The sequence below is a fragment of the Ylistrum balloti genome, unplaced genomic scaffold, assembly GCF_031769215.1.
Source record: "Ylistrum balloti isolate Yb309-2 unplaced genomic scaffold, AGI_CSIRO_Ybal_v1 Utg370150, whole genome shotgun sequence".
NCBI classification, from domain to species: domain Eukaryota; kingdom Metazoa; phylum Mollusca; class Bivalvia; order Pectinida; family Pectinidae; genus Ylistrum; species Ylistrum balloti.
In genome coordinates this window covers 448,849-520,937 of record NW_026782151.1, presented here as the reverse complement: position 1 = coordinate 520,937, position 72,089 = coordinate 448,849, and the positions used below count along the sequence as shown (strand labels likewise).

Sequence of the window (72,089 nt, the reverse complement as noted above, 5' to 3'; positions counted from 1 at the left end):
TTGGGAGGCGAAGTGACCCTAATGATGCCATTTTAGGCCATATTACTTTTATCTAAACAAATTATAAATTTCGTAATGGACTATTTCAGAATGGCATACTTTCATTATCGACTTAGAAAACATAATGAAAACAAATAATAACTGACCTGGCAAAGCTGTGGTAGTCGACAGGGTTGTGCTTGTTAGTACTGTTGTCACTGAAAGACAAACAACTCCTTAAATAGTACCTTAAGAGCCAATGGTATCATACATACATGCTAATTGAGTATTCGGTAACAGCAAATCAACATAAATTAGCTTGAGCGAAATGTATGCATACTTATGATATGTAATGATTACCTGCTTCAGTAGTGGTTGTATGTCGCTCACCTACAAAAAACGAATTATATGTCAATTATAAAATGCTTCACGGATGACTTCGGGATTTTATAAATACCTGCGAAAATATTTACCTCATTCCTTATAAACAACATTCTTTCAAATAAAAATAATAATTAAGCATTCAATAAAATATGAAAAGAGCAGTTTCATATTTATTTAAATGTCCTCTTATGTTATCAAATCAGTCTATATGTCTTCAGTGAAGGTCATCCTATGATCAACACTATAAATTTAATATTGTTTGACATCTTTAGTTGTCTCACCGTATGCTGCACAGAATGAGCTTTCATAGTCTGCTGTACATGTTTGTGCTGAATCAGTGAAGTTGGTGAAATATTGCCCTGGCGAACATGTTTTATCAGCCACTTTTGTTCCACTTGCACACCAGACATATTGATCACACTTGGAGGGGTAGATGTTGACTGGTGGTATGTACCATGAACCAGTTGGATAGTTAGAACAGTCTAACGGATTGTCTGGGACTGTAATTGTATATTTATATTGTATAAGTGATATTATATATTTCAGTAATGAGTTACAAGTTCTAGTGAACTAGATTGGCAAGAATTAAAACAAACACGTGATTAACAGGCTTATATTATAAAAGTTTTGCATACAGCTGTATACAGACTTTAAAACATATTCTAGTAAACCCTTCATTTATTCACTTATGTTTCTAGTGCAACAAACAACATGATTTAGATTAATTTAACTGCTATGGAATGTAGATATTCCTCTGATACTTTGCTGTATATATTGCAAAAATAATATTAATAATGAAAACAGCATTTGTAAAGTAAGTGTAGCCAGTAAATACATAATTCATTGGATTAAGCTGCGTATTGTCTTCATGGTGATATTTTTGCTGATGTTTGATCGAAATGTAATTTCTTTTAATTAATATGATAACAAAATTTAAATAGTCCTATTCAATAATTATATTGTATGAAATATGTGCAAATAATCATACATCAAACAGATGTTGTTAGTAGAGAATAAAGCAAATTTCAGCTCCCAGAACCGATATAAATATCCAAATGTAGTGAAATGTTTGGTCATAGATACTCAGGAAAGTATAAACTCAGCAACACTTCATAGTTGATTTATATTCATCTTCATAGACACATTCTTTACATAACAGCACATAAAAGCAGAGCAAAAAATTCAATTATTAAGCTCTTTCCAATATTGTCAATATACCAAACAACATTATGAATATGAATCTATTTGATACAATTCTTTCCTCTCCCTTGGTTACGATCAATTTATAATACAACATATTAAATGCTATTATAGTTTGAAGATGGCTGAACAGTGATTATTGTGTTAGATAGAATATAAAACAGCGAGGTGGAGAATTTGTAGTTTCATTAAATGATATATTGTATAAATATACTACCAAAACAGTGATACATGTACCTTTGGATGTAGGTGATGCCACTGCAATGTTAAGGTTAATGGATAATTGGTATTATTTTTTTTCCCAAATATTTTCATTTTTCTTAAAATTCGAAATGGATAACATGGAGAAACAGTACATTACATTGTATATCGTAACAATTTAGTTTGCAATACTGACGCTAACACTTATGATAACATAAGAAGTAAAAATAAAGGGGGGGCTTATAGAATTGTATCATTAACACTAATACAATGAATATGAGGCTACCATTTCCTCAACATTCACTATTTACCATTTACGATTGATATTCACAAATAACGGAAATTGAAAATTTGTTAAGAAAAAGTTTACCATCATAGCAAAACATATAATAAATCGAATTTATCATTTAAACATTGATTATTGAAATATATACCCCAGATGCTATGAAACACATTCATCAGAATCACAAATACACTTATAGTTCAAGTGTTACAAGAAAACATTATGAGTTGACTAATAATTTGCAAACAACAAAGATATTGACCTGTCAACAGATTGTTTATTCAAAGTGTATAAAATTGGGATAACTTATGAGCAAAAGGAAGATCTAAATGGAAACTCCTGAAAAAGTACAAGTAGAATAAGACCGACCAGGTGTTCCGGAGGAGTAAGCATCCAGAAATGCGAAGTTAGGTCAATACAAATAAGCAATGTGTCGTTCTCAAAAAACAGATTAAACATTATAATAATTCAATTGAATCTAACAATTAAATAAAAATTGTCTACACTTTACTCAGTATCTGGTTGTATAGATGATATACAAAGACCTGTTACCTAATTGACCTCTGTATTTCAGCTCATTTACGTCTGTATAAATTTGCTGACTTGTCAGTAATTTTGTTGTTTACAACACTTCATTTCCAGGTATTAACTGTTTTTCAAAGGGTATCCATGTACATCTTTCCTTTTGTTTTTTATTTGGCCTAGTTCTATCAATTTGAGTTAAGATTTTGTTAACATAGCAATTTTATAAATTTTCTACTTTTTACGGAAAACATTTAGGTTAAGCTGTGGCAGTTAGGTCATCTTAGACAAAGTTTCAGGATGAGTTATTGCCACCCCATTTTCAACATGTTTGACTTCTTTTGGAAAACTCCTGAACCAATTTTATAAAAATTCTTCCATGGTTAAAGACGCAACAACATTGTAAATTGTATGGTCCCCAACCCCAAGGGGCCTGAGGAGCGGGGCCAAAATCGATTGAAACTTCACAAATCGTCTTCTCAAATCCCATATATGGTAGTATCAAATCCTCTTCATGGATGAAAAGACTTGCAGATGATTTACCAAAATTGTAAATTTCATGACCCCAGGGTCTCATTTCCTCCCTAAGGAATTAATTAATTGGCTGAAATTTCAAAGATGTTCTGGTGGTCCTGGATGTAAGATTTTGTATAAGAAAATTCAAATCTTGAATGGAACTTCTTTTAATTCAAACTTGGTTTGAAGTCTCAGCATGGGACATCAGTTAATGTATATAAAGTTTAAGAATAAAACACAATGCATGCATTGAAATCAGAATAAGATGGTTAAACGAATTAAGGCAAACGGTAGAATTGATCAATATTCATCTCTGCCATTTATATCTCTTGAGTTAGGAAAACTCTGATATTTGCTAAGTTATCAATAGAGAACTGTTTACTCTCCATGTAGTTACGATAAGCATTCTGAAGTATTACAATGATTTCCAAAACACTTACTTGTCGACGTCGTTGTTATTGATGTACCCCCTGTGAAAAAATACGTTAGAATTATGTTTCATTAATAATAAGACTTTCTTTAAAAGGAGTCATTACAATATGTATTGTAATACATTAGAGAGGTGACACATTAATACGTAGGAAAAATGTGATTATAAACGTTACCTGGATTACAGTGATCACATTGTGTAGAACAGTTACTATAGACCGGGTTGAAACAGAGAACTCCACATGGCTGGTCAATTATTACGCCATTCCCACAAGTCACGAATCGGTAACAGTCGTACGGATTTGCAACCTTCGTGTCGTTAGGTTCACACACGTTCACTGTAAAGCATGACACACTGTTATTTTTCATGTAGTAATCTTAAGTATACAGAGAATGATATTTGTAAGACCTACAAACATTTTCACAATGTTTTATCCACCTTGTAATGTTGCATGTGTGAGAGGGTGCGTTTGCTTGTTTCACATTTGACTCGTTTTATCGCTAACCTTATTTCAAATTAGATTAAACTGACCCAAATTTTGTGTGTATGACTTAGTTTGTACTTACCATGTAGGCTCATGAAAATTTTCAAAGAAAATCTAGAATTATCAATAAATAGTATACATGTCCCATTGAGGTTCTCTCATTACATTTCCATTCTTTGATTAAAAAATAGTAATAAAGGTATTCCCTTAATGTTATTTCTGTTTGTACATTCATCATAGATGTAATGGGTTTATTGTCATATTTGTACATCTGAACATTGACAGATACTGAAATAACTTGAAGCATTTTTTCTTCTTTTTTTCTTTTTTAAACTCAGTTTTTATAACTAAATGTAAAGATAGATGTCAGTACTGGTGCAAATTGATTTGATCAGGCAAAACACATTATCAATGTAAAGAACAAACAACTTACATGGGATAACAAGTAATGTAACATTATCAGAGGTTAAGGTCACGTCCTTTGGCTTTTTGGTGTCATTAAGAAAGGCGGAGCATCTTGCCACAGTACCATTCTGGCTGAAGGATGGGAACAACGTTGTCGTTACGGTCCGGGTCACCATACACCCGTTTTTCTGATCGGTAGGACTGTTGACACTTGTGGTTGGTATGAATTGTTCTGATGGTTTATCAAAGATCTCCAGTGTCAAGGTTCCCTGATTTGTACCAATGTCTCCTTCACATGTAAATGTCTGTGCACCATTTTCAACAACTGATCCAAAGGATAAAGAAATGGTAGGTGATGTTCTCGGGATATCTGCAAATATAAAGTTTTGTTTGTTAAGATTAATGTATGTAACAGATGTCATTATTTATTTCCATGAATCTGTTAGGATTCGAACCTGGGATCTCTGGTTTACTAGCCTGAAGTTTAACTGATCAAGCTGAAGATGAGTTCTTTCTAGCCAAGCGGTATATTGCGGTTAGTATTAATAAGGATTATATGTACAAGAGCTGTTTATATAATGCTAAAAGATCTTAAAATAAATTTATATCAAATCGGCACACCACACCAGACATTAAACTTACCTAGCACATTAATTTTGGAGGTTGTCGTTGATGACGAATTGCCATTGGTTAAGTTTAGATAAAACATTCCATCCATTGCACAAACTAGTTTTGGTATGGTCACATTGATATACTCCATCAACCCATCTGTGTGGTATGCGAGGTCAAGGTCAACCCATACAGAATCCGTCGATAAAACATCAGCTGAGACTTTTGTGATCTGTCCTAATGACACTATGTCTGACGCAGTTGTTGTAGAGGACATGTGTGATAGCAATATTGCATCAAAACCGCTACTTTTAATTTGACATTGAAGTGAGGTGGCATCATTGATATAAGCAGATATGTCGTTACACGTCAGCACTACAAGTAATAAAACCAAAGTCAGCAAAATGAAGGAAGAGTTGCTTAAATGATCATCGAAATTAAACTGTCATTGACATGTTTGATTATAATGAAATACGTAAAAACAATAGGGTTACAGTAATTTCTTTAATTTAAATGCAGCTATGATTGGTATTGTAAATGAGCCAAAGCAATAATAAAATGTTACTGACACATTGGACCAGTGGGTGTTGTCGAAGGAGGCGGAGTGGTAGTTGCTACAATACACAAGAATGAAATGTGATTATAAACTTACATCACATAACCTATTACACACATATATCACATCAGCAATATCTGGTTTAAAATTCAAAAGATATTAGGAAAAGGCAATAGTGTTATCAGTTCAAATAAAGTGATCAACAATCAGCAGACAGATTCTAAGGCCTACCTTTAATATCATTCTCGGCAATCTTTGTTGTCAGCAGACACTTGAGGACCCCATAAATTTGGTATATTGCATTTGCATACCAACAATATAATCTTAATGCTGTCAGCATATTGCTTTCAAATGCTATATAAACATGACTCTTAGATTGTGTTGTGCCCTTGACTTTGGAGAATATGTCTTTATTTTATCCTACATAACTTGATATCAAGATTTTCTGTCTATGACTTTTGAATGCGTAGCTTACCCTTATATTAAACATCACATAACTTGCTTTAATGGATATATTTTCTCTGCAATTGGTTTCTTTCCTGTGGTTGAGGTCTTCAAGAGAAATGCAACATTTAAAAGTCGTAATGACTGATATGTAATTATTTTCAGTTTATCCAATGGCCTAAATAGGTTCCAAAACTGGTAAATATAATCTAATCATCAACTACTCACGGGGAGGGCAGGGTACATTGTCACAGTCTTCACAGTCTGCATATGTTCCTCTGGACACAAAACATTTCTCCTGACAATCGTTGACCACTAAGACGTCACTATTACAATCAACGTGCTTGTGACAGTTATTAGGGTGTGCAGTTACCTTGTCTCCTCCTGTATTGCTGCATATGTTGTCTGCAAAAATAGTAAAGAAAATGCAAAAGATTGAATCCATTTCAAGGTGTCTACAGTTTTTAGGGTTGGTACTACTGTATAGAGAACATATCTGTTGAGCATTGAACTACCAAATTCACCCATAAATCAATAATTGAATATATATATATATTCAGTTACATTTATGTTTAGCTCTTGGGGATTTTATATTTTTCCCATTTATCAAGTAAGGAAAAATGGAAAATAAATTTTGCATAGTAGATGTACTTGTTGATGGTTTGCCATGATATATAAATGAGTATGGCTTGTCACGTGACCATATACAAATGAGCTAGGAGTCTGTATATTGCCGCTACAGTAAAGGTCACATGACTGCAGCTTTTAAGCGCCTCTTTGAGGTTTGCATCAAACGCCTGCGTAAAGCTATTTTAATCACATAATCTCCACCATCCCCATTTATCTCTAGGTTTTGCTATTTGGAGATCATGACTCCACTGTTCCTTGTCAATGTCTCAATTGTTTTAGTAACTTTCTTTATCTCTCAACAAACTTTGCTGCAAATCCCCAAGTTACTATTTTATTGCTCTTGATTGCAAGATAGGCATGTTATATCCACGCCTACTAGTTAGATATATTTTGAACCTTAAATTATAATAAAATGTTATGTATTATGTAAATTATGTAAATAAGTACTTGCATCCATTGGTTAAGCAGGTGAACATCTATATCCATGGTATATAGTATATACAGTAAGTATAAAACAGATAACTGTCTACCTGGTACAAGTTCTATGGTTGCATTGTCTGAATATGTTCTGATGTCCCCATTACTATTCGTGACAACACAACGGACCAAGGCTTCTTCCATATCCTCATGAAAGTTGATTCCGAAGCTGACAGTTCGCAAGGCATCGTCGCATTCCCAAGTGTTAGGTGTGGTTGAAACATCATTTAGATCAGTTGATGTCAGCTGTTGAAACATGACATCACCCTTTCGTAGTATTTCAATATCTATGTTACCCTCAGGGTAACCCACATCCACACTACATGTGTGTTTGTGTGTCGGTGCGTTCGGGTCGTTAGGTATGGTCGTCTGATGAGGATCTAATTTCAGTACTGGAATACCCGGAGGACCTGTAACATTTGTTAACGATGTGACCTTAACAACGGTAATCGTTATAGGCTAATTAATGTTATTTTCTCGGTTACTATTTGCCATGAATACAAAAATGTCCTAATGTCTCAGGACTTTTATTTTTCAAAACTTTTGAGATAGCATTAATTTTCACAGTACTTACTGAAATACAGATTAAAGAATCACAATTATATGCATAACTTTGATAGTGCCACTGTAGATCAACCAATAAAAATAGTCTAACAACTGTCTATGTGTGTACTCGAAACTAAGGTAATGCTTAAATCTTAAATCAATACGTTGTAACATCACCAAGAAAAATACGATGGCCTTACAAACAAACGAAAAGGTTAGATTTCGTTGTTTTTTTTTTTTTTTTTTTTTTCATCCTTTTGAATTCGAGCAAGCATTGCAATATTTAAAATTAGGCTCAATTAGACTGCTTACAAAATTATAACACTCTTTGTTAGCGATTATCAGCTTCAAACTAACTCTAGTCGACATTCGCTTTTGCATCGGAGATAACCATTTAGTCCTTTTAAGGTCGAAAATGTAACTTTATGTTACAACTATTTGATATACATATTGTAACAATGTATCAGTGTAATATTACATTGTAACTATTTAATGTTTGATATTGTATCAATGTAACAGTGTAATATTACATTGTAACTATTTGATATTTGATATTGTATCAATGTATCAGATATACATTTTGTAATATTACATTGTAACTATTTGATATACATATTGTAACACTGTATCAGTGTAATATTACATTGTAACTATTTGATATACATATTGTAACACTGTATCAGTGTAACACTACATTGTAACTATTCGTTATACATAATTGAACGATGTATCATTCGATGAAACTTACGTTCCACGTGAATGGTTTTGCTTGGTGACGTCAAAATGGCAACGCTGTTGTTGACCACACAGCTGTAAACACTTTCGTCTTCACACGACACTTTGATGATCTCGAAGGATAGAGCAAGGTCGTTACCGTTCCAAGAAATCGCTCCATTTTGTATACGCGTGGATTCAAACTGTACCATGTTGCCGTTAGAAGTAATCATCACTGTAGTATTGTCAAAGCCATCATGTCTTAGAATTTTCATTGTTGATGAAAGCGAACTGTTTGAAGCTGTGCATCGTAAAGGAGGCGAAACTTTACCAGCTTCCAATGTTTGTTCATAACTGTCGAAAGACACCTCTGTGGAAAATATTAAAATAATGAATTAGAAATGGTTTGTTTCATCGAAACTGCTATATATGCAAAAATAAGTAAATCACATACAACAAACATAACGTTATATATACCACAATAGTAAGCAAAACGTTTCAAAGGCATTTTCCATATTGTTTAAGCAATCTCCATTCAGACAATCATTACTTACCTCCCCTGACAACATAGATAACCTCTGTTTTAGACTCGCTTGTTACACCCAGTACTGTGTTTTCAACAACGCATTTTAATTCGGTTCCGTTGTCCACAAAACTGGGCACAAAGTCGAAAGTAGCGGTATATGATAACAGACAGTCACCATGTTGGTTTGTTGATGTAATTTCTCCAATATGAATATAGTATGTTGATGAAGCTGGTTTCTTTACATGCAATTTAATGTTCATATCAACTGTACCAGTTACCCTACAAACAGCAGATGTGGTTTGTCCTTCATTCAGAAATCTTGGCAGTTCCAGAGTCACATTTTCAGGTTTCCCTTCAATAAAAGAAGTAAAGAATGGAAACATGCCAATGGAAATGCACTATAAGAATACAAGATAGGAGACGTTACCGTACTACTTCTAAAAAACCTAAAAAAAATAAAATAAAAAGTCAGATGTTTTATAACACTCTGTTATACATCCTCGAGACTCCAGGAGTTTCCCTATCTGAATCCCTGGAATATGTCAGGCAAAAATGAAGGTTCCTTGTCCGATACCTTGTGGACAAACCGAAAAGACTAGTTTGATCATTTGATGTACATCAAACGAATCCCCATGCTGTAATACGGTATATTGTAAGTTTTTGAAGTTGATATCGCTCCTTTGTAATCTTCAAAGGGGGGTATCAGCCTGTGCTTGGTCAGTCTTTATTCCTGGAACCAATGAAATTACTCCGCCTATGCCTTCATGTTCTCTTTAACATGGATGCAGTGATGGTAAACCCTGGAGTATAGAGGATGAAGTGATCGTCACCCTTGGAGTATCGAGGATGTAGTGACCGTCACCCCTAGAGTATCCAGCATGTAGTGATCGTCACCCCTGGTGTATAGAGGATGTAGTGACCGTCATCCCTGGAGTATCGAGGATGTAGTGACCGTCATCCCTGGAGTATCGAGGATGTAGTGACCGTAGCCCCTGGAGTATCGAGGATGTAGTGACCGTCACCCCTTGAGTATCGAGGATGTAGTGATCATCATCCCTGGAGTATCGAGCATGTAGTGATCGTCACCCCTGGAGTATCGAGGATGTAGTGACCGTAGCCCCTGGAGTATCGATGATGTAGTGACCGTCACCCCTTGAGTATCGAGGATGTAGTGATCATCATCCCTGGAGTATCGAGCATGTAGTGACCGTCATCCCTGGAGTATCGAGCATGTAGTGACCGTCATCCCTGGAGTATCGAGCATGTAGTGACCGTCATCCCTGGAGTATCGAGCATGTAGTGACCGTCATCCCTGGAGTATCGAGCATGTAGTGATCGTCACCCCTGGAGTATCGATGATGTAATGATCGTCACCCCTGGAGTATCGAGGATGTAGTGATCGTCACCCCTGGAGTATCGTGGATGTAGTGACCGTAACCCCTGGAGTATCGATGATGTAATGATCGTCACCCCTGGAGTATCGATGATGTAATGATCGTCACCCCTGGAGTATCGATGATGTAATGATCGTCACCCCTGGAGTATCGAGGATGTAGTGACCGTAACCCCTGGAGTATCGAGCATGTAGTGACCGTCACCCCTGGAGTATCGATGATGTAATGATCGTCATCCCTGGAGTATCGATGATGTAATGATCGTCACCCCTGGAGTATCGAGCATGTAGTGATCGTCACCCCTGGAGTATCGATGATGTAATGATCGTCACCCCTGGAGTATCGAGGATGTAGTGACCGTCACCCCTGGAGTATCGATGATGTAATGATCGTCACCCCTGGAGTATCGAGCATGTAGTGATCGTCACCCCTGGAGTATCGTGGATGTAGTGACCGTAACCCCTGGAGTATCGTGGATGTAGTGACCGTAACCCCTGGAGTATCGAGGAGTTCTATGATAAACAAGCCGTGAAATAGAAAATAAAATGGATGCTATATTAAGACAATTAAATACTACGAGGAGTGATCGTTATGCACGCTGTTTGAAAAATAACATAGTTACCAGTGACATGTACTTCCGCTGTATCTTCAACTGCGTTGTCAACTTTGCACGTGTAGATACCAGCATCTGTGCAGTCTGTTAATGTTATATCGAAGAAAACCGTGACGTTATTTCCATTTTCAATGTATTCACTCTCGCCTCTCTTGTAGGTAATACTGTCTTTAGTCGACACAATGGTAAGATTGTTCCAGTAACCGGCGTTGAACACGCTACACTCCACTCGTGCAGGCTCATTTACTACAGCTGTGACGTCATCCATTACCAAGACTGCCCAAAGATACATCACACTACTTTATATATACACTGTACATTGTAAACATACATAGACTGTGATAGTGATATATGTATATACAGATTACCGACAGATAGAAGACCAGGACGAATCATCATGTGGTGAAGTTTTCATAACTGGATTAGAATTGAAATTAAAAAATGTTTCCGTAACTTACCTGGTAAAACAACAGTTGTAGCAGACGGCATCGAAGTTGTTATTGTTGTGTTTGTAGTTGTTTGGGTTGTGATTGTGGATGAAGGTGTTGTGTTTGTAGTTGTTTGGGTTGTGATTGTGGATGAAGGTGTTGTGTTTGTAGTTGTTTGGGTTGTGATTGTGGATGAAGGTGTTGTGTTTGTAGTTGGTGGAGTTGTGATTGTGGATGAAGGTGTTGTGTTTGTAGTTGGTGGAGTTGTGATTGTGGATGAAGGTGTTGTGTTTGTAGTTGTTGGAGTTGTGATTGTGGATGTAGGTGTTGTGTTTGTAGTTGTTTGGGTTGTGATTGTGGATGTAGGTGTTGTGTTCGTAGTTGTTTGAGTTGTGATTGTGGATGTAGGTGTTGTGTTTGTAGTTGTTGGAGTTGTGATTGTGGATGTAGGTGTTGTGTTTGTAGTTGTTTGAGTTGTGATTGTGGATGAAGGTGTTGTGTTTGTAGTTGTTGGAGTTGTGATTGTGGATGTAGGTGTTGTGTTTGTAGTTGTTGGAGTTGTGATTGTGGATGTAGGTGTTGTGTTTGTAGTTGTTGGAGTTGTGATTGTGGATGTAGGTGTTGTGTTTGTAGTTGTTGGAGTTGTGATCTCGGATGTAGGTGTTGTGTTTGTAGTTGTTGGAGTTGTGATTGTGGATGTAGGTGTTGTGTTTGTAGTTGTTGGAGTTGTGATTGTGGATGTAGGTGTTGTTTTTGTAGTTGTTGGAGTTGTGATTGTGGATGTAGGTGTTGTGTTTGTAGTTGTTTGAGTTGTGATTGTGGATGTAGGTGTTGTGTTTGTAGTTGTTGGAGTTGTGATTGTGGATGTAGGTGTTGTGTTTTTAGTTGTTTGAGTTGTGATTGTGGATGAAGGTGTTGTGTTTGTAGTTGTTTGAGTTGTGATTGTGGATGTAGGTGTTGTTTTTGTAGTTGTTTGAGTTGTGATTGTGGATGTAGTTGTTGTGTTTGTAGTTGTGGGAGTTGTGATTGTGGATGTAGGTGTTGTTTTTGTAGTTGTTGGAGTTACGATTGTGGATGTAGTTGTTGTGTTTGTAGTTGTTGGAGTTGTGATTGTGGATGTAGGTGTTGTGTTTGTAGTTGTTGGAGTTGTGATTGTGGATGTAGGTGTTGTGTTTGTAGTTGTTGCAGTTGTGATTGTGGATGAAGGTGTTGTGTTTGTAGTTGTTGCAGTTGTGATTGTGGATGTAGGTGTTGTGTTTGTAGTTGTTGGAGTTGTGATTGTGGATGTAGTTGTTGTGTTTGTAGTTGTTGGAGTTGCGATTGTGGATGTAGTTGTTGTGTTTGTAGTTGTTGGAGTTGTGATTGTGGATGTAGGTGTGTTAGTAGTTTTGGGAGTTGTGATATCGGATGTAGCTGTTGTGTTTGTAGTTGTTGGAGTTGTGATATCGGATGTAGGTGTTGTGTTTGTAGTTGTTGCAGTTGTGATTGTGGATGTAGGTGTTGTGTTTGTAGTTGTTGGAGTTGTGATTGTGGATGTAGTTGTTGTGTTTGTAGTTGTTGGAGTTGCGATTGTGGATGTAGTTGTTGTGTTTGTAGTTGTTGGAGTTGTGATTGTGGATGTAGGTGTTGTGTTTGTAGTTGTTGGAGTTGCGATTGTGGATGTTGGTGCTGTAGTTGTTATTGTCGTTGTTGGAGTAATAGCTGTTGTAGGAATGGTGGTTGTTGTTGAAGGAGTGGTAGTTGTTATTTCATTTACACTGATCACTATAAGAGTAGAAACAGTTACAACATATCTTCCAAATCTTCCTCTGTCTGGATTATTGTTAATTACTGCCACTGTTGATCTGATGACAAATAGAAAGGCCTGACCATCTGTACTTGTCACGGCGTCACATCGAACTCTGAACTGGACTTTGACACTTCCCTCTCTGAACAAAACATTAAAAGACGCGATAGTTTACATTTGATTAATTCGATAGGATTGATTCCACAACTTTTATATATTAAGATGATCCGTAACATAATTAGTTGATACATGTAAAATACCAATACATTACGTGTACATTTCACATGTATATATTTCGCTCTTATTGCTAAGTTACAATTGTCATTAATTCTATGAAAAGGAACGAGTATTCTTGGGATTTATTAAAATGTATTACTAAAGTTATGAATGCCATAATATCAATGAATCTTTATTTATCATCTCAAGGTCATCTTTAAATTGTATTTCAAACGTATGTTAATAACTTATTATTAATTCATTTCTTGTGCGAGATACACAATAAGTTAAATCATTTGTAATATGACCAATTCGAAACTGATACAAATACGTTCACTATCTCTCGGATGTACGTTTATGTTAATTGTTAGTTAAATACCGTAATTCCATTGCTTTACTGAAAAACTGTAATTTTACTAGTTGCCTCCCTTTATTGATAAATAGCATATATATGACATTAACTGTAAGTGAAAAACTGTAATTTTACTAGTTGCCTCCCTTTATTGATAAATAGCATAGATATGATATTAACTGTAAGTGAAAAACTGTAATTTTACTAGTTGCCTCCCTTTATTGATAAATAGCATAGATATGACATTAACTGTAAGTGAAATACTGTAACTGTATTAGTTTTCTCCCTTTATTGATAACTATCATAGGTATGAGATGCATTGTGAAAAATCCCTTATAATTGTATAATGGTATGTTAATACTATGTTTATTATTGAATACCATTTAACGTATACAGATTCATTAAATATTATTCAAATGGTTTTAAGTTTCGGTATAAATATAATTGTAGCACAGTAACACTACTTACGTTAATCCAGTGACAACACAGGACTTGTATTGATCCTTAAAGACGCTGTTATTAGCTGTATATGCTTGTCGTACCTAAGATTGAACAAAGGCACCAATAAATAGCGCTTTAGAGTATAAATTCAAAACTAGATACTGCAGAGCCAAATGATTAATTAATCTGCACCCTACAGCTGTGTCGTCCTTTAGGAACATCAATGATGTCAATTGCTTAAATTCTGAAACCTAGGAAGCAAGTGTGAAAATCCAAAGTGATCGAAAAAAAACGTCAAAATGAGATTTGGACGTGTACTAGCCCCATAAAAAATCGGAATTTAAAAACGTCAACCTTATGTGTATATTCTGCACCGTGCCAATATTCGAATGGATTTAAACGTGGTATGCAGGTTACGGCGTAATTCAGAGACTAAACAATCACGATGATCGAACATGACACACAAGTGAACTAGATGATAGAACCATATACATTTACCGCACTGTAGCTAATAATTACCATCTATATTTACCGCACTATAAAAAACCAAACGTCACTATATAATGAATAGGACACAATTATGTTATCGGTATTTCGTGAACACAAGACGCTGTAATTTTCTGCCTACAGCTGCCCCGTATAATTTTGTTATGTGCGGTAGTGACGCAAAACCGTTTTTAGTATGTGAATAACATGAACAACTTTCCAGTTTACTTAAACATTTCACTGGAAATACGAATAACTGTTCTGATACAGGTATGTGATTTTGTTTGATATTTCAATCATCGCTGCAGGCTAAATAGAATACATGGTCAGTATCTTAGAATACAAACTTTATTTTTGTCCGGGCTAGAAAGACAGAACTGGCGAGCTTTTTGTCGTTCTTCACTCTCGCCAAAATTCAACTTATATATTGAGACGCTAACCGAGTGTTCTCTATATTGGTCGTAACAAAGTTTTATGTCAAATCAATGTCTGTCTGTTTTCTGAGCATGAGACACTAAGATTGGTTTTACAAATAGCAAGAAATAATATCTTATTCAGGGCCTTTATCTGAAGCACATGGCCTTGGAACATAGTGTGAATACAGATGAACTGTATCGCATAATAAGACATTGTGTCAATTTGATTAGAAAACTACACAAGAATAGTAAAAATCCAACATTCGCTCTCTAGAACCAAAGCATGCCACCGTAATGGGCAGGTATTTGTTTTAAACCTTTGTCTTATCATGTAGATGAGATTATCATTACATTATAGATGTATATAAAACAATTACAAAAATATCAGACATTTTGTTGACATTCTATAATACACAACAAAAGCGAAAGTAAAATGATTGATATACTTCTTACCTCTTCACAAAATTCAGTTTGAAAACTCTTGAATTCCGTAGAGTTGAAGTCGTTATATTCTGGTTTGAATGTTTCATTCAATGTTATACTCATTTCCACACTTACTGCATAACACAAAATAATGAAATAAAATGATATTATAGAGTAAATCTATCCGTATCACTATATGATGACCGACAAAAGAAACTCAGTTTTCAGTCTGATAAAGTGCTTATCAATAAGGAAATGAAAGGTGTTGATTAAATCTACCGAGTGTAAGTTATGACAAAGCAAAGGGCCATCAATTATAAGAATGTATCACATTTTCTTGTTCAAATTTGAATTATTTTACAAATGTATTCAGAGAGAGGTTGTACGTACTCACCGTCTTTTGCCTGTTCAACCAACCCTGTAATGTTGTTAATAAGGAATATTTCTAAGACTTTCAATGACATAAATTATGCTAATAAGGTATAATCATGGTATTAGTAGAATTTCCCAATTAAGAACTAGTATATTCCTAAGTTGTCAGTATATAGCATAAGTACATTTTACTGACTACTTCTCTGTTTCACAAAAAATCAACTTTCTCAAAGCGTTTCCCTTTTCTTCAATGCTGGCTGATATAAACTTTCTAGATTGTCACCCCATTTATCATCAGAACACTCAAATTCCTAAGGTTTTCTGAGAATTGCAGATAAGTCTTGTTATAGTACTGTTCAAATTCATATTAATCCTTTGTCATACATTTAATACCTCCGTTTTATAAGGATTAACTGTAACCAGCCATTGATTTCACTGATTATCTATGGATTTAGGGTCATCACACGTTTAATTTCCATACCAAAGAGGCATACATCATAAACGTGTGTCTACAAAACGTCGAGACACACGTAATAATTCATCAGCTACATCATTAATAAAGATTAAGAACAACAGGGACCCTAACACTGAACTTTGAGGCACACCTGCTTCCTAAACCTGATTACCAGAATTCTCGGATAAAAAGTCTTTACTTCCTGCATATAGAGTAGCTTTAGCCGTTTTAGAATATCACCTGATATACCATATATTTTAAGCTTTGGTATTAGACACCAACTTCAGCAAAAGCCTTAGACTTGCCATTAACCCTGATTGCTTTGTATAAACAACTTATTTTCGAAGAAATAACCAGGTATGTGTTTTATCATAACATGTTCAAAGACATTATCTACTGTGAATAGTAAGGAAATGGGTCTATACTTAGACGTCAAATCTTTCTCAACATTTTAAAATGCCGACATAACTATATCCTGAATCCACAGATCTGGATATATGGTTTAATAATTGTATTGACCTTTAGTCATTCGGTTAATCAGTATAACCAGTTACAACATATTAGGATACACTTGTGAGTGATACAGACATCTTATGGAGGATTGACAATATGATTTATATTCTAACAGTAATCTATTGAAAAGACTTTGTAGAGGTTAAAATATATAGCTGTACGATGTATGTCCTTGGCTTTCCCTAATTTTAGTATATTTAATACCTCTACTATTTTTTCTATATATATGTTTACAGAACCTAACGATGAATTAGTTTTAAAGACTATATGCGGAACACGTTACATAAAATATTACCACTTACTTACTGGATATGTAAGAGGGAGATTTTGCCGGAGTGACAATTAGCTTTTATAGTTATTCCCAATAATTTCCAACACGATTACGGATCTGATGCTATATCGTTTTCGAAAACGCTATCTAAATTTAATAATATGATGCACATGCATATTTTTCGTATCATTAACTATATTCCTAGTGCATTTGAAGTTAATCATACCAAAGTCACGAGGAAGGTCTCCAACTTTTGTTGGCTAGTCGATCACGTCTTCTTTTATTTTTTTCGTAACTCCGACTTCATCTACGCCTTTGTTATTAGATCTGATATTGATAGTTTACGACGGAAAACATTGTCTAGCCATAATTAGAAATTGTTAAGTAAAATGCGTACAAGCTTCATTGGCATTTACCGACTGTAAAAACATCAATAAGTCTATTAAATTTGCTCGTTTATAAAGCTAGATTTCACGTTTATAAGATGTGATTAACTCCGAACTCGATATATACTAAACCAGCTTCATGATCGCTAACATTATAGATGATTCCATATGTTTAATTGTTTCCAGCCAAGAGAAATGGATCAAGAAGTCTTCTTCAAGTACTACCAATTCTTGTACGTACGAAAGGTGGCATTACAAAAAAACGAAAAACAAAAAAACAAAAAACCCCCAAAAAACAAAAAACAAAAAACAAAACAAAAACAACCTGCATACTGCCAGTTAAGTGTAAACACATTTACATTAACATAACATACAATTGCAATATTTGAAAATAGGTATATTATTGACCCTATAGACGAATGTATTTGTTCCCAAAACACATTTGTGTTTGGTTGGATGCAAGTAGTACACAGGAAAATCGCCATGGGGATTTGATATCTTACCTAGTTGCTTTAATTTGTTCGGATATGTTAACCAACATTCCACCATATATGTATATATATATATATATATATATAATCATTACTATAATCTTTACTAAATAAATGTAATTATAGGTTATACATAGTTGTACTTGACGAAGAAATTAATCCACATACATATTAGTTGTAATGCGCTATCATGATAATCATGTACAATTTGATTATCACATCTGTTACTAAGAGAACTTGGATGAAAATGAGAAAAAAGTGAGAATAACAGCTGAGATGTTTTCAGATAGACATAAATTACACGAGAACAAATGAAGATATTTTACATTGCATTACAAAATAAGCTATAAATAAAACATATTTTAATCATTAGAGAAATACTTACAGTCATAAGGTGATACGTTATAGGCAGGAAAACTAAAATAAGTGTATATTGATTTGTTTACTTCATTAAAGACATTGATGCATAATTTTAAACATTTTCACCTATTGCATTATGATATCAATACTTACGTGTGTTAGGAATGCTGAGGAAGATGATAGAAACTGTTATCACGGCGAACAGAGTCACGAAGAAAGCAATGAATACAACTTTTATGCTTTTCCACCAAGGAACTTTCTCGTCGTCGTCTTTGGCTGAAGCATCATCTGATGTGTGTGTGTCAGTTGTGCCGTTCGAAATATCCAGCCACCAGTTGTTATCATTTAGACTTAACCTCCCAGACAACGCATCATAATCTGCACCTCGTGTGCTCCAACGTGTTGCTATCTTTGATAATAAACGAAACCGACATTGCTATATAATTCCAAATACTTTTACTGTAAACTGTATTTTTCTGTGACTAATAGAGAAATCTAGGTAAAACAGGAAATCATCAAATTTCATTATTGCATACTATCTTAATATCACAATCCTTGTATGTTTAAGAATATTTTTTCAGCTACAAAAGTAATATAGGTTGCTAGTTTCATTAATATTTGTAAACGCTAGAAAAACCATAGAACCTTAATCTTTGTCTCTGACAATTTACGGTCAAAAAACAATCATTAGTATATCATTGGACTTCAGTTCATTATTGTTAAGAAGGGACATATACTGTATATAACTAAAACCGAAACAGAACAAGAGGCCCACGGGCACGTTCATCTTAATGCAAAGACCTGTATATGAAAGAGGCCAAATAGGCCTAAAATAAATTGCTTAACTGCAGCTTATAAAGAAGACATCGTTGTATCCTACAATTTCTGCAAACTATAAGTCATATGATTTATACTTGCTACTACCAAAATGCCATCACGCCGGACGTATTGCTTGTTAAAAAAGTAATTTTAAGGTCTCAAATTTGATTGAAGAGACCTTGATTATAGGTCAAGGTCAAATATTAGCCCTTCATCCACTTATGTCAAAGAACCAGTTACAACAACCTGGACATCTGTGTTCTTGGACCTTTGAAGATTTTAACAAATTTTGAAAAGAGAAATGGTCAATCACATGAACAAAATTAGCATGTCGCAGTATCAGTACCCTACGCCTTTTGGTAACTGAAAAGAATTCATTTAGATATTTTTAACACATTTGATTCGTGTGACCTTGAATGTGGGTCAAGGCCATTCATTTTAACTAACTTGGTAACGCTTTATCCCATCATTCTAAAGACCTAATATCATCACCATAGACTTTTTGGTTATTGAGAAGCCGTTTAAAGATTTTAACATTGTTGACCCCTGTGACTATTGAAAGTTTACCAAGGTCAATAATATGAACAAACTTGGAAGCCCTATATCCCATCATTCTACAGACCCAATATTAGCACCATGGACCTTTTGCTTATTGAGAAGCTTGATCTTTTGGGTCAGAGGACATATAATGTAATAGTATTGCACGACGGTTTCGATTACGACTTTTTAGGAAATGCCTTGCACAGTTGAGAAATTATTACAATTGTATTCATGCATTCTTTTGTCTGGTTTGAAATTTTGTATAGATTGCTATGTGTTGTATATAGTTTGTTAATGAGTGTTGTCATTTTAAGGAATATAACTCAGCTTATCACATCATGTTGGTAATCATGTGTATCAATTATACAAATATAACGTAAATGCAATTATTCCTAAAATTAGAAGAAAAGGAAAGTAAACTTTCAAATAAAAGTAGTAATTTAATGGTGAGTAAATAAAGACAGGCTTCTGTTAGAAGACTGGACTAAAGACACGCAGAAGAAAAGCACTTTTGATACAGAAATCACCCCCTACCGATTGCACAGAAACATATACACTGCTTGCAAATGCAGAATATCAATTTTCTCTGTCTCATCTAGTAACCAACAGTATGTCATACCATTAGACTATTTTCCTATTCATAACAGGCTATGAATAAATCCAACTATACTTCTATAATGTGAGGTATTAATCTCTTGCTGCTTACTTAGAGTTATATCGGATATAATTGATTAGTATGGAATGGTTCATAGAACACCTGCAACTCGGTATTATGGACTAGTAACTTTATACAATGCATCTATATCACGAAAACGTCATTGGGGTTGGGCTTTAGAGAAATAGTTCACAAGAGATATTCATTCGTCAGAAGACTGGTTTAGGGAGTAGAATTCAAATAAATACAGAAATAGAATGGAGCAGTATTCCAAGTATGGTAAAGTATTATTTCGGCATAAACAATATTTTTATTTAAATCATATTTGATTTACAGCCAAAACCGATTTAAAAAGAACAAATATGTAATTGTTGGCACATGTTTATGCTGAGATGAACACATATGTCGCAAGCTTAGATTTGACGTTGATTGTGAATAATAAATTCTTTCATACATTAACAGTTATTTCTGGAGATTATGTAAAATAATTTTCAAATGTATAATTTACTGTGAGGACAGCAACAGGAAATGGTTTATTACATCGTGATATTATAAGTAATTATTTGTTTTTATTCATTTTAAAAACACAAATAGTTATACCATTTACCTCAACTGATCGAATAAAGTTTTGTTGCTTACATTTCGAATTATTTGTTTATAGTTAGAATTCTAGAATGTTTTAACATTTCAGTTGACTGTAACACGTTTGAATGAAATATTCGCTGAGACGAATGAGCTGAAGATTTCTACCGTCCACATCAATACTCATATAGATATAGATATAAGACTCACGATCGGGAGTCGGGAGACGGGGTGAAAAATCGGGAGGCTCCCGCCTAAATCGGGAGGGTTGGCAACTATGGATATACTTATATACATGCTCCCCTGTATAATGCTAAAAGTATATAATGCTCTATATTTCATTCCCATTAGCTGGTTCTAACCAGGAAGATCTCGAAAAATTAGCTTTGCCCAATTAAATAACTATTAAATATCGCTCCCTGTCAATGAACCAAGGCATACTAATCACCGCATGATCATTTATCATACATTACTAGAATATCAGTAATATTTGAAAAAATAATCTCTTCCTTACACAGATTAGTGAACATCTTAAACTGGTTAAGCATTTTATAACAAATAACGATATTTTAGCAGTAAAAATTAATTTTATAGAAATTCCTGTGAAAGAGACATGGTGTAATTGTTTGCAATCAAAACATTTGCGCTAATTCAGACCAAACTTTATAAATGCCACACCTGAGACATTTTTAAAATTCACCAACCATTATAACAATTGTACTCGTACGTATCAGAAGTAGTCCAAAGTAATGACCTCGTCTTCCAGCGACTCGTCTAACATTTAAATAGAACACTTATCTGTTTAGTGATAATTTGTCCCAGTTGTAAATAACGATAATAAAGAACCTATTGTAAATACCAACTTCCTGTTAAACTAAATAGATTGTATGAATATGAAAACGGCATTACTTAACAATTTATGTTTACCTCAAATCAACAGACTTGCACGTGATATACACTATATGTTTGCGGTATTTAATAAGACATTAACCTGACTTATGTAATCAAAGAAAACTTTAAATAGATACTATCAGAGCTCCGATAAAATGCCGAGCCGAAATTGAGTTCTAAATAATCCATCAATACATGAATTTAAAGTTCCCTTTAAGATATATATTAATAATAGATTGATGTAATGTGATACACAGACAGTGTTACAGAAGCCATTGATTTGCCATGATCAACCCGGTATAAACAGACTATTCGATATCGTCCTTAAAATACATAGTATCTTTCGTTCCGCTCGAGAGCTTTGTATTCAAATTGAACATAATGGAATAGAATTCCAAATTGTGTATATTGAAATGTTTTATGTAGCTGTAATTGTTATGTTACTTGAAGCTTGGGGAACTTCCTGGTTCTTATCAAAGAATACCAATTAAAACACTAGTGTAACCTATTGATGTGTATGCAATATTGTATGAATGAAATAAAACATATTTACAATTTACAACGTCAAGATAAAGAGAAAAGTAAATATTTCTGTACATGTCTATTGCAGTATGAAAGAGAACTATTATGATAAAAGTGAAATGAAATAGTAAGACAAAGAAATATAACAAAACAAGTATAATACTATATAAAACCGACATACAAATCCCTACATTCAGGTATCATGCAAGTTCTGTTCAATGTTGTACAGAAACATTGTCATTGCTTACATATACACGATAATTAATTAACTGGTCCTGTGCTGTAGAGTATTTTAAAATACATTAAGGATTATATAAGAATATAGGTATTTCAATATTGAAGACATTATCATTTTAGATCATCAGCTCCACACTATTACAGATTCTGTCTCGGTTCTCGGTGTTATTTTGCTAAAGGTTTCTAACATTGAACTAGACAAACAGGTATAATTACGTTTCCATAAAAAAAATCAGAATTCAATACAATGGAGAAACGAATAAGTATGTTACAGCCTTTTCGGCCTTCTGTGATCCTAAGGACTGAAGAATACCTAAATTGAAAAGGCCAAAATCTAGATTAGGCGGTGAACTAGCCTTATAATGCAATAAATGCCATGGCCATGCCAAATATTAGAGAAAAGAAACATACGACCAGTGCATGATCGAGTATGTTCTGTAACATGTCATTATTCAAATTAAATGTAAAAGGTAGATGTAACACACTGTAGTGCTGTCATGTATGCACAGCACCTTTGTATCCTTTAATATGTATCTTACATAATGATTTTTAAAACCTCCTTATCCAATCGATTCATTAACTTAGTTTTGCTTCCCACATCAGATCGTAGGTTGAATGCTGGTATCAATATCAATATCATACACTATAGACTAAGATAAACCTTAAGCGTCGTACAAAAAAGAAGTAGCTGTATGATGGCTCTGCTGTGTCTATTGTGCTTTTTAACTGTGTTTTTTTGTACAATCCTTTGAGATTGAAAGTGGTAAGCTCTTCCATAGGACGTCATCAGTCTTAGAGGTTTTCCGAAATCTACATGCCAAGTTTTCATTTATAAACATAACGTCATTATGAATCTAACTAATATTGAAAATTGTGAAATTAGTGTATTGAAATGTGCAATGGGAAATGCTTGGCTTTCGATGAACGTCTTTATTCAATAAAAATTTAATAATAAAGGGAACAAGAGTAATATATGTTACAAGACAAAAACAACACCTTTGCGCCAAGTCATTGTTTAAATCACGAGAACTTTGACCATAAAAAAACTGTTAAAATTCGTTCTAGTTTAATGTCTAGTTCATATGAGCTAAATGTAAAGACCATATTTGGTTAACACAGAATTCTTATGAAATAAATACTACGTAAAGGTTTGGTACGACAACTTGGTAACAGCAACTCAATGCTGGAAACAAAAAGGTAACACAAAAATAAAGCAGAAAAAACATTACACCATATTCTGAAAGATATGCCAAAAGGGTTGTTATTTTTAAGGGCATAACTCCCGTGAAAAAAACATATACCATTCTTAGATACCAAGTGGTAATGATGTAAATATCTAAATCGTCTCAAAAACAAATTTTATGTTCCGGCACAGTTCGGTTTGACAGGGAATTTTATATGATAATAAACACGTCCTACCTGACGATTGAACATGCTGGTACCATCACTGTGTTCAGACATCTTATCTTGCCTCTGTTTCGTCTTTCTGCTTCCAACATTTTTCAGGGTTTTATCATTTTCCTGGCGGTATTGAGTCATGCGTCCTCTGTCATCATTGCTGTCCGATTCCACATCTCTTTGACGATACTCGTCACTGTTTCTTCGAGTTCCAATATCATCAAAATCATACATCTTTGCGCCATACGGATTTCTGGACAACCCCAGTCGTTTAACTGAAGACTTGGGATCTCCTGTGACGTTTTGCGCTGGCATTGTTGCTCTGAATTTATTCTGTCTGTAGAGATGTTGATTGTTTGTTGAAACTTTTCCATTTGACATCGGGTTAGATCTGTCAGCGTTCTGATTTGACGGTTTAATGTAAGATGTTTGTCGATCTCCTGTGTACACCACTGAACGTCTTAGAATATTTTTAACTTCATATTTTGCACGAAGTTCAGCGTCTGTTTCAGAGGTATTAGCATCGTCATAAACACGCTGTTCTACGGATCTTCCAAAGGGATTTCTATCCAGGTGTCCCGCGGGTATGTTATCACTGTTGGGATAATATGTATGACGGAAATAATTGTCCTCTGCCATTTTAACACTCGCATAAAAATGTATCCTAAGCAAATATCAATCTTTCATAGGAATTTATGTTTCCTCGTTGTCATTTTCAATCACTGAAAGAATCGACTTTTTTTTCATATGTTTGTGACACTGCATATATACCCACCCTTAACAAGTCGCCGACTACAACACGAGACCAATGTCAAATGCCACATGTGTACACAATTGCGTAGTCTGCATTGCATTGCTTAACAATATAATGCGAATTTTACTACCGGGTTTGAAACTATGTAAGACATGGAAGACAGAAAAATACCTTTTGTAAATCGATATGCTACTGACAGCGTGAAGTAAACACAATGACTATCGATTGCTAAAGATAATAGACATTTGAAATAACAAGTTATTCAATAGTTTGACTATAATAGTACAAAACAATTGATAGGTACATGTCTTTTGAAATATCTTATGAAAAATAAAGTAATTTTATCTACTGTTTACTAAAGCAAGCCAAGTATTCCTTTATATCTATACACCTTTAACAAAAATAACAACATGCATATATAGTGGTGATACTAGTTTACCTTCAATATTTTATATACCATACATTCGCTGCTCTGTGTATACTTGTTAACATTCAGTTGTCTATACATTATGAATGCGCAGAAGTATATGCCATCAACACGACTGATCGATTTTACAATGGTCGCTTAATAATGGTATCCTTTGACAACGGTAATTTCAATATCACCATTCCTTTTTTATATGCTTCTTTCACTGAAAGTAAAGCAGGCGCAGGTACATCATTATGTACGGTAACCGTACATGTACATGAATGTTTGTATTCTGTGTCTGTATCTGGACGTTTATGAGGGACAGTCTATGTCTGTATTTCGACGTTTATGAGGGACAGTCTGTGTCTGTATTTGGACGTTTATGAGGGATAGTCTATGTCTGTATTTGGACGTTGATGAGGGACAGTTTGTGTCTGTATTTGGACATTTAAGAGGGATAGTCTATGTCTGTATTTGGACGTTTATAAAGGATTGTCTATATCTGTATTTGGACGTTGATGAGGGACAGTTTGAGGCTGTAATTGGACATTTAAGAGGAATAGTCTATGTCTGTATTTAGACGTTGATGAGGGAGTATATGTCTGTATTTGGACGTTGATGAGGGACAGTCTGTGTCTGTATTTGGACGTTGATGAGGGACAGTCTTTGTCTGTATTTGGACGTTGATGAGGGACAGGTTGTGTCTGTATTTCGACGTTGATGAGGTACAGTCTGTCTGTATTTGGACGTTTATGAGAGCCAGTCTGTGTCTGTATTTGGACGTTGATGAGGGACAGTCTTTGTCTGTATTTGGACGTTGATGAGGGACAGTCTTTGTCTGTATTTAGACGTTGATAAGGGATTGTATTTGGACGTTGATGAGGGATTGTCTATGTCTGTATTTGGACGTTGATGAGGGACAGTTTGTGTCTGTATTTGGACGTTGAAGAGGGACAGGTTGTGTCTGTATTTGGACGTTGATGAGGGACAGGTTGTGTCTGTATTTGGACGTTGATGAGGGAGTATATGTCTGTATTTGGACGTTGATGAGGGAGTATATGTCTGTATTTGGACGTTGATGAGGGACAGTCTGTGTCTGTATTTGGACGTTGATGAGGGACAGTCTTTGTCTGTATTTGGACGTTTATGAGGGACAGTCTGTCTGTATTTGGACGTTGATGAGGGATAGTCTGTGTCTGTATTTGGACGTTGATGAGGGACAGTCTTTGTCTGTATTTGGACGTTGATGAGGGACAGTCTTTGTCTGTATTTAGACGTTGATAAGGGATTGTCTATGTCTATATTTGGACGTTGATGAGGGATTGTCTATGTCTGTATTTGGACGTTGATGAGGGACAGTTTGTGTCTGTATTTGGACGTTGATGAGGGACAGTCTGTGTCTGTATTTGGACGTTGATGAGGGACAGGTTGTGTCTGTGAGGGAGTATATGTCTGTATTTGGACGTTGATGAGGGACAGGTTGTGTCTGTATTTGGACGTTGATGAGGGACAGTTTGTGTCTGTATTTGGACGTTGATGAGGGACAGTTTGTGTCTGTATTTGGACGTTGATGAGGGAGTATATGTCTGTATTTGGACGTTGATGAGGGAGTATATGTCTGTATTTAGACGTTGATAAGGGACAGTCTGTGTCTGTATTTGGACGTTGATGAGGGACAGTCTGTGTCTGTATTTGGACGTTGATGAGGGACAGTCTTTGTCTGTATTTGGACGTTTATGAGGGACAGGTTGTGTCTGTATTTCGACGTTGATGAGGTACAGTCTGTCTGTATTTGGACGTTTATGAGAGCCAGTCTGTGTCTGTATTTGGACGTTAATGAGGGATTGTCTATGTCTGTATTTGGACGTTGATGAGGGACAGTCTTTGTATTTGGACGTTGATGAGGGACAGTCTGTGTCTGTATTTGGACGTTAATAAGGGATTGTCTATGTCTGTATTTGGACGTTGATGAGGGACAGTCTTTGTATTTGGACGTTGATGAGGGACAGTTCGTGTCTGTATTTGGAAGTTGATGAAGGACAGTCTTTGTATTTGGACGTTGATGAGGGACAGTTTGTGTCTGTATTTCGACGTTGATGAGGGACAGTCTGTCTGTATTTGGACGTTGATGAGGGACAGTTTGTGTCTGTATTTGGACGTTGATGAGGGATAGTTTGAGTCTGTAATTGGACATTTAAGAGGGATAGTTTATGTATGTATTTGGACGTTGATGAGGGACAGTTTGTGTCTGTATTTGGACGTTTATATGGGACAGTTTGTGTCTGTATTTGGACGTTGATGAGGGACAGCCTGTGTCTGTATTTGGACGTTTATAAGGGATTGTCTATGTCTGTATTTGGACGTTGATGAGGGACAGTTTGAGGCTGTAATTGGACATTTAAGAGGAATAGTCTATGTCTGTATTTAGACGTTGATGAGGGAGTATATGTCTGTATTTAGACGTTGATAAGGGATTGTCTATGTCTGTATTTGGACGTTGATGAGGGACAGTTTGTGTCTGTATTTGGACGTTTATAAGGGACAGTTTGTGTCTGTATTTGGACGTTGATGAGGGACAGTCTGTGTCTGTATTTGGACGTTGATGAGGGACAGTCTGTGTCTGTATTTGGACGTTGATAAGGGATTGTCTATGTCTGTATTTGGACGTTGATGAGGGACAGTTTGTGTCTGTATTTGGACGTTGATGAGGGACAGTCTGTGTCTGTATTTGGACGTTGATGAGGGACAGTCTGTGTCTGTATTTGGACGTTGATGAGGGACAGTCTTTGTCTGTATTTCGACGTTGATGAGGTACAGTCTGTCTGTATTTGGACGTTTATGAGAACCAGTCTGTGTCTGTATTTGGACGTTGATGAGGGACAGTTTGTGTCTGTATTTGGACGTTGATGAGGGACAGTTTGTGTCTGTATTTGGACGTTGATGAGGGACAGTCTGTGTCTGTATTTGGACGTTGATGAGGGACAGCCTGTGTCTGTATTTGGACGTTCATAAGGGATTGTCTATGTCTGTATTTGGACGTTGATGAGGGACAGTTTGTGTCTGTATTTGGACGTTGATGAAAGACAGTGTGTGTCTGTTATTGGACATTTAAGAGGGATAGTCTATGTCTGTATTTGGACGTTGATGAGGGAGAGTTTGTGTCTGTATTTCGACGTTGATGAGGGACAGTTTGTGTCTGTATTTGGACGTTGATGAGGGACAGTCTGTGTCTGTATTTGGACGTTGATGAGGGACAGTCTGTGTCTGTATTTGGACGTTGATGAGGTACAGTCTGTCTGTATTAGGACGTTTATGAGAGCCAGTCTGTGTCTGTATTTGGACGTTGATGAGGGACAGCCTGTGTCTGTATTTGGACGTTGATAAGGGATTGTCTATGTCTGTATTTGGACGTTGATGAGGGACAGTTTGTGTCTGTATTTGGACGTTGATGAGGGACAGTCTGTGTCTGTATTTGGACGTTGATGAGGGACAGTCTGTGTCTGTATTTGGACGTTGATGAGGGACAGTCTTTGTCTGTATTTGGACGTTGATGAGGGACAGTCTGTCTGTATTTGGACGTTTATGAGAGCCAGTCTGTGTCTGTATTTGGACGTTGATGAGGGACAGTTCGTGTCTGTATTTGGACGTTGATGAGAGACAGTTTGTGTCTGTATTTGGACGTTGATGAGGGACAGTTCGTGTCTGTATTTGGACGTTGATGAGAGACAGTTTGTGTCTGTATTTGGACGTTGATGAGGGACAGTCTTTGTATTTGGACGTTTATGAGGGACAGTCTGTCTGTATTTGGACGTCGATGAGGGACAGCCTGTGTCTGTATTTGGACGTTGATAAGGGATTGTCTATGTCTGTATTTGGACGTTGATAAGGGATTGTCTATGTCTGTATTTGGACGTTGATGAGGGACAGTTTGTGTCTGTATTTGGACGTCGATGAAGGACAGTGTGTGTCTGTTATTGGACATTTAAGAGGGATAGTCTATGTCTGTATTTAGACGTTGATGAGAGCCAGTCTGTGTCTATATTTGGACGTTGATGAGTGACAGTTTGTGTCTGTAATTGGACGTTGATGAGGGACAGTTTGTGTCTGTATTTGGACGTTGATGAGGGACAGTCTTTGTATTTGGACGTTGATGAGGGACAGTCTATGTCTGTATTTGGACGTTGATGAGGGACAGTCTGTGTCTGTATTTGGACGTTGATGAGGGACAGTCTTTGTCTGTATTTGGACGTTGATGAGGGACAGTCTTTGTCTGTATTTCGACGTTGATGAGGTACAGTCTGTCTGTATTAGGACGTTTATGAGAGCCAGTCTGTGTCTGTATTTGGACGTTGATGAGGGACAGTTTGTGTCTGTATTTGGACGTTGATGAGGGACAGTCTGTGTCTGTATTTGGACGTTGATGAGGGACAGTCTTTGTATTTGGACGTTTATGAGGGACAGTCTGTCTGTATTTGGACGTTGATGAGGGACAGCCTGTGTCTGTATTTGGAATAATCTGTGTCTGGATTTGGAAAATATGTTTCTGTTTGGATTAAAAGGACTAACAATAAATACAGACAACAGTATAATTTAACATAACATGTTTAATAAATAAATATTTGACCAATCATTAACAATGATGTAAAAAGATTATAATTTACAGCAGAACATACAAATGGCACCTGATTTACTTACGTGTACCATGAATAATTATCTATTAATACCAATAAGATACTGTCATATGTAACCAAACAGAAGATAACAAACCACAGAACACAGGACAGTGATTGGTGTGCAACAGACTGGAAATCAGTGTCAAATGAAACAAACAAATCATGCATATCATATTCAGCATTTCATATTCATCATATATCATTTCTGACAGAGTATGGCCGCTTAAAAGGTCAGTCTGACTCTCCAGATTTATCAGTAAATATTTCAGTTTATTATGTGACACTATTACAATAATGTGCCATTCACTAAGAATTGATAAATACTTTTATGTCAAGTTTCCTTTTGAACCTAAAAATCACTCTTCTCAGTTTAGCCAAACTTGAATCAAATATATCATTTAATTACTTGGATATTTGTACAGTGATAATTCAATATCAAAAGGAAAAGTATTTTACTTGTAAACATTAGAGAAAACACCCCAGTAGCAATATCATCTGACAAGAAACTGCTTTGCATCTGTGCAAATTTGTAAATTAGAAAAAAATGTTGTTTGACTGACATATCCTATCAGGGCATTCCAAGCATATCTATATACAGCTGATTGAAGCTAATTAACTGATAAATTTCGATTGTTCTAACCATACACAAACCTTGAGTTTGAAGTTTGATGACAGTAGGTTAAAAAAAGGAATCACTAAAATGACTGAGACGAATGCCGTTCTTCAAGGAATAATTAAACAGGACATCAAACCTTCAGAGGACACACCTCTTAACTTAAGTTTCAGTTAGTTGGAACAGCCATTTCGCTTAAAAGTCTTATTTCTTAAAAAAAATCAAAATATATCTTCTATCTATTTTGACCTTTGACTTTAATCAAGTTCAAATAAGAATGGCTGACAGCCTTTCTAATGAAGTAGGTCTACATGCTACGACTATTAATAATCATAGTTCATTACCTTGACTTTAAGTTTTTTGTTGATTTACACTATACTTAAGTGCAGGACATAGAAATAATGTTTTTGTAAGGCAAGCAGATGGCACACATTATCATCATAGCAAAACAGGACCTACAATGCTATGTTAAATAATGAAATTCTCGTTTACATATATGTGTGTATATATAGATTTCACATTTTTAATTTACTACAATCTATTTTGACATTTGAAAACCTTATGTTAATAACAGTAAATGCTAAACAGTAATATAAGCTACCTGGTACTCAGTAAAAAATGTCATGGTTTTCAGCATATTACTAGTTCTGTCTTCACATATAACTGTTCCACCCCTTTTTTATTGTATAATGTAGACTATCACAATGTCCTGTAGAATAGAAAACAAGCTTAGGTAGAGTAATATATATAAGCATATTTAATGAAGTAATGAATTATACTACTACCATAGCGAAAAATATTGCTCTGCTTAATTAAAATCTTATAAAAGGTCTAGGTATGTTTCCATAGTGATTGCTAAAGTCAATTATCTTGTGTGCTTCCTGTAAATATACAAATGGTTATAAATGTTAAATTATTACTATAGAATGTTTTAGCATATCATTTATACATGAGTTTTTCATTACTTGTTCTGATGAGTTAATATTTAAATGCTGTTGACATCAAACATTCTTTTATGTAATAATATCAAAAGTTTACATAATAAAAAAACCTCCATATATATATAAACTGTATACTGGAAAATTAACGTTCCTCCTTTTCATCCACGAACAGACAAAATGAACATAAAATGAAGGCAAAAATTTGTTACATTCATATAGCCCCCTTTTTGATTATCCTCAGAGGGTTAAATGAACACAAGACTAATTCATGTATGATGATACAAAGTGATAAATAAACAAAATATCCCAGTATAGAGTAGCAGCAATGACTGGATGTAGTCTGTTTTATTGCTTCTCTATTAATTATCCCAGACTCTGAAGCTTTGAAACTGATTTTATTAGAGAAGTTTACTTACATATTGATCAACATGAGAAAAACGTAACACTGCAAACCACACCATGGCAATGTAGTTATTCTCTATTCCTGCTCATCTGTATTTGGATGTATCTTTCCATACCTTTGTCAAATTCAACTTCAGAATACATTACACTTTATGCTTAATTCAGAATTCAAATCACAAAGAGATAAATTGTTTAGAGAATACAGATTCAGGAACCCAAAAAGCCTTTCTGTAAATTTGATTAAGCTCAAACTAGACAAAAAAAATCTAGGAACCATACGTATGGGGATGATTCAACCTAAAAATAATTCTTCAATACTCAGTACAGTAAATATTAATGATCAAATTTGTAGAACATTTCACATCAAAGAGGAGTCAAGTAAGGAACATTCCATCGATGTCCTCACTTCGTACAATACTCAGGTGCCATCATGCCAGTAAAACAATGAATCACAAACAAAGTCACAAAGTTAACATAAATTGTTAAAAAGTATGATATATTTTAGCACTAACTGTAATAATTACCCAGATATCCCAGAAACAATTAAACCTGATATAATATTCAATAAAGCATTGACAATGGAATTCCATAGAGCATTTAGATATGCATGAACGATAAAAAGTACAATGCATATAGCACTTACAGTACGTATGTACATGGTATACATCTAACCAAATATGGATAACATATATCCTGGATGGACGGACAGGCAGCACTAATTTTCATCCCCTCAAAACTTCATAGGGTAAAAAAACATATTCAGATGTATTAGTCATGGTGAATTGTTATTTCAACAATTTACAGAATAATCTTGTTATTTTCTTCTGCAACAAATTTCACACATAAAGTCATATACATCAGAAAATATTCATGAAATGACCTTTCTGTGTTTTAGAAATATGCTTCTTACATGACCGCTAGGTTTGAAATTTAGGCTTTTGACTTTTGAATGAAATGATATTGTCATATTCAAGCACACATGGCAATAGTTTAAAATATACCAACTTTTCATTTGAAAATATCTCAACCAAACTAATTTCTGTTTAGCCTTTTACTTTGTCTTTTATTTAGCCTTTACTTTGTCTTTTGTTTTGCCTTTTACTTTGTCTTTTGTTTAACCTTTTACTTTGTCTTTTGTTTAGCCTTTTACTTTGTCTTTTGTTTAGCCTTTACTTTGTCTTTTGTTTTGCCTTTTACTTTGTCTTTTGTTTAACCTTTTACTTTGTCTTTTGTTTAGCCTTTAATTTGTCTTTTGTTTAGCCTTTACTTTGTCTTTTGTTTAGCCTTTACTTTGTCTTTTGTTTTGCCTTTTACTTTGTCTTTTGTTTAACCTTTTACTTTGTCTTTTGTTTAGCCTTTTACTTTGTCTTTTGTTTAGCCTTTTACTTTGTCTTTTGTTTAGCCTTTACTTTGTCTTTTGTTTAGCCTTTAATTTGTCTTTTGTTTAGCCTTTAATTTGTCTTTTGTTTAGCCTTTAACTTTGTCTTTTGTTTAGCCTTTACTTTGTCTTTTGTTTTGCCTTTTACTTTGTCTTTTGTTTTGCCTTTTACTTTGTCTTTTGTTTAGCCTTTAATTTGTCTTTTGTTTAGCCTTTAATTTGTCTTTTGTTTAGCCTTTACTTTGTCTTTTGTTTAGCCTTTACGTTGTCTTTTGTTTTGCCTTTTACTTTGTCTTTTGTTTAACCTTTTACTTTTTCTTTTGTTTAGCCTTTTACTTTGTCTTTTGTTTAGCCTTTTACTTTGTCTTTTGTTTAGCCTTTACTTTGTCTTTTGTTTAGCCTTTAATTTGTCTTTTGTTTAGCCTTTAATTTGTCTTTTGTTTAGCCTTTAATTTGTCTTTTGTTTAGCCTTTAATTTGTCTTTTGTTTAGCCTTTTACTTTGTCTTTTGTTTAGCCTTTTACTTTGTCTTTTGTTTTGCCTTTTACTTTGTCTTTTGTTTAGCCTTTAATTTGTCTTTTGTTTAGCCTTTAATTTGTCTTTTGTTTAGCCTTTAACTTTGTCTTTTGTTTAGCCTTTACTTTGTCTTTTGTTTTGCCTTTTACTTTGTCTTTTGTTTTGCCTTTTACTTTGTCTTTTGTTTAGCCTTTAATTTGTCTTTTGTTTAGCCTTTAATTTGTCTTTTGTTTAGCCTTTACTTTGTCTTTTGTTTAGCCTTTACGTTGTCTTTTGTTTTGCCTTTTACTTTGTCTTTTGTTTAACCTTTTACTTTGTCTTTTGTTTAGCCTTTTACTTTGTCTTTTGTTTAGCCTTTTACTTTGTCTTTTGTTTAGCCTTTACTTTGTCTTTTGTTTAGCCTTTAATTTGTCTTTTGTTTAGCCTTTAATTTGTCTTTTGTTTAGCCTTTAATTTGTCTTTTGTTTAGCCTTTAATTTGTCTTTTGTTTAGCCTTTTACTTTGTCTTTTGTTTAGCCTTTTACTTTGTCTTTTGTTTTGCCTTTTACTTTGTCTTTTGTTTAGCCTTTAATTTGTCTTTTGTTTAGCCTTTAATTTGTCTTTTGTTTAGCCTTTTACTTTGTCTTTTGTTTAGCCTTTAATTTGTCTTTTGTTTAGCCTTTACTTTGTCTTTTGTTTAGCCTTTTACTTTGTCTTTTGTTTAGCCTTTTACTTTGTCTTTTGTTTAGCCTTTAATTTGTCTTTTGTTTAGCCTTTACTTTGTCTTTTGTTTTGCCTTTTACTTTGTCTTTTGTTTTGCCTTTTACTTTGTCTTTTGTTTAACCTTTAATTTGTCTTTTGTTTAGCCTTTTACTTTGTCTTTTGTTTAGCCTTTTACTTTGTCTTTTGTTTAGCCTTTTAATTTGTCTTTTGTTTAGCCTTTAATTTGTCTTTTGTTTAGCCTTTTACTTTGTCTTTTGTTTAGCCTTTAATTTGTCTTTTGTTTAGCCTTTAATTTGTCTTTTGTTTTGCCTTTTTTTGTCTTTTGTTTAGCCTTTTACTTTGTCTTTTGTTTTGCCTTTTACTTTGTCTTTTGTTTAGCCTTTAATTTGTCTTTTGTTTAGCCTTTAATTTGTCTTTTGTTTAGCCTTTAATTTGTCTTTTATTTAGCCTTTACTTTGTCTTTTGTTTTGCCTTTTACTTTGTCTTTTGTTTAGCCTTTAATTTGTCTTTTGTTTAGCCTTTTACTTTGTCTTTTGTTTTGCCTTTTACTTTGTCTTTTGTTTAGCCTTTTACTTTGTCTTTTGTTTTGCCTTTTACTTTGTCTTTTGTTTAGCCTTTAATTTGTCTTTTGTTTAGCCTTTTTGTTTAGCTTTTACTTTGTCTTTTGTTTTGCCTTTTACTTTGTCTTTTGTTTAGCCTTTAATTTGTCTTTTGTTTAGCCTTTAACTTTGTCTTTTGTTTAGCCTTTACTTTGTCTTTTGTTTTGCCTTTTACTTTGTCTTTTGTTTAGCCTTTAATTTGTCTTTTGTTTAGCCTTTTACTTTGTCTTTTGTTTTGCCTTTTACTTTGTCTTTTGTTTAGCCTTTAATTTGTCTTTTGTTTAGCCTTTAATTTGTCTTTGTCTTTTGTTTTTGTATAGCCTTTTACTTTGTCTTTTGTTTAGCCTTTAATTTGTCTTTTGTTTTAACTTTGTCTTTTGCCTTTTACTTTGTCTTTTGTTTTGCCTTTTAGCCTTTAATTTGTCTTTTGTTTAGCCTTTTACTTTTTCTTTTTTTTTGCCTTTTACTTTGTCTTTTGTTTAGCCTTTAATTTGTCTTTTGTTTTGCCTTTTACTTTGTCTTTTGTTTTGTCCTTTAATTTGTCTTTTGTTTACCTTTGTCTTTTGTTTAGCCTTTAATTTGTCTTTTGTTTTGCCTTTTACTTTGTCTTTTGTTTTGCCTTTTACTTTGTCTTTTGTTTAGCCTTTAATTTGTCTTTTGTTTTGCCTTTTACTTTGTCTTTTGTTTTGCCTTTAATTTGTCTTTTGTTTAGCCTTTAATTTGTCTTTTGTTTAGCCTTTTACTTTGTCTTTTGTTTTGCCTTTTACTTTGTCTTTTGTTTTGCCTTTTACTTTGTCTTTTGTTTAGCCTTTTACTTTGTCTTTTGTTTAGCCTTTTACTTTGTCTTTTGTTTAGCCTTTAATTTTTGTTTTGTTTAGCCTTTAATTTGTCTTTTGTTTAGCCTTTAATTTGTCTTTTGTTTAGCCTTTAATTTGTCTTTTGTTTAGCCTTTAATTTGTCTTTTGTTTAGCCTTTAATTTGTCTTTTGTTTAGCTTTTACTTTGTCTTTTGTTTAGCCTTTTACTTTGTCTTTTGTTTAGCCTTTAATTTGTCTTTTGTTTAGCCTTTTACTTTGTCTTTTGTTTTGCCTTTTACTTTGTCTTTTGTTTTGCCTTTTACTTTGTCTTTTGTTTAGCCTTTAATTTGTCTTTTGTTTAGCCTTTAATTTGTCTTTTGTTTAGCCTTTTACTTTGTCTTTTGTTTTGCCTTTTACTTTGTCTTTTGTTTAGCCTTTTACTTTGTCTTTTGTTTTGCCTTTAACTTTGTCTTTTGTTTAGCCTTTTACTTTGTCTTTTGTTTAGCCTTTAATTTGTCTTTTGTTTAGCTTTTAACTTTGTCTTTTGTTTTGCCTTTTACTTTGTCTTTTGTTTTGCCTTTTACTTTGTCTTATGTTTTGCCTTTTACTTTGTCTTTTGTTTAGCCTTTACTTTGTCTTTTGTTTAGCCTTTAACTTAGTCTTTTGTTTTGCCTTTTACTTTGTCTTTTGTTTTGCCTTTTACTTTGTCTTTTGTTTAGCCTTTAATTTGTCTTTTGTTTAGCCTTTAACTTAGTCTTTTGTTTTGCCTTTTACTTTGTCTTTTGTTTTGCCTTTTACTTTGTCTTTTGTTTAGCCTTTAATTTGTCTTTTGTTTAGCCTTTAATTTGTCTTTTGTTTAGCCTTTAATTTGTCTTTTGTTTTGCCTTTTACTTTGTCTTTTGTTTTGCCTTTTACTTTGTCTTTTGTTTAGCCTTTAATTTGTCTTTTGTTTAGCCTTTAATTTGTCTTTTGTTTTGCCTTTTACTTTGTCTTTTGTTTAGCCTTTTACTTTGTCTTTTGTTTTGCCTTTTACTTTGTCTTTTGTTTAACCTTTTACTTTGTCTTTTGTTTAGCCTTTAATTTGTCTTTTGTTTTGCCTTTTACTTTGTCTTTTGTTTAGCCTTTTACTTTGTCTTTTGTTTTGCCTTTTACTTTGTCTTTTGTTTAGCCTTTAATTTGTCTTTTGTTTAGCCTTTTACTTTGTCTTTTGTTTTGCCTTTTACTTTGTCTTTTGTTTTGCCTTTTACTTTGTCTTTTGTTTAGCCTTTACTTTGTCTTTTGTTTAGCCTTTAATTTGTCTTTTATTTAGCCTTTTACTTTGTCCAAGACATTTTTATGCTTGATTAAGCTTGATTTATTGTCTCTTATTGTCAGAGTTCTAGGAGAAAAGTCACTAAACTGCTGACAGTGCCTGGTGACTACCCAAACACAGGTCGCAAACCTTTTAGCCAGAGGAGGAGGTATAGTTATAAAGACGGTCAGGTGCCTTAACTAGTCGGTCACCTTGGCCACACTATCATCTCATTAGTGTAGGATACCTTGATATCATACAATCATTTTTCTACCAATGCTTCTTAGTCAGTACGACCTTTAAAGTCACACTGATTACTGTACTTGTATCATTCACCACATGATATGGTATCCAATAAAAAGGACTGAAAATTAAATAGGTAGGGAAAAACAAATCATAACAGAAATATAATTATTTAACATTTAAGCTAAGAAGGAAGGGAAAAACAAAGGAACGTAACAGTAGGTATACACTGTATAACATAATAGCTGTCAAGTAGAAATAGTCGCTATTTTTGTTGCAATTGACAAAACATTTAATTAAAACGCAACAAATACGACTTTATTCTAAAGAATTATGTTTACAGTTATATGATATTTATCAAATTTTTTCCTCTTGAATTACTCTTTGGATTAAACCATGCTAGAACCAATCAACTGATCATGTTACACAGTAACTCGTCATAATTGTATAGCTTTACATTAAAATGCAATTTTTGATGTGTTAACTTCATTTTCATTCCATATATCACAGTTAATATCACTTATTAAATCATATCATCAAACTTCTTGATATTGTCATCCATCATCGATTTCATCGTGTTCTTCCATTTCTTCTAAATCAGTAGAAGCCTCTTTAGCCAATCTCAGTCGTCTAGAAATTCATAAAAACAAGTCATTAGAGATTCATCAGTTCCATCAATTACAAAGTTTTAAATTTCAAGAGGGTATCAATATTTCATTTGTCATCATCAAGAATATGGGCTTATGTAGCTGGGGCAGAAATACAGAGAAACCTATTTACACATGCTAATGAATGTTAATTTCAAAAATTAGATACATCTTCAACTGCCCTTTTTCAGTATTTATGCCAGTATGAACATAAATAAATCATAGATTTACCACAAGACCATAATAAACAAATTGTACTCAATTGTCATATGCAACGTATACATACCTTGCTTCAATTCTTGCACATTTTGGACATTTATCAGGGATAAAACAAGATTTGTGGTAGCATGTCCGACAACCTGGAAACAACAGATCAGATTTAGTAAAGTGTTGCTCTGTAACATGTAAAGTAAAGTATTAAAATGATAATGTTTTAACAAAAAGAGATCCCAGAGGGATCTTGGTGCCCATCATTGTTTGATCTTTATATGCTCTTTGAAAGTTGGACCCTTTGCTGAAATAGCGAGGATAATCTTTTCCTGTCAAATCCAAAATGGTTACCTGGAAGCCATTTTGTTTTTCTGATCAGTCCCAAACTCTAACAGGCACAACTAGGGACCAAGAGGAAGTTATACATGAAATCTGAGAAATCTCCTCGCAGCATTTCACAAGAAACAGCGATAGCAAATCTTGGATGTCAAAATCCAAGATGGCCGGCTGTAGGCCATATTCTTTTTCTGGTCAGTATGAAAATCAAACAGGCACAACTAGGGATCATGGGAATCATACACACAAAATTTGAGAAAAATCTATGCTGCAGTTCTCTAGAAATGGCAATATTAAATTTCAAAATAAACATCCAAGATGGACAGACCACAGACGTAGGGCAATTGACCACTATCTGATGAACATGGAATCACTGTTTTGTGTTCTGGATGAATTCAAATGTAAAATCTTAATTTTATCAAAACACATTTGTCAAAAAGGAATATTGTTGTAAAGCTTCACATAGTAAAGCGTAAAATCCCTGTATTCTCTCAACAACATATAAAAATACCAGTAATATCATATTTCAATTTACTTTTCTTTATATATCCAACCGATAAAAGAAAGTGTCATATAGGCTCAATGGATAGAGAATGGTAATATCTACACAGATTTACCTCCCTTTTAATCAGTGCCACCCATCCCTTCCTATTATAAAGCAAAAATATCTGATCACAAAAATAATTAAACATCTTACACAAAGAGATGCTAACAAGTCAACAGCTGATACATATGTAGTAAATTCAATGTAGTCACTGTCTGATATATGTTTTGTTAAATTAATTCAAAATTATGCTAGATTATGGTCTAAAATGAAGGTCCTTGATGTAAAAGATTATTTCTACCTGGGCATACTGTGACCTTTTGTAGCTCAAATGGGAATATCACTTCTTTATCATGGCACATCTCACAGAAAAATCCCAAGCCTTGGCAAAACTGTTAAAAACAAACAGAAAAACGAGATTTTAGGATTAGTGTATTACAGCCAGCACACATATGATTAATGCAAAGAAAGTAGTACTGAGTAGATTTGTTGATCAAGTCATTTTCTTAAACAAACCTGAAAGTCTTTCATGCTACTAGACCAATTTCATGATCCTGGGCCACATGATTATTAAATAAGGGTTGTTTAAAGAGAAGAAAAGTTTACTCCCAACAGAAAACAGATGCAACACTTTGTCAAAAGATTGAAAAAAAGACACACAAGTGAATAGAACCTTTCAATACAACATAGAACTACTGTAGATACAGTAGAACTAAATAATGAACTGAACTGCATCTTACAGCTGTTTTACTCTTCTAGGACTAGGAAGTGATGCTGAGGGCCCAAGTTTTCAAACCCATAAGTCAAGGCGACTAAGGAAACTCAATATTGATCAAAAGAAATGTCTAAATCTAGATAGGTAGGTGGACTAACCCCAGGATTTAATGAATTATGTAGTTTACATCTTTCTGATAATTTCAAAAGAATTTCAAGACAATAACATATTCTGAACAGTGCCAAAGTTTGAATGAATTAAAACATAGTATGCAGGTTAGGGCAAAACTCAAGGACTGAAAGTTTGATGATGCAATACTATGTCATAAGCTCACTTCAAGCAGTTGAGCTAAAAAATAAAGCACACTGAGTTTTGCTAAAGCAATACATGTCCCTTACCAGCCCCTGCACTTAAATGATTTACAAACATGGTTTCATTTGGTGTTAAATGTAGAAAAAGGAAAATATTAAATAAGATTGGAAATGATTTTAATGCAGCAATGCAATAAATATGTATGACAATCTGACGATATAGATTTATTGCCAAAGTGTAATAACGTGTTATGGTAATTTGTAAGTGTGTGAGGTTAGGTCAAAATCCTGTGATGAAGCAATTAGAGTGCCAACAAAGATTTTCTAAACAGAGACCTTGACCTTGAGCGAACTTTTACCGTGAAACCATAAAACAATAAACAATGAAAGATGTTTAGGTGTTATAAAGGGGAAAGAAGTTTGATGAAAATTCCTCAAAACGAGAGGCCGATAAAGCACTGACAATGATTCTCTAAAAATTGTTACAGTGACCTTGTCCCCACATCCCTATAACTTCAATTTATTAAGAGATATCATAGTTTCTTGTAAGTGTGTGAGGTATGATCACAATAACATAAAGCATGAAGCTGTTAAGTAGTCTGATAATGATTTTCTAAAAAGAGTAATGGTGACCTTGACCTTTACCCATCAACCCTGAAACTCAAACTCATCAAGACATTTTCATGCTTTGAAAGTGTGTAAATTTTGATAAAAAATCCCTCAAAGAGTGAACCCAGGGCAACTAGAGTACTGACAGATTCTGGGTTTACACATATATTTATGTACATACACAGATTGAGGAATGGACAAAGGGAAAACATTAGTTCCCTCCCCCGGTGTTACTAGCAGGGCACTAATAATCAGACTGCTTATAAATAAGAATTCAGACAATGTATGTGTGTGAAAGGTCATACAACCATCAATTCTAAAATTAATTGGTGTCCTTCCACCTTATTGTAAATAGATTCACTACAAAATACACTGGGTTTACTCATAAAGGAGACATGCAATTAAATTGTTAAGTTTTAATGAAGTTAATAAATATTAAAAGTGATTTCCTAAATGACTTGTACCTATGTCCTTGACAATGATAACTATCTAGCTAAAGCTTGGTATACAAGGTAATGGATACTTACAGAACAGTCCTGAACATGGACCATAGAAATGTTTACAACATTTCTCAACTGAGTCAACATCTCACCAGATTTTACCTGTAATAGAACAGATGTAACAGCAATAGTAAAATAGAGATGGGGTACTGACTGTAGTATGACATTGGTGTGTAATAACCTAGGCATGTATAGTGATAAAAGACCCGACAAATTCACTTGCTCTGTATTTTCATTAGACATAATACCATTTAAGAGATTTTTCATGTTTCTTGTTTTAACCATTTTTGAATACCCAATATAGAAGTTGCAAGTTTTAATTTATGAAAGAGTTAGATAATATAGGTTTAGTTTCTGCACTGCAATGTTGAATGTATGACATAATTAGATGTTCAATTTTCAACACAAAACAGGAAAATTTGAGAATAGGTGAATGTCATAATTTACTTACTTGTACAAGATCTAAGAGGTAGCACAGGTAAATGTCATCTGTTCATATTTTACCTGTACAAGGTCTGATAGGTAATGCAAAACTTACCTGTACAAGGTCTAACAAGTATAACAGAACTTACCTGTACAAGGTCAGGTAGTGTGTACAGGTAAATGTCATATTTTGTAACTTACCTGTAGAAGGTCAGGTAGTGTGTACAGGTAAATGTCATCTTTTGTAACTTACCTGTAGAAGGTCAGATAGTGTGTACAGGTAAATGTCATCTTTTGTAACTTACCTGTAGAAGGTCAGATAGTGTGTACAGGTAAATGTCATCTTTTGTAACTTACCTGTACAAGGTCAGATAGTGTGTACAGGTAAATGTCATCTTTTGTAACTTACCTGTAGAAGGTCAGATAGTGTGTACATGTATATGTCATCTTTTGTAACTTACCTGTAGAAGGTCAGATAGTGTGTACATGCAAATATCATCTTTTGTAACTTACCTGTACAAGGTCAGATGGTGTGTACAGGTAAATGTCCACTTTTGTAACTTACCTGTAGAAGGTCAGATAGTGTGTACAGGTAAATGTCATCTTTTGTAACTTACCTGTACAAGGTCAGTACATGTAAGGTCTTTGTGGTAACATGTACAAATAGTGTGTACATCTTTTGTAACTTACCTGTACAAGGTCAGATAGTGTGTACAGGTAAATGTCATCTTTTGTAACTTACCTGTACAAGGTCAGATAGTGTGTACATGTAAATGTCATCTTTTGTAACTTACCTGTACAAGGTCAGATAGTGTGTACAGGTAAATGTCATCTTTTGTAACTTACCTGTACAAGGTCAGATAGCGAGTACAGGTGAATGTCATCTGTCCAATGACCTTGAAGTTGCTCAACATCATTCAGCACACTAGAAAAAATATGTGGTCTTTTATACATCACTTTATTGTCTCTCTTTAATTTGAAACCTCTTCTAATAATTACAAACTTATATGACATTAGCTCTATCTCTAACAATTTTGAAAACAAATATCTTCAAAAATGACTTCACAATATCTACTGATATTTTTCTTCAATTTCTGATTTTCACAATATTTAAGGTAATGATTTTAAACAAACAATTGAAATATAATAAAATACAATGCCAATTCAAACCTACTTTACATGATAGACATTTAAACATGGATATAATTCACAGAACTTTGTCAATATCAATTCAAGGAGGCTAAAAAGTTTTAAAAAAGAGTATGTTCAAAGAAAAAGCACATATTTATCAATATCAATGTGAGCAAACCAAGGGACACAAACTGAATACTCTGCAATATTCCTACCTGGAAGCTCTTTTACATATCCTTAGGAAATTTTTCAAATGTATCAACTGGGTCCTGAGGTCTTTTATATTGTCCAAGGCTCGGACTCGCCGATACAAACTAGAATTAATGTCTGTCAGATTAAATAATGGATCACGAATGATTCTTGAAATTAAATCCCGTGAAAAGTTAGAAACAGAATATTTTTTGAAGTCCCATCTTCTTAATATCCTGCCAGGAATATATGATAAGCTATTACTATGACAACACTGGCAGAAGTACTTTCCTAGATATTCACAATAACGGAATCTTCTGATATATCCTGAAATTGAACAAGAAATTAATTTAGACAATATATTTGATTAGGACACATTACCAACAAAGTTTGGTTAGAAAGATACAAAGATGAGAATATTTCAAAGTACAGTTGACTCCTGCTTATTTCTGATTTAAACACTATATCAGCTGATTTTCACTAGAATTGATTTCATTTTAACAGTACTTTATCACATTTTTACAAAAGCATAAATTTATCATACAATACTGGAATTAATGTAAACAGTACATAACATAACCAGTAAAATGTCAATATGATAACACTATATTTCAAGATTCTAATTCAAATTCTGACAAAATGAATTTCTGACATCAGACACAGCACTCTATGGATCATTTACTGTTTGAAGACCAACTACACTTCTCAGCTTCCCAACATGTTTATGAAAATAATTTAATCAAAACTTGATCTAATTGGTATAGCGTTACTGATCTAATTGGTATAGTGTTACTTGGAGTCTTACCTTGTTCCACTCGAGTACCACACCCAGCACACATGTAATTCTGTTTGGCCATTATAGTACTTCTTCTGTAAAATGTTCAGTCAAAAAATATTTCAGGAATTTTTTTATAGCAATATGTAGTTAAAGGACAAGGATCCAAAAAGGAAATGGGTCCTATAAAAATGTCAGGATATGAAGATGAGATGTATGCTGTGGAAAATCTATATCATAACTATATCATAAACAATATGTCAGATATCGATACAATGTATTTCAGCTTGGTAAGGATGGCAAAATGTTTATCCTATCAAGAACAAGAAAGCTGCTCAATACATAACAAAAATACTGTGAAAAAGTCATATACATCTGCTATAAAAAAAATGGTCTGACTTAAAATGGCATTACTGTCATGACTTCATACATCTTAATTGCAACAAAAATCATACCGTACAATTTTTACCATAACTATTCTCACTAGATACTGCAAAAAAAGAGACATATTTATAGAAAAAGATTTTATAAAGTATTCTCTTGTTGAGAGTACCATTGTTTATAATATAATGTTTTAATGACTAACATAACACTTTTCTGGAGGAACATTACACATAACATCATACTGAGTGTTACTCACCTATGCTGAGAGTCAACAGGAGTATACTGCCTCTTTAGACAGTTTCTAACACATGTAACACAGTGTTAAATAGAAAGCCTGACACTTTCTCTCCATGATCACTATATAAAGTCACCATGGTTTGTCAAAAGACCAAACAAACATTACTTACTTAGGAGCTGGATGAATATTGAAAATAATCTGCGGTCGTGGAGGTGCCCATTCCAAGTTCCCCCGTAATCTCATCTGGAGCAAGGAAATGGAGTAAATGTAATGAAATGTCCCAGAAATACTGTATCATCTCTTTATATGTACTAAAATCACACTGAAATATTCTTTATATCACAACACTGATAAAGAAATACTGACCAAGAACACAGAGAAAAACTGCCTATTATGAATAGAATGGAACATCATCTTTAGCATTTACAATTTCTGACATTGCAATAATTATCTCTACCCTCTCAGACAATACAATTTTATATCTTTTAACTTGATGATCTGATACATGTTTAACATGATGTTTTATCAATTGGTAGAATAACCTGGCCCCTAATACATGTTTAAAATTATGTTTTATCAATTGGCAGAACGACCAGGCCCCTGATACATGTTTAACATGATGTTTTATCAATTGACAGAACGACCTGGCCACTGATACATGTCTAACACGATGTTTTATCAACTGGCAGAATAACTTTGCCCCTGATACATGTCTAACACAATGTTTTATCAATTGGCAGAATGACCTGGCCCCTGATACATGTTTAACATGATGTTTTATCAGTTAGCAGAACGACCATTTGTAATTCCAGAGTAGGGCGAACCATCATTTATCACCGTATAGAAACTCATCAACTCAACATTACACCAGGTAAAACACAAGTTTCTAAACCTTCCTGAATTACATTACCTTTAATGAACTGGATTTAAGAAGTTCTGTATTTTCTCCATCATCTGGTGATATGGGATAGGAATTTGGCAGTGGAAGCAACTACAACACAACAAACATACACAAGTAGGTGAAAAGTAGAGCATAAAGAAAATACGTATTTATACATACAACAAGATAGATTAGCAAAGTTTTATATTACACAGCAGGCTCTCCTGATTCTCTACAAGCACATTTTAACTCAACCCTTACAAAAATCTCCTGATTACCAGAAACATATCACAGAATTACATGATACTATAACCAAATAAAGTATAGCACACACTTATCAATGAAAAGACCCAAGTAGAATAGTTGCCTTTTATTCAGTATGTCCAAATGACAGCAGTATCTAACTTTCATTTTTAATGTTTCAGTTTTGTATGTTATCATAGGGTTAACCATGATTTTAAAGAAAGTAAAAGAGGATCAATAATTTATTGAACTCTATTTCCAAAAGACCAGTTCTTACAGCATGTGCAAAACTTTTTACACACTCACCAAAAAAAAAAAAAAATTGCTATATTTTCCTTCTTTATTGTACTAAAATTTTCTAATATTTTCATCAAACCAAATTGATTTTTACCAGGCATGTCTTGATGTCAATAACAGTTTGGCACACTATATACCATGAATAATCTTCAATTGGAAATTCTTCATTACAACATTACTTTCCATTTATTTTTATTTAATCAGATAAGAAAAATCTCCAGCTGAAGGAATTTCTGAAGAACCAACATCCTGCAAAGTTGTGTGTTGAAGTTTCATCTTTTAGGCTTCAGGAGGATACCTAGTGGTATATAGAGGTCTCTTAAAAAAGTAGTAAAAAACTGCAAAATATAAAAAGAGAGAACCAAGACATGAAGCCAGGTAAACCAATAGTATATTCTACATTCTTCTACTGCTAATTCCCACTAGTTGTAGAAGTAAGTAGAATTTACGTTTGACCCACCTGGCTTCAGGCGTTTGTGTTATTCTTTATCTTTTGGTAAATTATTTTTAGTTTTATTTAAAATTTTTCCAGAATTATTTTATATCCAACCCCAAAAACATAGCCTGAACTACAAACATCTTTAGACCAAATCACAAGGTAATAGCCCACCTTCTGTGGAGCATCACACTCTGGTACAAGCCACTGTAAGTCAGATGCCTTTGGGAGCTGTTTCTCTGTAAACTTCTTCAGTAAAGATATGGCAACTGACTCAGCTGAGTGGGACACAACTCCACTATCCAAGGAGCTGGGTAAAAGATAATGCATAAAAGTGAGAGCATATTTGTGAATTTTATACAGGAGTACAGCTATATATTTAAAAAGCTAAATTTGCAGGAGACTAGAGGCCTAGCGGCCTTGACAGTCATCTGAGTTAAGCAATATCAATTATAAAGGTCAAAGGGTAAATAGCTTTCAAGTGTCATGAACCAGAAATAATGACATTGATGATCGTAAGCCAGTGTCAATACATGCACACAATCAAATCTGTCATCCTATACTAATAATTCTTGCAATGTTATTTCCAAAGGGAAATAAAAAAATTATCTTCAAAAATGCAATTTTTCTATAAAGTTACAGTAACGCTAACCTCATCCCCTGGAAGAATGTGGGACCCGTTTTGGTAATTAAAGCACATAAAGACGCATCCATCTATGGAGAGCATTTGATTCTACCATACCTGGGTGCTGAGAAACAAATTTTGGAAATTTAAGTCAATTTGACCCCTTTTGGCCCCGCCCAGTCAGGATCAATACATGCATACTACATAGCTGTCATCCCTCACTCATAACTCTAACCAAGTTTGAAATATTTCCAATGACATTTAACCATCCCCAAGGGGAAATGTAATATCCTGGGGCCATGAAATTCACAATTTTGGTAAAGCACCTTAAGATTCTTCCATTTGATTCTATCAAAACTGGGTGTTGAGAAACACATTTTGGAAATTTGAGTCAATTTGACCCTTTCAGCCCCATCCCTCAGGCCCCTGTGGGGACTGTTTAATTCACTATTTTTGTCCAAGGAAGATCTCAACAAAATTTCATTGAAATCTGAGAGACTTTGTCTCAGATGAACTAAATTTAAAAATGAAAATTTGCATATATAAAAAGAGCAAGAGAAATGTTTGTATGTTACACATGTCACTCCCCTGTATAACTGAAACAGAAAAGGAGTGGTCTTACCTTTGTTTTTCTACACTGGCATTACTTTTCTGTATATCAGCATCTGTAACCAAATAAAGCCAAATCTTTATTTCACCATCCTTGAAAATCAACACTGTCAGTTTCAATCATCCAGACAAGTAATGTGATAACACAACCTACCTCAGTACAGGGGACAGTGATGTAATAACACAACCTACCTCAGTACAGGGAGGCCAGAGATAGAGACAGTGATGTAATAACACAACCTACCTCAGTACAGGGAGGCCAGAGATAGGGACAGTGATGTAATAACACAACCTACCTCAGTACAGGGAGGCCAGAGATAGAGACAGTGATGTAATAACACAACCTACCTCAGTACAGGGAGGCCAGAGATAGAGACAGTGATGTAATAACACAACCTACCTCAGTACAGGGGACAGTTATGTAATAACACAACCTACCTCAGTACAGGGAGGCCAGAGATAAGGACAGTAATGTAATAACACAATCTACCTCAGTACAGGGAGGCCAGAGATAGGGACAGTGATGTAATAACACAACCTACCTCAGTACAGGGAGGCCAGAGATAGGGACAGTGATGTAATAACACAACCTACCTCAGTACAGGGAGGCCAGAGATAGGGACCGTGATGTAATAACACAACCTCCCTGAGTACAGGGACGCCAGAGATAGGGACAGTGATGTAATAACACAACCTACCTGAGTACAGGGAGGCCAGAGATAGGGACAGGCCTTGGGAAGATAACAACGACAAGTTGGACTGCTTCTGGCTGACATCTTCTGTCACTGAAATTAATCACATACTCAAATATTCATTCATTAAATACATTAACTGGGTAATTGAATTCTCAAAGCTCAAACATATAAATTATGTGTTGAATATGTTACATATGAATACATGTTATTCATTACTAAAACTTTCATCTGTAAAACTAAATTTAATAACTTGGATTGTATCAGTAAAATATGCTATTTCAGACTCGTAGGTCAGTCACAACATGAAGGTTAGATCATCTATTTTAATGTTTTAATGTGTCCATCATTGAACTTGACAAAGTTAAACTACAAGACTTGAAGATACCACACCTCTGAATATACTACTGTCTTTTCCCCAAGAAGTATTAATAAATCTTTCTCTGTTAAAACAGCATAAGTTCGCCTAGGAAGTATTAGATGAGTATTGTTTAGTAAATCAATATCCATCAATGATGATAAGAAAACTTCCAAATATATTATTTAAACAGGTCTGTTTACTGGTCTAGGTTTCACACCATCATTACTGATCAGAAAGGCAATTTTATAGATTTTTTATTTCAAAACAATGCAGAAATTTCATAATTTACTATAAAGTCCTCTAAATTTCTATATAAGCACAATAACGTTTTGGTATGTTCTCCATAATGTCCTCCTGTATTCTTTTGTTACTGTTATTTCAACTTTCTGCAATTATTCAACAAAGACTTCAGTTCAGAGTGACATTAAAACATCTTTGAATGATCGCAAAGGATGAACTTGATACAAAAACATCCTTGCTATTGTCAAATGAATATACTGAAGTCATACAGTATTTATATGCTAAACAGATTTCAATTCACTGATTTGACACCAGGTCAATGATCTTAACACACGTCTTTAAGTTTCTTACTTGATAACTCTATTCTTCCTTCATCCAAATCACTTGACTCAGAGCTGTCTGCAAATTTATAAAAAAAACAAATATTATGAAATTGTTACAATTTACATTTGTGTATACTGTTACCACAACTGTGTAACAATAGATTACAAGTTATAACTGTGTAACAGTAAATTACAAGTTACAGCCATGTAACAGTTAATTACAAGTTACAGCTATATAACAGTTAATTACAAGTTATAACTGTGTAACAGTAAATTATAAGTTATAATTACGTAACAGTAAATTACAAGTTATAATTGTGTAACAGTAAATTATAAGTTATAACTGTGTAACAGTTAATTACAAGTTATAATTGTGTAACAGTAAATTATAAGTTATAACTGTGTAACAGTTAATTACAAGTTACAACTGTGTAACAGTTAATAACAAGTTATAATTGTGTAACAGTTAATTACAAGTTACAACTGTGTAACAGTAAATTATAAGTTATAACTGTGTAACAGTTAATTACAAGTTATAATTGTGTAACAGTAAATTATAAGTTATAACTGTGTAACAGTTAATTACAAGTTACAACTGTGTAACAGTTAATTACAAGTTATAATTGTGTAACAGTTAATTACAAGTTACAACTGTGTAACAGTAAATTACAAGTTACAGCCATGTAACAGTTAATTACAAGTTATAATTGTGTAACAGTTAATTACAAGTTACAACTGTGTAACAGTAAATTATAAGTATAACTGTGTAACAGATTATAATTGTGTAACAGTTAATTACAAGTTACACTGTGTAACAGTTAATTACAAGTTACAACTGTGTAACAGTAAATTATAAGTTATAACTGTGTAACAGTTAATAACAAGTTATAATTGTGTAACAGTTAATTACAAGTTATCACTGTGTAACAGTAAATTATAAGTTATAACTGTGTAACAGTTAATTACAAGTTATAATGTGTAACAGTTGTTACAAGTTACAACTGTGTAACAGTAAATTACAAGTTACAGCCATGTAACAGTTAATTACAAGTTATAACTGTGTAACAGTTAATTACAAGTTACAGCCATGTATCAGTTAATTACAAGTTACAACTGTGTAACAGTAAATTATAAGTTATAACTGTGTAACAGTTAATTATAAGTTATAACTGTGTAACAGTAAATTATAATTGTGTAACAGTTACTGTGTAACAGTTAATTACAAGTTATAACTGTGTAACAGTAAATTACAAGTTATAACTGTGTAACAGTTAATTATAAGTTATAACTGTGTAACAGTTAATTACAAGTTACAACTGTGTAACAGTAAATTATAAGTTATAACTGTGTAACAGTTAATTACAAGTTATAACTGTGTAACAGTAAATTATGTGTAAGTTATAACTGTGTAACAGTTAATTATAAGTTATAACTGTGTAACAGTTAATTATAAGTTATAACTGTGTAACAGTTAATTACAAGTTATAAATTACAAGTTATAACTGTGTAACAGTTAATTACAAGTTACAGCTGTGTAACAGTAAATTACAAGTTACAGCTGTGTAACAGTTAATTACAAGTTACAGCTGTGTAACAGTTAATTACAAGTTATAACTGTGTAACAGTTAATTACAAGTTATAACTGTGTAACAGTTAATTACAAGTTATAACTGTGTAACAGTTAATTATAAGTTATAACTGTGTAACAGTTAATTATAAGTTATAACTGTGTAACAGTTAATTATAAGTTATAACTGTGTAACAGTAAATTATAAGTTACAACTGTGTAACAGTTAATTACAAGTTACAACTGTGTAACAGTAAATTACAAGTTACAACTGTGTATATTATTATAACTGTGTAACAATTAATTACAAGTTATATTATTACAAACGAGATTGGAAGATGCATCAATTTATCAATAATACAAACACTTGTATATGTATGTACAGATCCTGTTATCCTATTTATAATTTTTAAAAGATTTTTTATCGTGTGTTCTTTTTTAAATTGAAATATTTAGAAATCATAACACTGATGAATAAAAGAGGAACAAATCAAGTACATAAAACATGATACACTACTACAAATTTAACAATATAAAATTACAAATGGGATTTGGATTTGCATCTCAAATAAAATCATGCATTTGTGACATATATAAACAGGTAAACAATTTTGGCAAATAACAATAATGGAACGTTCAGGAAGAAAGTCTTCATCAAATTAAATCTTACATGTAACTGACCTAATAGAACTGGTCACACCATATGACATTTTTCCCAATGATAACATTTCATGATTTTAACAACTGATGTTTTCTATATTTTTCTGAAAATAACATAGATGGTTCATTGGTATGCTACTTTGTTACAATCGTTACATTGATGGGAATGATCCTTTCAGCCAGATGTCAACCTGGGAATTAAGTGACAGAACAACAGTTGAAATACAACTTACAGACAACTGTCTCTTATCACTAAACAGACTATTGACCTTGATTTCTGACTTTCCAGAATATCTAAAGGCCCTCACTTTACATGAAGTAAGTTCCAGTTTTGAGAAGAACAACAAAAAACTTCAATCTGTAACAGGTCCTGTTTGTCCCCTTATATGTAGTTTCACAATACCATGTCTAAGATAAAATGGATGGGAAAATATTACAGTTGGTACATGTGATATTGTATGTCTCCTCCCCTCTCTCCTTCAACATTAGTGGAGAAACCAACCAATGCAATGAACTTCAAATCTCAAAAATCCAAATTAAAATAACAACTAGTTAGAAAGTAATAATAACCAAAGATAGATAATAAAATTGCTTGTAAATTGAATATACCTATAATTAAGTGGAAGTCAAGAAGAAAATACAAAAAAAATATCATTACTGAGAACAGAAGAAGTTCCAGTAGTAGTGAAAAGCAATGTCACAGTGGTCAGTAGAGCTACCACCATTTTATTTCACTTCAACAGTAATTATTAACACATTATTACAATACTAGAACAGCTAATATTTCATTATAAATAGTTCCTGTTCTCTCAGCTAATATTTCATTATAAATAGTTCCTGTGCTTTTAGCTAATATTTCATTATAAATAGTTCCTATGCTTTCAGCTAAAATTTCAATATAAATAGTTCCTGTGCTCTCAGCTAATATTTCATTATAAAAAGTTCCTATGCATTCAGCAAATATTTCATTATAAATATTTCCTGTGCTCTCAGCTAATATTTCATTATAAATAGTTCCTGTGCTCTCAGCTAATATTTCATTATAAATAGTTCCTGTGCTCTCAGCTAATATTTCATTATAAATAGTTCCTGTGCTTTCAGCTAATATTTCATTATAAATAGTTCCTGTGCTTTCAGCTAATATTTCATTATAAATAGTTTCTGTGCTCTCAGCTAATATTTCATTATAAATAGTTCCTGTGCTCTCAGCTAATATTTCAATATAAATAGTTCTTGTGCTCTCAGCTAATATTTCAATATAAATAGTTCCTATGTTTTAAGTTAATATTTCATTATAAATAGTTCTTGTGCTCTCAGCTAATATTTCATTGTAAATAGTTCCTGTGCTTTCAGCAAATATTTCATTATAAATAGTTCCTGTGCTCTCAGCTAATATTTCATTATAAATAGTTCCTGTGCTCTCAGCTAATATTTCAATATAAATAGTTCCTGTGCTCTCAGCTAATATTTCATTATAAATAGTTCCTATGTTTTAAGTTAATATTTCATTATAAATAGTTCTTGTGCTCTCAGCTAATATTTCATTGTATATAGTTCCAATGCTTTCAGCTAATATTTCATTATATATAGATCCAATGCTTTCAGCTAATATTTCATTATAAATAGTTCCTGTGCTCTCAGCTAATATTTCATTATAAATAGTTCCTGTGCTCTCAGCTAATATTTCATTATATATAGATCCAATGCTCTCAGCTAATATTTCATTATATATAGATCCAATGCTTTCAGCTAATATTTCATTATAAATAGTTCCTGTGCTCTCAGCTAATATTTCATTATAAATAGTTCCTGTGCTCTCAGCTAGTATCTCATTATAAATAGTTCCTATGCATTCAGCTAGTATTTCATTATATATAGATCCAATGCTTTCAGCTAATATTTCATTATAAATAGTTCCTATGCAATCAGCTAATATTTCATTATAAATAGTTCCTATACATTCAGCTAATATTTCATTATAAATAGTTCCTATGCATTCAGCTAATATTTCATTATAAATAGTTCCTGTGCTCTCAGCTAATATTTCATTATAAATAGTTCCTGTGCTCTCAGCTAATATTTCATTATAAATAGTTCCTATGCATTCAGCAAATATTTCATTATAAATAGTTCCTGTGCTCTCAGCTAATATTTCATTATAAATAGTTCCTGTGCTCTCAGCTAATATTTCATTATAAATAGTTCCTATGTTTTAAGTTAATATTTCATTATAAATAGTTCTTGTGCTCTCAGCTAATATTTCATTGTAAATAGTTCCTGTGCTTTCAGCAAATATTTCATTATAAATAGTTCCTGTGCTCTCAGCTAATATTTCATTATAAATAGTTCCTGTGCTCTCAGCTAATATTTCAATATAAAAAGTTCCTGTGCTCTCAGCAAATATTTCATTATAAATAGTTCCTGTGCTCTCAGCTAATATTTCATTATAAATAGTTCCTTTGCTCTCAGCTAATATTTCAATATAAATAGTTCCTATGCATTCAGCTAATATTTTATTACAAATAGTTCCTTTGCTTTCAGCTAATATTTCATTATAAATAGTTCCTGTGCTTTCAGCTAATATTTCATCATAAATAGTTCCTGTGCTTTCAGCTAATATTTCATTATAAATAGTTCCTGTGCTTTCAGTTAATATTTCATTATAAATAGTTCCTTTGATTTCAGCTAATATTTCATTATAAATAGTTCCTGTGCTTTCAGCTAATATTTCATTATAAATAGTTCCTGTGCTTTCAGCTAATATTTCATTATAAATAGTTCCTGTGCTTTCAGCTAATATTTCATTATAAATAGTTCCTGTGCTTTCAGCTAATATTTCATTATAAATAGTTCCTGTGCTTTCAGCTAATATTTCATTATAAATAGTTCCTGTGCTTTCAGCTAATATTTCATTATAAATAGTTCCTGTGCTTTCAGTTAATATTTCATTATAAATAGTTCCTGTGCTTTCAGTTAATATTTCATTATAAATAGTTTCTGTGCTTTCAGTTAATATTTCATTATAAATAGTTTTTATGCTTTATTATTAAGCTCTACACATGAATTGAAAAATAGGTTGTTCCCTAGCAACGTCACAAACCTGGGTGGTCTGGCGAGTCAACAGAGGAACTGAGTGTAGAAGAGGGAGTGCTCTGACTTGTAGTAGCTACACAAATAAAAATACAGCACACAATATTTAACAACAGAAATCAAATTATCAAAAAATTTTTTTAGTCCCACAATCACCACTGAGAATGGCATTACTAAAACATAAATATCTCTATCATATACTGATTCTTAATTCGACTTCTGTTTGCTTTCATTCTTTTTTATTTTGCTTGTAATTTCTTGAATGAAAAATTAGCATCATGCCATCGGTATGGTGAAAATTGTGAGACTAGACAAAAATGTCTGTCTTGTTTAAAGCAGCAACAAGCAGTTCAAAGTCTATGTGCATACCTTATTACATAGATTTATCCTGTGATTAAATTTATCAGCTTTCATACAATTTTTTTAAGTTTGATTTCTGAAACCAGTTTTCTGTGGCAGTATTAACTGCCTTGATGGAACCCAGATTTTTTCCTAGTATCAATATGAGTTTGTTTGCTGACTTTGAACAAGCACATAAAAAGTAACACATATTTACAAAAAGTTTACCTCAAAACATAAAAAGTAAAAAGCAGCACTTAATTCTGGAATACATAAGAATATGAAGGTAGTTTACAAAGTGAATGGAGAATAGTGAAAAACAGGGTTACAAATAAAAAGAAAGCCAAAAAGTTTTGTATTATAGTGACCAAGTTAACAATAAGTGTTTACAGAACAATGCTTAAGCACTGACGTTACACACAAGCAATGACTGTGTATGCTTACTGTCTGTTCTTCCATCACTGAAGGCAGGGAAACCACGTCCTTTCTGTAGAGAAATGTTCAATAAAGGTATTCTTAAATCAAAGATATAATTCCAAATGTAAACAAGTACCTTTGTTTTGACAGCTATCTCTGAATGTTAACCTGTGTGAAACTCCTTCTGGTAATAAGTCCAAAAATGTATAAATTGATGTTATGATACTATGGTGTGAAAATGAAACAAATCATTGTATATATTTAGGACACAATCTTTTTTATTGCATAAGGTGTCAAATGCAACCTTTGAACTTTAACCTACATGAATGACCAACACAACCTCAACAGGTGTTAAATTTGATGCTATGACACTATGGTGTATATATATGAACCTTAAATCTTGACTGATGATGAAAAAATCAGCAGAGAAGATTAACATAGTATAATTTCCCAATTAATACAAATATAATTCAATAATAGTATATTTATGAGGAATTCGAACAAAACTGAAAAATGTCTTACTTCCTTTAAACGTTCTCGTTTGCGTATGCGTATTCGTTGTTTGAGTTCTTGGATTTCCTCATCCGAGTCGCCTTCATCCTCTTCACGGGTTTGGGGACTTATGATGTGGTTCCACTTCATTTGCTCAATAGCTGCAATCAGTGCTTCCGAAATGCTGAAGTGGGCATTTTCCTAAAGAAAAAATTCACTAAACCTCAAAAACTCTGTTGTAATTGAAACATAGCACTTAAATCTTCTACTGGTTGTGTTATAAGAACTTCTATTGAAAAAAAAATTCCTAAATTTACTTGCATGTTTCTCTGCCTGTCTGGTTTTCTGATTTGTACTGAAGGCCAATCATTTGTGCACTACACTTCATGTCACCTTGTCAAACATAGCTTTGTTACCTAATGCAATTTACATCAACACACTTGGCCTATCACATGCAACAGTACACACCTTGTCTAGTTAAGTATGTCTGATACTCACCTTGTCTAGATTAGCACAGGTGTGGAAGTCCTGTGAGGACAGGTAATTTATGAGGGACTGGCCCTGCTGCGGCTGGGGAAAGTAGCTATCACGTGCTGCAGATCTTCGTCGATGTTCACTTCCTGATATAGTTAGATAAATGAAATTGTCAGATTGTTCAAACTGAAGTTATGTAATTCTCCTATTATCAATATAGAAACGGAAACATGTAGAAAAAGATCTTTGTTGTCTGTTGGCCTTATCCTTTCCTTGATTTTCTAGATATCTTTATATTAATGCATAAAATGAAAAATTACCCCAACAATATCACTCTTCCCAGTGGCATGGAAAATTTGTTTGATATTTTACTGTACTTGTTTCAAAAGATTACAAACTAAATCTGAAAGGAATAGAAAGTCTCCAGTTTCAGTCTTGAAAAAACACCAAAGAGATAAAAAAAAAAAATCATGTGGTCTATTTGGGGAGTTCAGATGTCTGTACTACCATGTAATCATTTTCCTGGTTTGATCAGAATACCACATGTACAAAGGAGACATTGAGTTAAATCTGTGAAGTCCAGCTTCTCAGCATCCCTCTGTTTCCAGAAATTGCAAAATCTGGAGTTATTTTGTAAATAATGAATGTGTTCAGGTGTCAGCTCTATACGTGTACATGTATTTGGCTAAAGATGAACTTTTTCAGCAACAAATCAAAACACATAACCTTTGAAGTGAAATGGTGACAATGCAACAGGTCCTACTGGCAAAGAAACACCATAGTGGTATAAATATTGCTTCGCTTTTACAACTTTTTATTGCAAGAAAAAACAATAGACAAAAGGGAACCAGCACTATATAAGAATATTAAAGAATATCCATTAACTTGAATGAAGGATGGTTTTTATTTTCTAAAATATAGTGGTAATACTTTGTATAAGTTTAATTATATCCTTTCAATCAGCTTCTCAAAGAGTATAAATATTTGAAAAATCGAGATTTTATAACTTTTTCAGGACAGTGCAATATCTTTAAGTACATATCTTGTTTGTGATACAAATATTAAATTATCTTTCACATGTGTAATATCTAACAGTTCTTTTCATAGTATCTCAGGAAATATGAGGACAAAATTCAATATCAAAATTCAACATAACCATCTGTAGGTTATCATGGATTTCTGATCAATCTCAGAAGATAAGAAATCAAAGACAGCTGTCTGTCAGCCATCTTTCACATTTGGCTAGCTTTTTTTATTTGTGCATTACAGGTATGTTCTAGAATCTGCTCTAGATCTTCGTTTAAAATTCCATTCCAATTTAATGTGATTATATCATATCTCAATGACTGATACCTCTTAAATCCATTATCTAGAATAACTTACGTTGACCATTGCTTCCCAGTGTAAGTGCTTTTTCTGAATCCAGCATTTTTCCATCTACCGAATCAGTAACAATGTTTTTCACACCAAAATCTGACCTTGACCTCTTGTGACCTAGTTTTTTGCCGGGAGAGGATTTTGCCTTGTCTTCGGAGGTCTTCTTTTGAGGTCTGCTTTCTGAGTCTGAGAAAATGTCCTCAGGTTTACATTTCTTTCTTATTTTTTTCTCAGATAAATTAATGTCAATTTTCCCATTGGAGACACCAGGCTTACTCAAACCCATTACAGTTTCAGACTGACTTCGAAGCAATATTTTATTTTGTTGTTTGCCATTTTTAGTTTCTTCACTTGTATCGAAGGGATCTGACTGTTCCTGATTGAAATCCATGTTCCGTAAAGGATCACTGTTGATGCTATTATAAAAACTGAACTCTCCATTTGTTGACTCAAACAATTGTAAATCATGGGTTGGGGATTCTGAGCCAGACTTTCGTAGAACTGTTCTTAATGCTTCTTTTGCTAAAGCAGTAGTTTCCTGCGGGCTTCCTGTGGATCCTGTAACGCAGAATACATTAATGTAGTCACTATTTTTTCACACCAACAGATCTTTGTAAGGTTATTATTACATGCCTTATAATTGAAATGTTTGGCTTTATAGCAAGACTTATTAACTAAATATAAACTTTCAGCAATGACTTTGTTGCGAACATCTATTATCAAAGAGCCCAATGTTTAACTCTTTTTAGAGTCTGCACTGAACTGTTATAGGCAGTACTGATAAAAAAACAAAGAGCACCTTGATGGCAGAAATCTCTCTAAAAGCCTAACTTGTGCTTGTTAATGAAGGAATACAATTATTATTACCTGTAAGTTGCCATAAAATTCAATTCTTTTAATCATTTATCCAGACGAATGCTGAAAATCTTTACCTATGCTAGATGGCAGAGCATATTCATCTGATTTACATAGGATACTTTCTCTCTTGGGTGATGTAAAATGAGGAGCTAACGCCAGTGCCCCCTGTTGGTATGAACTTCGCCTGGTAGGATCATGAACTGGTGCTGAGCTACTCATCATCAAAGGAGCACTTGATGTCCGGCCATGGTTTAACTAGCAAACAAAAATATCATTTCCTCATAACATGCCCTGTTTCAATAATAAAAAAACTATTTTATGACAAAAAGAAAACAGGGACCCCCTTACAATACCTGCTTTTAATCTTGACAGCTGACCACCAAACTCTACTCAGGTGTAATGCTATGGTACTAGTAAGGGGTGAATTTATTGAGGGATTCATGAGACAAGTATCTTTCATATACAACCTTTTTTACTTCAGAAGGGGTAAAGTATGACCTTGGAATTTTACCCTTGATCAATGACATCTAATCAGGTATGTAACTTGATGGTATGATGTATATGTGATACAAATCTGTGGAGGGTTTCTTAAGCTATCTTATACAAACAGCTTTGTACAGATGCACCAACCAATGGATCACAGATGTAATTATTCTGTATATACTTCTTATGAGAAGAGGAATTAATCAAGCTTCAAGCCTGTTTTCCAACCTCCTTTATTTAGATACTAGATACACACTTCCTCCCCCCCCCCCAGCCTACAAAATCAGAAAGGGCTATCAGCTATGTATAATACACAATAAAGCAGGGAATTTTCCTTAAATATATATCATATTGTATTTTCCTGATAATAAACCATACCTTTTTAACTTCATGGGTTAAGCATATGGCTTATATACCGGTGCGGGTTATATGTGGACCAAAAAAAAATTGGCAGAATGAAAAAATGGACTAGTATGAGATATTACTATTTCTTTTATTTCTTTTACGAGTACCTGCCCATCACATGTTTGTGACTGAAACAGATCATGTAGAACCATCACTTGCAATCATATTCAGGATAATTTGCAAAATGCAATAAAAAAAACAATCTCATAAATTTAATTATATTATACTGTTTAATATGAATCATAATAATATCTTCATGTAGTTACTTTACAGCAATTACAGAAAGGCATGGCGGGAGTTAACAATAGCCTATTGCACCTGGAACTGATAGGTCATCAGGTGATAATTCAAATTCTAGAACGACCATCTAGAAGAAATATAATGGGATTATAAGAATTTGGTCAGCATGCAGGTGGCCTTCAAAAATATTCAACAGTACAGACACCAATGGAAAGGTTTTTTAGTAAACCATATGTAATGCAGGACCTATATCTGTGCATAGACAATCTTTGAAGGCCCTAAGACAAACAAATTTAATTTTTGCTATTTCATGGATTGATTTTTAAAATGCATCAATAAAACAAAGACTTATTTGTGCATAATTGATTTGAAACTTATATTAAAAGTTCTACTGATGATCTTTCTGTGATATTGACAAAGTTTGGTCTACATAACAGTTACCACATTGTAAGAAAGGGTGCAGCTTATAATCCAGGGCGGCTTATTCACATATATAATCCATTAAGATTAAGACTATTAGACTGATACAAAATACTTACAAGACCTAAATCCAACTCTGCTAGTAAGGCTACCTTGTTCTGTTCAACAGCCTGAAGACAGGTACTCAGTGAGTTATAGTAATCTCTACTTCGCAGAAACGCATGATCTGTGGGTTGAAAAATACAACAGCAAATGTGTTTTATCTGTCAGTTTACTTGCATGCTCAGAATCTATACTTTTTACCTGTTTGTGACAAAATTCAAATGTTCATTCTACAATATAGATTTGTCTTTCTTTCTTGTTCTTCACAGTTTTATTTTTAAACTGTTGACAATTATATTTTGGACATAAAATCAGTACAATCACCATAAATAACACAATTACTGGTACCTTGAAATAGTCTTTTCAGATGAGTAATGTCAATAGAAGTTGTTATTTCAACACAACAAGAAGAAGATTTAGAAGATACAATTGTGACATTTTGGTGATTTCAACATCACCTTCATCAGACAAATGACCAATGAGAAGTGTTCTAGCACTGATATACAAAGTGTATGAGGTGGTAAGCAATTGACTAATCCACCAACAGCATAGAATTCAGGTAGTAATCCCTAACATTATAGGCCTGACAGAAGGACAGGGAGTCATCCCTAACGTTATAAGCCTGTCAGAAGGACAGGTAGTCATCACTAACGTTAAAGGCCTGTCAGAAGGACAGGTAGTCATCCCTTATGTTATAGGCCTGTCAGATGGACAGGTAGTCATCACTAACGTTATAAGCCTGTCAGAAGGACAGGTAGTCATCCCTTATGTTATAGGCCTGCCAGAAGGACAGGTAGTAATCCCTTACATTATAGGCCTGATAGAAGGACAGGTAGTCATCCCTAACTTTAAAGGCCTGACAGAAGGACAGGTAGTAATCCCTTATGTGATAAAGGCCCCTTTTATAGGCCTGATAGAAGGACAAATCTTTTTAGGACTTAAAATATTCCCTTATGTTAAAGGCCTATTGTAACAATCATGAAAGGCTGACAGAAATCTTTTTGGACTCTCTGAAATCATGAAACTTTCCAAGACTCTCTGAAATATCCTAGTTCATCCTAAGGATATAACACCTAAAGAGAACATCACAGAATGCGTATACAAAATCAGATGCAAGAACTGCAATGCATCCTACATTAGAGAAATGGGCATGAGATTTAGGTGTGATTTAACGAACAACAGAATCATTATATAATTCCAAGAAGGCAAGAAATCATGAGATTACAGCAAAAGCATTCTCAGTTCAAGATGAATAAATCAGCCCTTATAAATCTTTCTACACAGCAAAACCATATCATTGACTGGGAAAATTCCAAACTAGTTGACAGGGAAATCAGCCTTTTCAGCCGGCTGTCAAGGATTATCTGGATATGCTACAGTGGGTAAGTACTAAACAGTGATGAGGAGGTCGCAGACTATATCACATATCCATGACAAAGTGTTAAACAAAGCATAGCCAAATTGATTGCAGTACATTTATATTATCTTGTGTTTCTATAATCTTTTTGTCATCTTGTCACACTATTTTTGATGTTAGTATGCAAAGGATTATAGCACAGTGAAAACAATTGCTTGATTCCTTACTATCTCTTACACTACATACATAAGTGCTAGCATGCTTCATATTATCTGATGATGGTGACTGTGTAGTCATCAAAATGTTACACTTCAATCTTCTGCTGGTAAGAACATCTACTCTTAAACATACATATTCAGGTCTTTAACCAACAGTTTTACCCCTGCTCTAAGGCAGGATGAAACATCATGTACGAAATAAAACATCTACATAAAAATATGAATAGAATTTTGTTACTATTCTGTAACTAAGCCAACAGGTATCAGGCTTATGAACTTTGATGTATAAATGTAATAAGTAGTGCATTAGTGGTCCTTTACCAATGACTCAAATTAGGGGGATGAGCTCAATACAGGACAATGTTATAACAATCTTAAGAAACTTGAACCAAAGTGAGAGGGTTGATCCCCAATAGATAATTTAATTTCATCTTGTATTTTACCATAGTAGTATTTCTCCAGGTGTTTTCTGTGATTAACAAGTGTGTTCAGCAGACTGGACAGGTTATGCTCGTTCAGACTTTCTCTGACCCAAATACGTCCCTTGCTAGTGTCTGGTGTGGTTTGTGATTGTCGGTTTATTTTCTCTATAGCTGGAGCAAGAACAGGGTTGAGTCGTTTCAATCCTTGAACAAATGGCCAAAAGTCCAACTGACTGCCAAAATCCCCCTAAAGAAAACATGTTATTATCATGATCAGTAACAAGAAGAAAATAAGGAATTTAAAACTGTATGATTGACACAGGAAAATTGGAATGCCATAGGTCTCAAACACATTTATCAACAACACAAACATCACTGATACATGGATGGATATGTTGTTGTTGTAGTAGTATTATCACCCACCTTGATGGCTAACCTATTTAAATATGACAGTATATATATAGTGACATACCTGTATATGTATACAGTATGATGTACCTGTATATACATTTGCAATATGACTTAAATGTATTTGTGTACAGTATAACCTACAGCTACATACATCAATATTACCTATACATAGCTGAACCTATCTATGTATTCAGTATCACCTACCTGTAGAGTATAACATATCCTGTGTTTATGTACAGTATGACCTGCTGGTATCTATATACAGTATTCCCTACCTGCATAACCTTCCTTTATACAGACAGGCGTACCTGTATGCTGCCTTACCTGTGTACTTTTGAGGCCATGATACAGGATAAGTTCCACCTGTTTACAAACACGAGACAGTCCACCATAGGTGTTCCATACGTTGTTGGTGTGTGTAGCAAGTAGGCCCTCAACAATTGATTTCAATCCATTGATCAGGTCATGTTTCTCAAATCTTTTAACAGAACAATAACAAAGTCTTTATAGAAACATAAATATCAATCTTGCTTGATAAACAGAAAAAATTGTTGACAGCATGTTCATTCAAAATGCATTTATGATGACAAATCAGAGAACACTAACCATAGTCTAAACACGACTAGATCCATATAAAATAGATGGGGTTTCTTATTTAGAAATTACTACCCGTACACGCATAATAAAATGTAACATATAAATGCAATTCATCAAGTTCATAAATTTTCCTAGTAATTCTAAATATGTTTGATGATTATCTGATTATTCAAAAAATATTATCAGAATATTCCACTTCTGGATAGCAATATTCCTACTTGGTCAACTTATAGTGTTTACAAGTTGCTGTTAATATGAAATTCAAAAGCTTCAAAGGGAACAGTATTTCTAAGTTGTGTTGATCATATTACAGCACGCAATACACTAAGGAATGAGCTTCTACATGAAAAATGGGTAAATACAGCTTTATTACAATTTGTCTAATCATATCCATTACTGTTTTCCAGGACTTCATAATTTTTCTTGATTTACCATTGATGTTGAAGTAACTGTTTTAAAAGTGTGTATAGATTTGATGACTGCAATGATGGCTGTGTCAATGCCTCATATATAGCCTTTTTATGAATTGCCATGATTTGGGGGCAGAGCTACACCTTGCATCAATAATAGCATAACAGGAAGCAGATTTCAATTCTTTAATTATCATATAGCGTGGATGCTTACTTATTATTTTATCTCTGTCATAATGGCATGTCATAACAACTGTCCCATCACTTCAAACTCAAAAGTAAGTTCTTGATCTGGTGTCTAGTTTATAAAAATTGATTTTGTCATCAGAAGATGGTGTATGTGTATAATAAGACTCTAGTACAGTTAAGAGTGGATGACATTTATTTTGCTAGACAAGTGCACTGGTAAAGATGTTAATTGTTAGGGTTTAGTGGTACTGCAAACAGTAACTTACTGATGAAGTGAATGAATATTCCATGTGTAGTTGGCCAAAAGATACAGAGAGAATTTTTTTGAAACTTTCTAAATGTTGGAACCTTACATCTTCTTCTACCGAGTAATTCCAAATTGTTTTCTTCATCAACGTAATGTTGGTGAGATAGGCCAAATAGAAAAAACACACTTACATGTAACCGTTGTTATTGTTGCCCTAAATATAATAACACATGTACAGGGACGGCTAATTTGACAGACTTCATGTGATATAGGAGTATAGACGTGTACTTCTCAGTTTTCCGTACCAAAGACGACTGATTTTTTTCATCGAATGTTCATCTCAACCCCCAAAACGCCAAATAACCTTTTAAACAGGTCAAGATATGTTCACAAAATGTAGCAAATTATTAGGTCCCGGAGTCATCATGTCTTCGTCATAATCAGCAGACGTCACATGTTGTATCGGAACACATGAAACGCATAGGCGGCGTAACACATTCATCACAAACCGTATGGCACATGTAGACTATGGCATGCATGTTTTTATTTTTATGTAATGTAGATCTTTAGCTGAGACACAGAATGGCATTGCTAAACATTTCATGGTCACGCCTACCTGTGTTCAAAATCCTCATCGTCATCCGCCATTTTTGTTTACACTTTCTGACATGTAGCCGAACTTTCGTATTAGTTGGTTAAATTTGAGTGTTGTTAAGGTTTTAATGAAATATTCTTGATAGCTGGTTTTTCGTGATTAAGAATATGTTGTATTTATAGATACTTTAAAAATAATGCGTACATATTTAGACTGAGCAGGCTACTTGAGCAGTTATCTCCCCTACTTTTTTTACTTCTCTTATGTGGAATCAAGAAAACAACGATCAAATAACTTTTAATTAAGTGGCAAACAAACATATTTGTCAAATCGCCAGGAATTATTTTTAAGCCTCTGAATGAAAAGTGAGAAAAGTAATGTTAAAAAAACATTTGAAATGTTGAACATTTCTTAGTTAAGATTAACACGGACGTAAGTAGCCTAACACCTCCGGTTAAGATGAAGCTTCAAATAGCCTAATTAACGAATTTTTGACCACGAGAAAATACTCTGGTTAAATTTTTTTATGTTAACAAATTTTGTAAGTTGAAAAAAGGAGCAAACACCGATACTTTTTAAATGACCATTTATCTTCTTCTCATAAAAATCTTTGAACTGTATCGGATGTAAACCGAATCGGCTTGATTTAATAAGATACATTATGGACGCAGGCTGTCGGCCTCAATATCGATGCATACAACGAAGTTACATAATATAAGATACTTCCTGTGTCAAATGTATTTAAACGAAAATCTTAAAGTTTTATTATAATGTTTACTCTATTCATCAAAACCAATTTCAAATGTATTATATCAGGGGGATCTATTACACACTGAGGAAGATCTGTTCCACATGTCAACACAGAAAGTAAAGGCATTTTCCCCTATATCAAGATGACAGTGGGTTTTTTTAAAGCTGGTGTGAATACCTAATCCTTCTACTACTAACGTCGCGCTTAAGCACGCTTTCAGACACTCTATGAGTATGAAAGTTTTTCATACTCTTAAACACGTTTATTAGGTATCTTCGCACGCCTCGGTGCCTCAGGGTTGATAGATTTAATCTCTGCAGACGCCATGTATACGTCATATTTTTATGTGCAAGTATGACCTTGGTAGCGAGGACGTTTTAAACTAAATAATATCCTTGCTCATATACGTGTTCCATACACTGGAGTCATATTCTAAGTAGTGGTCTAACGAGCGCTTCATCCTAGGGCACGCTTACCTGGTTATTTTTTCTCAAATGCCTGTCTTCTCATCAACAGGAAATCGGCTTAGTGAAAGACGTGGAATCCACACCCGATGTCTTTTCAGGTGACACTTAACAGCCTACTGATGTGATGAAATATGAAGTTTTACGAAAAAAAATGGACCGACCTTCAAACCCTTCCGTACCGGTTTTTAAAACGAAGGCTAATGTATCAATATATTGTTGCTTAGTGTGACTGGTGTCATAGTGATCAGTTAAAATTCTACAGAATGGCATACCATAGGAACATGCTGTAGATTGGTACATTGCGAACATAAAATTGAAGGCGTAATAAAAAAAACTGCTGGAAGATTTTATCGTGTCAATTGATTTCTACTAGAGCATAATTAAAGACATGGCTAGATGTTTCAACCAAACCGAAAAAAAAAACACGAACAAAACCAAATCAATTTCGTTAAATGTGTAGCTCAGACCCCAACGCAAACCGAGAAATAACAAAAGCTGGTTAAATGAAGACGATAATTTTTTAGCCATTATACATAATGAATGATCGAGACAAAACGGCTTGAAATTTCGATCCAATTCAAAACTGGCCGTGAAACTAAAATTCAGGAGCTGCCGGGGGACTTCACTCTCCAGTAAATTCAGCCTCGTATGACAAAAAAGCCCAAGTCAACCAAGGGACATTAAATGCGGTCTATGGTGTGAAATATACTGGAGTGTTTTTCATGAAAAATACGTCTAAGGCGAAGAAATGGTATAATGAGTATGAAAAAGTGCAAAAGAGCGAAATTTTTGTTCACAATACAAAATGATCTTCCAACATACTTTTGGCATATCCACGGGAAAAAACTGCGCCCCTTTCTTAGCTGTCCTAGTTTTGTTTTCACATGGGATGGATTTACCGAGAGGTGTATCAAAGCCAGACGCAAGACGTCAATTCATTCAATTCCACTTTTAGATGTATTGCTGGTGTCTTCTCTTTAAACGAAAACTTATCGACAACGTTCATCGGAAATCTCTCAGAATTTGAAATCAAGAACACGAAAGAATCATCGACATAAGTAGCTTATCTCGATCTTTTTCTACGGCGAAACCAACAGTGACAATTTTTACCAAACTGTTTGGTAAGCATTATGATTTTGATTTCCTTACAATGCATTTTCCATTTGTATGTAGTGACCATCCTGCTTCCCCAATCTACGGTGTGTTGAGTTAAAATCCAAGGTCGTTGTACCAAACAGTATAATTTCTGTGCTTGATGTTGGTAACACGAGGATTCAAAAGATTAAGGTTGATGAAGACTGCGAGGACGTTATGTGGTAGCTATATTGATATCATTGGGAGCTATATGTCATTGTGTGATATGAAGCTGTAGGTGTTTCGATACCCGCTTGTATGCGCCGTGATTTTGTTGTTTATTCTGTTCTCGTTTTCAGAATGTGATATTACTTCTACTTTCCATCCTTCTAGATTTTGACATTTTCCCCCATTACTTTGAATTTCCTCACTCGCCCGCTAGGCTTCACAATTTTGGTCCTTAGCATCACTGACAAGTCCTAGAAGGACGAAACAGCTGTATGATGCAGTTTAATTTCTTGTTTGGTTCTCCTGTATCTACTTCTAAATTTGTATTAAATGTGCGTTTCACCTGTGTGTCTTTTGTACAATCTTTAATTGATCAATATTTGCATTGCATGACACAGGACTGTTGCCCATTAAGTAGAAGCTACTTACCTGTCCAAAACACCTATTCCTACTACCATTTTATTTTTCCAATGTTCCGCTTCTTAATATCCTTTTTAATTGCTATAGTTTCATCGATTCTGAGTTTGAATTATGATTTAGTTAATCTGTCGATATTGTGTTAATGTTCTCGTTCACTGGTTATCCGTAAAAACATGTACTAATATCTAAATATGTCACACGAAAGGCTGAAGTCCTCATACGACTTTCAAAAGGTCACTAGGAACTCTTTTAGCTGAATTCACTTGTACTTCTTGTACCACGAAAAGGTAGCTTATACAGGGTATATAAGTGTATTTTTTTCTCTCCTTATAAGGCATTCAAAGTTAACTGTGTGCATGTAGTTATACGGTAGGTTTATTGTAGTGTCGACCAGCATAACTACGGTAACGACGCTTATGTGGAGGTAAACAACCCCTACAAAATTTATTTTCCATTAATTTCGTGGGTATTTTTAATCCACGAATTCATTATGTCTACAAACTGTTTAAATTAGTGTAAGTTGATTAATTGAGCAATATTTATTCACAAAATCATGTGTACGGGATTCTTTTTTCTGAAAAACCACGAAGACTGAGATCCAAGGAAATAAATGATTTTACAATATTCTATACTGATCATGTAACTTATTTTTGCGATAGAATTTTATTTCAATCGTCAATAATTTATAGTGTGAATTGTTCAAAAACGATAATTGGAATAACATTTTGCATTATTGCTTTTTTACATTAATGTGTTCTTGATATTCGTAGATATATTTATATGTGTTCTACAGAATTTCATTAGAGTAGTTGAAACGGCATGAATTCACCAAAAGGTTCAAGCTGTGAGTGTTCGTGTCATGAATTGCGTCGTTGTGTTAATACATTCCCTGACAAACCTTGGTTCAACGCAGAATGTAAGCGTTTATACGAAATGTATAAGTTTGCACTGTTTGAGCTAAAAATGTAAATCTGTATGTAAAAGAGAATATTTGACTGTATCCAAAAAGTGCTATATATTGTATGAATCTAAAACGAAGCGTTCGTATTTCCAAATAGAAGGTAATATGATGGACACTTTCAGACCTAATGATCCAAAATCCGTCTACCACAATTTTTTAAAGAGTAAAGCTGTAAATACGAGTGACTGATCATTTGATGACTTTTTTCAATCATTTTCAGGGCTTGGCCGATACTCCAGCTGACACATCATTTTGCACTGAGGAGTTTGTAGATAATAATGAATGGCTTTATCCTGAACTGGACCGTGAGTGCAGTACCCAGGAGTTATAAAAAGTCTATCCAAGGGGAAGGCAGCTGGTGTAGATATGTTGTTAAACGAGTATTTCATTGAGTATAGCGAACTTTTTCTTCCTGTATAATAAAACTATTTAACGCTATTTTGCTTGTTGGATATTTACCTAAGTGTTGGGTTCAAAATGTTGTGGTACCCATACATAAAAAAATTGACAAAGACAATGTTAACAATTACAGAGGTATTACAATCATCTGTCATTTAGCTAAGCTTTTCACGTCCCTCCACAGTAGACTTTTATTGTCATGGAGCAAAAAAGAAGTGATACATAGGATGCAATTTTGTTCTCAATACCTTAATTACAAAAACTTTACCAAGTAGTAATAAACGACTGTAATATGTTTTGTCGATTACGAAAAGGCTTTCGACAGCATATCGCATGATAAATTATGGTTCAAACTATGGAAGTCAGGTGTTAGAGGTCGACTGATAAATGTAATTAGATCTATATATGATAATATTCAATCTTGTGTTAAATTTAATGGTGCTTTATCTCCCATGTACGACCTCCAGATTGGAATATTACAAGGGGAATTTTTATCTCCGATTTAATTTTTATTTTTTTATCAATGATATGGAGTCCGAACTTCAAATCATATTGTCAGAGTTACCAATTACAGTTGCCAAACCTTTCTATAATTTTGTGTGCGGACGACACAGTCTTGTTTTCTGAAGACATAGTCGATCTGCAGAATACGCCCGATCACTCGTTTTTGTACACAGAACGTTGGAATTTGAATGTAAATGTAGGTAAAACTACAGTATTAATATGTAGGGAAAATAAACGTGGTTTTCCTAATGAGCAATGGACATATAATGGTAGGCCTATTGATATAGTGGACAACTTTTGCTATCGTGGTCTAGTGTTAATGGCTTTTTTACCTTAGCATTAGATAACTTTGCGGCCAAAGGCAGAAGGGCTTGTTTTTAATTGAATAGAAAATGCAGATTTTTTTTATGTTAAACTCTGAAACAAAGTTGTCGTTATTCGACACTTATGCTACTTGTTTGCTGAACTATGCTTGTGAAATCTGGGGACCCTACAACCCAAATTGAAAAGTACATTACCCAGGTAGTATTTTTTAGGGAAGTTCTTGGAGTAAAAAATACTGTAAATAAGTCTATGGTTTACTTCGATTTAGGACGATTTCATTTACAACGAAAATGTAAAATATCAATTATAAGGTACTTGTTAAAGTTACTGAGTATTAATAATTGCATTTTGAGATCTTGTTACGAGAAACTTGTCGAACTAAATTCGAATAAACCTAATTGTAAAACTAATTTTTTGTTTACCAGTGGAACAGGAATTATGTAGAATAGGTTTTTACGACGTTTGGTTAAATCCGTTCATATTTAGTGAAAAAAAGTTTGTGTTCTTACACACCAAACGTGTGAAAGATTCTTTTATTCAAGTGGTAATGTATTCATGTATTATAAAAAATCTCCCAAATGTTAGTTTAGTTTAAACTTTATTTGTATTGGCAGGTGAAACATGTACATATTGGTGACATAAAAAACATAAAGATGATTTGGACACATGTACAAATGTACTTATTCTAAGTCCGTCTCATCAATACAGCAATTTAAATTTTACATGTTAACCCTTACATTGACAGCATATAGTGTAATCTAGTATGGTATATTTGGTCTAGTCTCAACCCTACATAATAATATTCAGGCGGACGTCCCCTGGAATTGTTATTAAGATACTTTTTGAATGAAAATAGTGAGGGATTATTACGAATTTCCTCAGGAATATTGTTCCAAAGTGTAATCACTGAGGGTAAAAAGGAATGGCGATAGAATTCGGACATACATCTAACACCGATTAAATTGTTACCATGTCTTGTGCCATAATTATGTGTGTCAGATATGTTAGGAGGTACCAGACGGGACAGATATTCAGGCGTTCTACCATGAAACATTTTAAAAAATTGGATTAATTTGTGTTTTCTCCTTCTTTCGCTTAGTGTTTCCCACCCGGTATCTATATACAGTTTATCTATATTAGTTAATTTAGTAGCCCCACATATTATTCTGGCAGCCTCCTGATTTATTTTCTCTAGCTTATTTACAAACTCGTTGCTAAAAAAATCCCAGACAATATCAGCGTATTCAATTACAGGCCTAATAAAGGTAAAATATAAAATCTGCAAACTTTTCCTGTCTAGAGTAAATTTTAATTTCCGTATCATATTAAGCTTAGATGTTACTTGACCAATAATAATATCAACGTGAGTAGTCCAGCTACAGTCGCGAGATAGAGTTACACCCAAGTGTCTATGAGAGTTTACATTTGTTATGGGGGTATTATCAAAGTAAATGTTAGGATGATTAAGGTGATCTCTTTTTCTAGAAACAATCATACATTCAGTTTTTTGAGGGTTAAAATCAACAAGCCAAGCTTTAGACCATAAATAAATTTTCTCCATGTCACTCTTCAGACATTCAGCAGCCAACAAAGGTGAATCAACAATAACATATACAGACGTATCATCAGCAAATAGCTTGATTATAGACCCAATATCGGTGACTATACCGTCAATAAACATTACAAACAAAAGAGGCCCTAAAATTGACCCTTGAGGAACTGCCGCCGTGATATCAGACAAATAGGACTCAGCCCCATTAATAATAACTTTTTGTTTTCTATGTGTTAAGTAGTTTTTGAACCATTCAATTACTTTACCATCTAAACCAATATTGACAAGTTTATGTATAAGACCTTTGTGCCAGACACGATCAAAAGCCTTGCTTATATCGCAAAAAACAATACGTACTTCCCTCCCAGAATCTATTGCCCTTCCCAAGTCATTAGTTATATTTAGTAGCTGGTTAATTGTAGAATCCCCCGGTCTAAATCCTGACTGGCAATCTGTTATCAAATTATATTCATTTAGAAAATTATGTACATATTTAAATACACACCTTTCCATCACTTTGCCAACGATACTAAGTAAAGAAATAGGACGGTAATTTTTAACATCATTTTTTTCATTCTTTTTATGTACAGGTATTACATTGGCTATCTTCCAAGAATTAGGAAATATACCAAGTTGTAAAGAAGAGTTGAATAAAATACAAAGTGGTAAGACTAATTCGTTGGCACCTTCTTTAAGTAAACGTGGGTTCAACAAGTCAGGTCCTGTAGCTTTTGAAGTGTCAAGTGATAATAAGACATCTCGAACATCCGTTTCAGTTATAATAATATCACTAAGTTTATTATCAGGAATTTGGTTGGGAGGAATTTGGGAGTGTGTATCATTCACAGTAGACTGGGCTGTGAAGTAATCATTGAATAGCCTAGCTTTATCACCAGCTGATACGTACTGGATACCGTTACATAATAAAGCAGGAATGGAATTTGACTTTTTGGAAATGCCTATAAATGATTTGATAGTATTCCACCAAGAATTTCGATACAGATTATTTTTGTCGCGGAGGGAAGCGGTAAGTTTACACAACTATTTCTTCTT

General features: G+C 33.8%; 3 protein-coding genes across 3 annotated transcripts; all 3 read right to left on the bottom strand.

Moving 5' to 3' along the window:
- Nucleotides 1-612: 612 nt before the first annotated feature.
- Nucleotides 613-13,733, bottom strand: LOC132550785 (mucin-2-like). Its single transcript, XM_060214873.1, has 11 exons — nucleotides 13,723-13,733; nucleotides 11,372-13,269; nucleotides 10,923-11,189; nucleotides 8,935-9,258; nucleotides 8,415-8,750; nucleotides 7,174-7,530; nucleotides 6,242-6,418; nucleotides 5,583-5,627; nucleotides 5,047-5,388; nucleotides 4,433-4,774; nucleotides 613-863 (listed from the first exon to the last, which is right to left on the bottom strand). The coding sequence occupies exons 1-11, from the start codon at nucleotides 13,731-13,733 to the stop codon at nucleotides 613-615; spliced, it is 4,350 nt and encodes a 1,449-aa protein (XP_060070856.1).
- Nucleotides 13,734-14,159: 426 nt separating this feature from the next.
- LOC132550796 (uncharacterized) lies at nucleotides 14,160-24,591 on the bottom strand. Its single transcript, XM_060214884.1, has 5 exons — nucleotides 23,974-24,591; nucleotides 18,462-18,717; nucleotides 15,856-15,879; nucleotides 15,492-15,595; nucleotides 14,160-14,237 (listed from the first exon to the last, which is right to left on the bottom strand). Exons 1-5 carry the CDS (start codon nucleotides 24,589-24,591, stop codon nucleotides 14,160-14,162), a joined length of 1,080 nt encoding a protein of 359 aa, XP_060070867.1.
- Nucleotides 24,592-37,576: 12,985 nt separating this feature from the next.
- LOC132550784 (run domain Beclin-1-interacting and cysteine-rich domain-containing protein-like) lies at nucleotides 37,577-64,300 on the bottom strand. The gene is made up of 24 exons (XM_060214872.1): nucleotides 64,271-64,300; nucleotides 63,781-63,848; nucleotides 62,643-62,796; nucleotides 61,929-62,154; nucleotides 59,928-60,034; nucleotides 58,335-58,515; nucleotides 57,409-57,960; nucleotides 56,050-56,171; nucleotides 55,582-55,752; nucleotides 55,087-55,129; nucleotides 54,314-54,379; nucleotides 49,015-49,062; nucleotides 48,069-48,155; nucleotides 47,384-47,426; nucleotides 46,311-46,446; nucleotides 45,191-45,271; nucleotides 44,450-44,523; nucleotides 43,689-43,753; nucleotides 42,910-43,210; nucleotides 42,410-42,488; nucleotides 41,168-41,242; nucleotides 39,307-39,397; nucleotides 38,202-38,274; nucleotides 37,577-37,898 (listed from the first exon to the last, which is right to left on the bottom strand). Exons 1-24 carry the CDS (start codon nucleotides 64,298-64,300, stop codon nucleotides 37,823-37,825), a joined length of 2,949 nt encoding a protein of 982 aa, XP_060070855.1. The 3' UTR covers nucleotides 37,577-37,822.
- Between the last annotated feature and the right edge of the window lie 7,789 nt (nucleotides 64,301-72,089).

Coding starts and splice junctions, on each gene's coding strand:
- LOC132550785 (XM_060214873.1), bottom strand. Junction 8,751..8,934: donor TATCTATGTTGTCAGGGGAG/GTAAGTAATGAT, acceptor TATTTTCCACAG/AGGTGTCTTTCGACAGTTAT. Junction 864..4,432: donor TACATTACTTGTTATCCCAT/GTAAGTTGTTTG, acceptor ATACAATTACAG/TCCCAGACAATCCGTTAGAC.
- LOC132550796 (XM_060214884.1), bottom strand. CDS start 24,591: ATGGCAGAGGACAATTATTTCCGTCATACATATTATCCCAACAGTGAT. Junction 18,718..23,973: donor CCAGCATGTTCAATCGTCAG/GTAGGACGTGTT, acceptor TTATTATCAAAG/ATAGCAACACGTTGGAGCAC. Junction 15,880..18,461: donor CCTCAGCATTCCTAACACAC/GTAAGTATTGAT, acceptor ACAACATTACAG/GGTTGGTTGAACAGGCAAAA.
- LOC132550784 (XM_060214872.1), bottom strand. CDS start 64,300: ATGCATGCCATAGTCTACATGTGCCATACG. Junction 54,380..55,086: donor CAGTGATGGAAGAACAGACA/GTAAGCATACAC, acceptor TTATTTGTGTAG/CTACTACAAGTCAGAGCACT. Junction 44,524..45,190: donor TTAAATCCAGTTCATTAAAG/GTAATGTAATTC, acceptor TCCTTGCTCCAG/ATGAGATTACGGGGGAACTT.